The sequence below is a fragment of the Helianthus annuus genome, chromosome 7, assembly GCF_002127325.2.
Source record: "Helianthus annuus cultivar XRQ/B chromosome 7, HanXRQr2.0-SUNRISE, whole genome shotgun sequence".
In the NCBI taxonomy this organism is placed as follows: domain Eukaryota; kingdom Viridiplantae; phylum Streptophyta; class Magnoliopsida; order Asterales; family Asteraceae; genus Helianthus; species Helianthus annuus.
In genome coordinates this window covers 52,393,272-52,465,360 of record NC_035439.2, presented here as the reverse complement: position 1 = coordinate 52,465,360, position 72,089 = coordinate 52,393,272, and the positions used below count along the sequence as shown (strand labels likewise).

The following is a 72,089-nucleotide window of genomic DNA, read 5'->3' as shown; positions in this document are numbered from 1 at the left end:
AGATACGGCTAGACTAGTATACCAATTGAACTGATCTTCGCATACACGCCAGGGGTTGGCCGCGATATTATGACTGATCTTCGCACACATGCCTTGGAAAGGTCGCGAACTATATACTAAAACTTCGCACACATGCCAGGGTGGCCGCGATACAAATATACATAGTCTAGAATACTTGAGAACTTTCTTTAATCTTCGCATACATGCCGAAATGGCCCGCGATACGAACCGATACTATACATGAGCAATGAACGAACTAATACGATGCATGATTAGATAAACGAACGCAATGTTTGCTATACTATGCTATTACTGAACTTACTTTCTGTGAACTCGCTCAACTAGTTGTTGACTCGCTGCTGCATGCCTTGCAGGACCTTAGGTACATTATGGAGCTTGCACAAGGAGGAGCAGGTCGTTGTGGGCAAAGGGTCGTGAATGATATTTCAACACTTATGATAAATCATGCATGCTATTGTTTGGGTTACTTAAAATGCTTCCGCTATACTTAACTACTTTATACGTTCAATATGATTGGTGGTTAGGATCCTGGTCAGTCATGCCTCCAAGCGGTGATACTCCGCGTGTGGATTTTGGGGGTGTGACAGATTGGTATCAGAGCCATTGGTTATAGAGAACTAGGTTTTAATGTGGGAAAACGTTTTATTAAAACCAGACTATAACCAGAACAGTGCTCTCAACGATCCACAACGACGCTTCGCTCCACGTGCAAGACTCGACATCTTAGGTAATAAGGTTTATGTTTATTGCCTGTTTGCTAGAACTGCTTAGAACTTTGCTCGCATTACGTTTAGATACACATGCATTGATTACATGAGAACACCTATATGCCCATACTTTTCTGTCATCGCCCTACTCGCGAGCCACTCTTATTTACATTACTTTTACTATGAAGATCATGTCTGGACGAATCAACATGACTCAAGCCCAGCTAGAGGCTCTCGTTCAAGCTCAAGTTGCTGCGGCAGTTGCAGCAGCTCAAGCAGGTCAACACGCGCAGCAGCCTGTCTGCACTTTCAAGAATTTCATGGACTGTCGTCCAAACTCTTTCAGCGGCACAGAAGGAGCGGTTGGACTCCTCCACTGGTTCGAGAAGCTAGAATCAGTATTCGAGATGTGCGAGTGCCCTGAGGCTCGCAAGGTCAAGTTTGCCACCGGCACCTTGGAGGGAATAGCACTAACTTGGTGGAACGCCCAAGTTCAAATCTTAGGGTTGGCAGCTGCTAACGCCACCCCATGGAACGATTTTAAGGAACTCATCAAGAGGGAGTATTGCACGCGTGAAGACATTCACAAGCTGGAAGACGAGCTGTATAATCTGAAAATGATTGGGTCAGAGATCGAAGCATATACGAAACGGTCAAACGAGCTGGCAGTTCTGTGCCCTACTATGGTGGACCCTCCATACAAGCGCATTGAGTTGTATCTCAAGGGTTTGGCGCCAGAGATTCAGAGCCACGTGACGTCGGCTAACCTCGAAAACATTCAGGAAATTCAACGCCTCGCTCATCGCATCACTGATCAGGCAGTGGATCAGAATAAACTGCCAAAGCGTGTCAACGCTACTGCTACAGTCACTTCAGCTGCTACTTCTGCTACACCCAGCGACAACAAACGGAAATGGGATGGGGATTCCGAACAGTCTCAAGCACAGCAGCGCAGAACGAACGACTACCAGAACCCGGGTCAGCAATCATCTGGCAGTCAGGAGCAGGGTGGATACAGGGGAGTACACCCACTATGTAACAAGTGTAACAAACACCACAGTGGAAGGTGTCGCAAGGAACGTTGCCAGAGATGTCTCAAGATAGGGCATGAAGCCAAAGATTGCAGGAGCTCACGACCTGCAAACCAGAATCAGCAACTTCCACCACCAGTTCCTCAGAACCCACAGCAGCAGCAGCCACAGCGTGGAAATCGGGGATGTTTCCAGTGTGGAGCAGAAGGTCATTACAAGCGCGATTGCCCACAGTTGAACCAGAATCAGAACAACAACAATAACCAGGGCAATGGGAACAACAACAACAACAATGGCAACGAGGCAAGGGGTCGAGCTTTCATGCTAGGACAAGGAGACGCTGTTTGAACTTATAACTCGTTTTGGGATTTCCTATATTATGTCTCTGTTACTCAAACAAAGTTTGGTTTGAACATGAATCGTACTGGGTTTTATAGACTATTTTAATTACTATACTTTATGTTTGATATGATGGATGGCTTGATATTATTTGAACGCTCCTGCCGTATTTAAGGACCTTATGAATAGGGTGTGCAGACCCTACCTAGACAAGTTCGTCATAGTATTCGTGAAGTCCACTTCTTAGGCCACGTAGTGAACAAGGATGGGATCCGTGTCGATCCATCCAAGGTAGACTCAACCAGAAACTGGCCTGCACCACGTACTACAGACGGTTTACCAGGGATTTCTCGAAGATTGCTCAGCCACTTACGCTACTGACACAGAAGGGTGTCACCTATTGCTGGGAGAGCCCCAGGAGACTGCTTTTCAGCGCGACAAGGTTATCGCTTTCGCTACACGTCAACTTAAGATTCATGAACGCAACTACACGACGCACGATTTAGAGCTGGGAGCTGTTGTTTTTGCGCTTAAGATATGGCGACACTACCTGTACGGTACCAGGTGCACCATTTACACCGATCACAGGAGTCTCGAGCATATTCTTAAGCAGGAGGACTTGAACCATGCGTCAACGGCGATGGGTTGAACTACTTCGCGACTGTGAATGCGCCATCAAGTACCATCCAGGCAAGCCAATGTTGTGGCTGATGCCCTCAGTCGAAAGGACACCTTACCAAAGCGCGTGCGAGCGCTACAGCTTACGATTCAGTCTAGCCTTCCAGCACAGATACGAAATGCTCAGGTAGAAGCATTGAAGCCCGAAAACGTCAAGGCTGAAGCCTTACGCGGCTCACGACAGCAAATGGAACAGAAGGCAGACGGCGCTTACTATGTAACGGGCCGGATTTGGGTCCCACTTTATGGCGGTCTACGCGAACTTGTGATGGATGAAGCTCACAAGTCATACCACTCAGTACATCCAGGGTCGGATAGAACGTACTAAGACATCAGCACTACTTATTGGTGGCCTAGTAGGAAGGCCCACATTGCTACATACGTCGGAAAATGCTTGACCTGAGTGAGAGTCAAGGTTGAATACCAGAAACTAACAGGGCCTACTTCAGCAGCTTAAGATACCTCAGTGGAAATGGGAAGAAATTTCCATGGATTTCGTTACAGGCCTACCTCGATCCCAGCATGGGAACGATACCATATGGGTGATCGTGGATCGACTCACCAAGTCTGCACACTTCCTACCGATTAAGGAAACGGACAAGTTCTCCAACTCTCGCAGATGCCTATCTTAAAGAAGATTGTTTCGAGGCACGGGGTGCCCACGTCCATCAATTCGGATCGCGATGCACGATTCACGTCAGAACTTTGGCAAGCAAGGCACAAACCATTCGACTCACGATTAAACATGAGCACAATAGCATACAAGCCGCACCATTCGAGGCATTGTACGGGCGTAGATGTCGGTCACCTCTCTGTTGGGTAGAGGTGGGGGATAGTCAGATCACGGGTCCAGAGATTGTAATGGACGCCACAGAAAAGATTGCACAGATACGACAACGCACGGCGGCAGCACGCGACCGTCAGAAAGCCTACGCGGGCAAGCGTAGAAAGCCATTGGAATTTCAGGTCGGGGACCATTCGAGATCATAGAACGTACAGGCAGGGTAGCCTATAGATTGAACCTATCAGCTGAACTCGGGGCAGTTCACAATGTCTTTCATGTATCGAACTACCGACGAGCGGTTACAGTTCGTCGAGGAACCAGTAGAAATCACGGACCGGGAGGTGAAGGTCCTCAAACACAAGAGAATCCCTCTTGTTCGAGTTCGTTGGAACTCCAAACGTGGCCCAGAGTACACCTGGGAACGCAAAGACAGGATGACAGAAAAGTACCCCCAGTTATTCGAAACCAATGCTACCACTACTGAGGTTGAAGCTACTACTTCGGAATTTCGGGACGAAATTCCAGATCAACGGGGGGAGGATGTGACACCCCAGGAAAAACCAGTGAACGATTGAACTTACCTAGCTTCCTCAGTGAGTGCATACCAAATTTCGGGACGAAATTTCCAATTAGTTGGGGATAATGTGACAACCCGTACTCTAGACTTATCTTGTGCAACGTTATATGCTCACGTGAACTATGTTACTTGAACGAATACATGATATGTTATGTGTTACACGGTTGTGTGATTTCGTGATTATATTGAATGTTGCATGTTACGTGATTTAATGTGATTGCATATGTTATTACTTGAACGATTAGTGAAACATTTATAAGAACCCACTCGGTCCATATGGTTGGACTCGAGACCATGAGGAAACCCAAGTGGGGGTTTCGGCCCACTTCCCTTCACACGCATATATACACACATTACCTCTAGGGTTTTAGTTTTACACAACTTAGCAATCAAGAACACACACAAACTCTCCCTCTCTTCTTCGCAAACCGAAGGCAGCCAAGGACTTTCCCCCATCGGAGATCATTGTCCACGGATCAATCCTACTCTCCTTTCAATCGGTTAGTGGTTTGTGTTTTCTTGGTTGAATGATGTATGTTGTATGCTTTCGGATTGATTGGTTGTGATGATATTATGTGATAACTAGGGTTCTTGCTGTGATTATTAATGAAGGTTCTTGATGTCATAATATTCATACAATTCGGTTTGCATGATGTTAATCGGACACTATGTTCCTGTTATGGTTTTGATGCGTATATGATTAATCGGTCCAAGTATATGTTAGCCGGCTAGGTTGCATGCTAGTTCAATAATATGATTCATGTTTCGGTTTAGGTCTGTTTGATGATCTGATTACGTGTTCTTGAGGCTGTCATGAATATGTTAATGATGCTAATTTGAAGATGCTATGAAACTGTTATTTTCGGTATTTGATCTGTTTCCGAAACTGCTGAATATGTTTGCTGAAATCACGGATTAGTTGTTATTGTTATTTAAGGAATTCAGGAAAAGCTGTTACACGCATGGTTGCGACTCAGATTGCGAGTCGGGAACCCACAGTCTCGACTCGAGACCACAACGACATCAGCCGCAATCATGGTTGCGAGTCCCGTTGCGACTCGTAACCGGACCATGATGAACCGAGACCAGCCATTGCGACTCGCAACCTACTGTTGCGACTCGTAATCTCCTGATGTGACTCGTAACCCGGTTGCGACTCGAGATCCCCGTTGCGACTCGAGACCGGCTATTACACATACACTGTTTTGGGCCTACTTTGCCACGGGCCCAATCGTACGACTGTTATGCTATTGGACTGCTTACCTGTTGGGCCGACATGCTAGTTGGGTGAATACTATTGGGCCGGGTTATGGTTGGGACGAATACTTAGATTGTTTATCGATACGTGTACGTGTTTACCATGAATCCTTGTATGCTTGCAACGTGGTAACTTATGTGATACATACGTGCGATACTTGAACCGAACCTGACTTACATAATAAACCATGATAGGACGTGGTTGATCATTTACTTGCTACCTGTACTCTTTGTGTATCTGCCGAGCAATCCAAGGTGAGTTCACACAGCCAAGGCATGGGGTTCCCAGGGTGGGAATGGGATTGAATAAACTATACGTACATACTTAGTTAACAGAACATAATGATATGAGTCCTCAGGGTGAGGGTGGTGAATGATAAGATACGGCTAGACTAGTATACCAATTGAACTGATCTTCGCATACACGCCAGGGGTTGGCCGCGATATTATGACTGATCTTCGCACACATGCCTTGGAAAGGTCGCGAACTATATACTAAAACTTCGCACACATGCCAGGGTGGCCGCGATACAAATATACATAGTCTAGAATACTTGAGAACTTTCTTTAATCTTCGCATACATGCCGAAATGGCCCGCGATACGAACCGATACTATACATGAGCAATGAACGAACTAATACGATGCATGATTAGATAAACGAACGCAATGTTTGCTATACTATGCTATTACTGAACTTACTTTCTGTGAACTCGCTCAACTAGTTGTTGACTCGCTGCTGCATGCCTTGCAGGACCTTAGGTACATTATGGAGCTTGCACAAGGAGGAGCAGGTCGTTGTGGGCAAAGGGTCGTGAATGATATTTCAACACTTATGATAAATCATGCATGCTATTGTTTGGGTTACTTAAAATGCTTCCGCTATACTTAACTACTTTATACGTTCAATATGATTGGTGGTTAGGATCCTGGTCAGTCATGCCTCCAAGCGGTGATACTCCGCGTGTGGATTTTGGGGGTGTGACACAAATATTCAGTCTTACAGGTGAGTATACCACAGCTGATATCTGTAAAGGGGTTAGGTGCGAAACCGTGAGAGCTCAGGTCAGAACTTCCGTTCAGCAGAGAGATGACGGCTGGACTTTTGGTGGGTCCCATTTAGAGGATCTTTTGAATTTCAACAGCAGCGACTATCAATTTTATTGTTTCATCAGCATGCTGAGGCCGAAGCTTATGTTTCAAAGCTTTAGCAGAAAGTATTATCCGGGGACTAGGTCAGAACTTCCATTCAGCAGAAGTCCCAGGATAATACCCCAGATATCACTGAGTATAAAGACCTAGTATCTCAGAATATGGGACCTTTCAAACAAGATTTCGGGGGTTACCCATATATTCAAGAATAGTTACCCACGAATCAAGCAAGTTTGAATTTAGGTTTATATCTCGTTTCAATTTACTAAATGTGCGAAAATCTACTGACACATCCGCAGTAAGATTGTTTATCACATTTTAACTTTACATTTCTTTAGTGTGCCGTGATAGTCCACTGATGTATTATCATTTCCTCTGTTTCACAACAAAACTCATTTTTGAATTTTATCATGTTTTTGGCTTTTTCAAATTTTCAAATGTTTTTGGATTTTCTAAAATTTCTTACTCCCCCTAAAATGCAAACACATTTCAAAGGAAATTTGAAAACAACTAGACTCTAACCCAATAGAAACATGAAAAGAAAAACAAACTGTACAGAAACTTGACAACTGACATCGAATCACATCAAATCGCCATTCACTAGGCATAAACAATCTGAACTCCCCCTATCACAAATCATTTTCTCATTTAGATTTCAAAACACTTAAGTTTGTTTTAATCAAAATGACTTTTCCGGAAAATGAATTTGTGTTGATAAAAACCATTTGTAGGTTTATCATTTTTAAAACGGGGATGTGGTTCATCATCTTGTGCTTCTCTTGCCATGAATAGTAAATCAAGTACAATTTAATGTCCCTGATTTACCATTTGCATTTCAGAATCTTCTGTACCACTTGTAAAAATATAAACATCTCAAAATATAACCACAAATACCACTTGTAGGAATGTTACGTCTACATCACCATTTTACCAATCAGGATGCCGATTCCTGCTTCGTACTTACCAACCTGGAAGCTCCGGCGTAGTCCTTCAACCTGCAAAACATTAAAAACACTATTCAAAATCTTTCAAAACAAACTGTTCAAACACTAGAAAGATGCCGATTCCTGATCTACGATATAAACTTGGGATCTCCGGCGTAGTCCTTCGACTATCATGGGAAACAGACTTCCATCCAAGTCTTCTCACACTTGATGGCTTTCAGCTCTTGAGCCGTAGGGTTGTATGTTGCCTTTTTAGTCGCGTAAAAATCTTTAACCCCCTTTGCTCTCCCACTAAGCATTTTCCCAAATATCTTTTTAACATTCCCGTTGAATGTTTTCTCTACATCAAATTCATCCTTTTCTTTATAAAACTGATTCGAAATCTCAGTTTTTCCCACTTTCTTCTTCACTTCCTCAAACTTCAATGATGGAAACTCCTCATCATTCACTGAAATCTTCTTCTCAACCTGTGGCTCTTCTGGATTTGTGGAACCAGATTCATCGCCGACATTCACTTCACCTTTCATCGCAACCCACACCTAGTTGTCTTTTCCTTTCTTCTCATATTTGTTCTTCTTTGAACACTCACCAACCTCGAATTTTGAATTCTCAAAAATTTTATGACTATTGGTTGGTGTGTCAACATCAACAACTTTTTCTTTCAACTTCTGAGAAACTCCCTGTTTTGATTTGTCACTTTTCGAGCAATTCCATGCAATATGACCAGTTTCATTGCATCTATAACAGGTTCTAGTCTCTCTTAGATAACATATATCAGCTCCATTCTTCTTTTTCTCAGCAAGAAACTCTTTATTAGACTGTCTCCAGAACGGTTTCTGCTGTTCCTCCTCAGCACTTCCACCTGACACAAATTCAGATTTTGTTTTAGAATTTTTCATATTTTTATCATTTTCTGGTGGAACAAAACCAAGACCTTTCTTTTTGTAGCTACGATTCTGGTTAGGTTTCTTTTGAAAACCAGAACCAGGATTGTTGCCCTTTTTCTTATTTAAACGTTGCTGAACTCTAGAAGTGTATTTTTTAGATTTTTCAAAACTTTTCAAAACTTTTAATTCTGGAATATTAACTTCTATAAGTTTGAAAGTTTTGTTTATTAGTTCCGTTTTAATACTCATTATTGGGAACTCTTTATTGTAATATAATTTGTCCGAACCATTCAAAGTATACACAACTTCGAATGTTTCATCATTCAAATCTGCCTTTGACAATAAAAATTCTTTACTATAAGACCGTTTATCCTACGAATTTTGACTATTGACTGACGACTTTGACTTTCCAGACCCAGATTTCGACTCAAACTCTTCATCAGTATCCAACACCTAATCGACAACCTTTTTGATTAATTCAGACTCATGATCAGTATCGGACGAGGTATACGTGACATCAATATTATCTGGTAAAATGTCAGTTGTGGCGGTTTTAAGCTTTATATTGACTGCTTTTTCCAATTGCTCCTCATTTGGTCTCCTAGGTGAATAACCATCCCAAATCGGAGGCGGACATTTGTTATAACTAACGGTCGATTTCTTACCACAGTCTTTCTTGTCTTTTAGCTTCTCATCTTTGAAAGCTTCCATACCTGCAACAGTTGGGTAAATACGGTCAATGAGATAATCAGAACTAGAATAGCTTTGTAACAAACGTCTAATTCTCTCATTCTCTATTTTTTCCGTCTCCAACTCTTGCTTCCACTTAGCACTCTCTTCGATGTAGAAGTTTATTGCTTTTTGTTTTGTCATTAAAACTGCATTCAACATCGTCAGTGCTTGTTCTCTCTCTGAGTTAGTCTTTTGGAGGCCAGTTACTGTTTTATTCAAAACATCGTAAGATTCTTTCACATAGTTGAGGTTGAACAGTAACTGCTCCTTCTTCTTCTCATACTCAGCTATGATGTCTTCTTTAGTTGCACAATCCTTGCAAGCTTCCAAGCACTTCTCACACGGCTTGACGACCTCAACAATCTTCTCAACTTCGATTGTTTTAACAACTTCTACCACCTTTTCTACTTCAATCACCTTTTCTTCTTCTTTCACAACCTCAGTAAACTTCTCAGCAACATTCTCAGCGTTTTGAATATCACCTTCAGATTCAGCTTGTTGTTCTTTAGCAGCTCGTTTCTCCTTCAGTTTCTCCAGTCTTTCTGCAAAATAGAAATGAAAACTTTCAGGAGATAGATGAGTTTTTGCAATATTTATATGTTTTTCTTCCTCATCATCACTGCTGCTGTGATTTGGTGATTGATCAAACTGTACAGACTTATCAGAATCACCATCTGATACATCAGAGTCAGACGGTGTCTTATCAAAAACAACTTCTTTTTTTTAACATTTTCATTTTGTACACTTTTATTAGAACTTTGTAAATCTTCATTTGAACCCTGTAAACCTTCATCTGAACTTTCTAACACTTCCCCAGAATGTTCTGAAAGTTTATCAGTACTATCTGAACTTTCAGATGACACAGACTTTTCATCTTCACTTTTCACAGTCACTCCAATAGATTTCATCCAAGTAGCAAACAGATCTGGCTCTCGGACGATCTTGGCAATGAAGGCTTTGAACTCTCCCTTCTCATCCACAAACATATCCCAACTGAAACCTTCTGGTAGTTTCTCATCATCTTGATCGATAATGCGTGCTGCTGTAGCTTCAGATGATATGTAATTACTCCAGCTGAAATCTACCAAACATGCTCTTTTGGGATCTTCAATCTTTCTTCCGTGAGCTGTCTGCGGTTCTTGGGATTGACCAACTTGCTGATAGATAGCTTTGCGATAATAATCATCTTTCCCGAAGGGATTCTGTGCTCCACTAGCTTCTCTTCCTTTGCACTCTCGCTTGAAATGGCCTTTCTCCCTGCATCGAAAACAAGTAACTTTAGATTTGTCAAAACCTAAAGTAGAGACATGTGCATCAAGAAAGTCATTTCTCCCGGTAATGGTTTTGAACTTCTCAGCTCGTCGAAGAACACTAGCAAGACACCATTTAATATCCATGAGTTCCATTTCTTCGGCGTCTATCTGATCATAATCCTCTTTGGTAAGCATAGGATTTCCGATCCGACCAGCAACAAGACCCTCATAAGATAACAGAACTGAACCCAGAAGTGCCATGTGGTCTTTAGCAGTGTCTTCAGAGAAGCTTTGACCTTCTGGAAGATTAAGAGCTATATTACATTGAATTATGTATCCATTTCCGGTTTTTGTACTCTGAAACTGAAAACTCGTGTTAGTCTCTTTCGGATTCACACTCGGAAATGATGAAAACCCGCTGCTGCTCTTGTTCGAACCCTGATCAGCTTTTTCAGATGAATCACCAGCACTTAACGCAGTTTGAATCTTCGGACTTCTTTCAGACTCAGTGACTGGAACACTACCCCGATAGTACATCTTCACATCCTGTTGACCACTCGGACTATTCATCCTTGCGATCTTCTGCTGCTCAAGATCCTGACTTTCTATTTTCTCAATGAACTGTGAAATAGTTATCCCGTCATACACACCAGTATTCTTTAAAATCATCAAATACGTTCCCCACTCTTTCTGAGGTAACGCGTCTGCCAATTTATCCACCCATTCTTCACGACCTTTTTCAACCCCCAACATCGATAGTGATCGCACCAAGTGACAGTATCTCTCGATTAGCTTTTTAGTATCCTCTCCCAGCAAACTGCTAAACAAATCGAACTCTTTCTTTAGCAATGCCTTTTTGCTTTTGATCATGTTTTCACTTCCCTCGAATTTGACTCTAAGAGCATCCCATATTGACTTAGCAGTCTTGTCATGCTGTAACAAGATGAATATATCTTCCTTTATCGCCTGCTGCAACAAACTGATCATCATTTTCTCGGCTCTATACATTGCTCGTTCTTGATCGGTAAACTCGGATATCTCTTTAATAACTTGCAAATCTGTTCGAGGCAATGTGTACTTCTTCAATATACACTCCCACGATCTGAGATGGTTTGCTTGAACCCAGTTTTCAAACCGATCCTTCCACCCATAATACTCCTCAATGCTCATCAATCTAGGGGCTTTTGAGTCGTTCCCGTCTCGTTTTCTAAATTCATTGCTTGAGCAATTGCGGCTGGAGTAGTTGATGTAGCAAAAGCGTTGTAAAACTCGGAATCTATACTGACTTATAAGCGAACTAAACAAATGACAGAAAAGCGAATCAACTCTGATCAGATAAGCGAACCAGAAAGGTACACACAAGCGAACCAGAAATGATCACACGAGCGAACCAGAAATGATCACACGAGCGAACCAGAAATGAAAATGTACACTCGAGCGAACCAAACTACTAATTTGGAGCGAACCAGACTTAAACGTGTACAAATAAGCGAACCAACCACGACCAGAAAAGCGAACCAGACTGTGATCTAAGAGCGGATCTCGATGACGTCAGTACGAGCGAACCACATAACGAACATGATTTGACCTGTTTTTAAGCTGTATTTTGACCTGAAACTTCCAAGGGTTTGTCTTTGTATGGTAATGCACAATCAGTGAGTTTTTGACCGAAATTCAACCGTGAAATCTCTTCGAAATAAGAAAAGAAGGTGTAGAAGTAAGAAGAAACGATGAGAAACAGCTACAATCTGCAGAAAACCTCCTCCCAAGCTCTGATACCACTTGTAGGATCGTTTGCTGACCTGAACGAGTCGTTCAGAGGTTGTCTCTTGCGTTTCAGATGCGGAATAATAAGAAATGCAAGTAGATATAGCTTGTTCTTCCTCCTAACTGCTTGTCTTATTGATATGAAACGTTTTACAGCTCAATCTTCACACCGGCAGAGCTTCGGCGTGGAATCCAACAACAACGATATGAGGTCCGCTCAAACGACTCCTATATATAGGCAGTTGGGTCCGCTTATGTGTTATATGACAATAAGAGCGGACCAGGCAAGTCCACATAAGCGGACCATCATGCCAAATAAGCGAACCACAACCCTAATGTTCATATGAGCGGACCTAGCCTATACAACCCATACAAACACATGTTTTCTCGTATTTCGTGCCCTATGCTATACAATACGATGTAAGACCTGATCCTAGACACCTAGACGAAATCAACAGATGTAGTGCACTAACAAGAATGGAGCATGAGGTTGGCACAACGAACAAACCTCCAAAGATGATGAAGGTGGAAAATTATCTTACATGGAAAGACAGGCTTCAGTCTTTCATGGAATACCAGGACACACGGATGTGGATCTGTATTCAAGATGGATGTATGTACCAAACACACGACTTTGAAGGCAGACAACGTGTCACTGCCTACGTTAATATGAAGGATGCTGATAAGAAGATGTATAAGGCTGAAATGAGCGTTTTGGCTGCAATCAAAATGTCTTTACCAGATGGCATCAAACATACTTTCAAGAAGTACACTACTTCGAAGGAAATGTGGGATGCACTAGAAAAGCGATATGAAGGAAATGCTGATGTCAAAAAGAATAAGGTTAACCTACTAAAGATGGAGTTTGTTGCCTTTAAGTGTATGAGAAATGAGTCATTTGAAGATATCATCACAAGATACTATCATCTAATGTCAGAAATGGACAATTATGACAGAGACAGTTATACTGACATTGAGATGAATGACAAGCTGCTTGATGCTTTACCTGTAAAGTGGGATATCTATACTCTCATGATTAAGGGAGATGGTGATTATGAGACTAAAGACCTTGAAGAGGTTATTGGAAAGTTGAGAGCTTACGAGCTCAACATGAAGAAGAAGGAAACAGGATATGATCAGGTTCCAAATCCGGGGGTTTACAATGGAATTCCATCTTCTTCATCTCACAATGCTTCTAGCAATTCTACAACTGCATTTCTCTCATGTGAGAATGAGCAGGTTACCACTAATGAAGAGGGTGATGTGTGTTTCGTTGCTGCTTCAGGAGGATCAACAGGAGCTAAGAGATAACCAACTAATAATCAAAATAGCAATACCAGGTCTATGCCTCTAAGTGTCAAGGCTGCTGAAGAACATCTTTCCTTGCTTGCTTCATTTGTTGCTTCTTACGAGAACGACATTCAGGGAAAGATATCTGATCCAGCTACCTTTGATGAAGATTATGATTACATTGACCCTGATGACTTAGAAGAAATGGATCTACAATGGCAAATGGCCATGATTTCTATAAGAGACAAGAGGTTCATGAATAGGACTGGACGGAAGTTGATTGGAAAGAGTGTTGGTTTTGACAAGACCAAAGTTAGGTGCTTTAACTGTCAGAGTTATGGACATTTTGCTAGGGAATGTCAAAGACCAAAAATAGAGTCTTAGGGTCAAAGTTCACGTAACAGGAATGCATCGAACAACACTGGCTCAAAGGCTTTGATCGACAACACAAGCGGGTTCATATGATTGGAGCATTCATCTGGAAGGTGATGAAAACGTCACATAGGCGTTTATGGCAGAGTTAGTCACAGGTGATGATGCTGAAGCAGAGGTTGATGCTAAAGCAACGGTAGATGCTGAAGCAACGATAGATGCTGAAGTAGAGAAGGAGAGTGAAGCTGAAAAGGTTAACGCTGATAAGAATATAGAAATTCATGAGGAAAACCTAAAGTCTGATGATGAAAAGGATGCTTTAGACAAAAAGATAGCTGCTGATTTTGCTGCTTTCATGGCTGACTTGAGCAAAGCTACAGGAGAGGTAAATTCTAATACTACTAGTTTAGTTTGTTTAAGATGTTGTGAATTACAGGGTGAGGTTGATAGGTTATCAACAAAAAACCAAAGTCTGATTAACGAGATGTCAAGCATAAAAGAGTCAAACTTTTTCGTAAAAGAAATGAGTCTTTATATTTGAAGAAAATTAAAGGTTATGAAACTGAAATTGATGTTTTAACCTGCAAATTAAACGAAAAACTTCACATTATAGACTTAGCTCATGATACGATGAGTGAGTAAACAAAAGAGATTTCTGAAAAATGCAAAGAGTTGTCAGAAGCACAACTAAAAATCGTTGAACTTGAAAAGAAATTAAATCAACTCAGAGATTCTGCTTTTGTTATGAAACATATGATGGGAGGCTTAAAGAAAAGTAATGGCAAGACAAGTGTGGGCTTCCAAGGCTTCAATGAAGTTCCACCTCATCTTAGTCAAGGTAATTTTCATGATGGTTATCTGAAAAACACAAAATCTGAGAAAGTTATGGATGATGATTCTTAGATATTGTATTCCCGATTCAGAATGTGATTTCGGAGAAAGTTGATAAAGTTTTCAAAATGATTGAGATTGAGAAGTCTGAGATTCCAAAGTTTGCTGGTAAAGGTCACAAAGGTTCTTATAACAAACCTGGTTTTAAGAAGAAAAACATAAAGGCTGGTTTGGGTTATAAAAAGAAACAGAATTGGAAGAAAAATGAAACATAAAATGTTCAGGCAAAAATAAGTTTTGTTCAAGGAAAAAGTTTGAAAGAAGAAGAAAAACTCAAATTTGGACAACAGTCTAATGAGGAGTTTGATGCTATAAAAAGGAAACAACAACAGGCTAAGGATGTTTCAAAGAAAGTGTGTTTCAAATGTGATCAAATTGGACATATTGCACGAAAGTGTCCAAATCCAAAGCCTGTTGATGTTGAAAAACAGAAATCTGAGGATGTGAAACTAAGGTCAACCAGATTTGATTCGAAACAAACTTGGAGGTACAATACACACAAGTTTGCTTCAAATCAAAATTGGAAATCAAACTCGAACAGGTTCGTTCAAGACAGACCTGGAATTCTCATACGTCCAGATTCAGAACAACACAGAGTTGGAAAATATCAGTTGATATGACAAAACCTCAACAGTTTTGGAAGCCAAATGTTGTTCAGAAACAAAGTGTTCATAAAGAATCACATTTTTACAAACGAGGAACACCGATAGGTCAAACATGGTCTGTTAAGAAACATGTTAATTCGGTAAAAGAAGAAAAAGTTGAGATTGAAATTGATGATGTTTTTGAGAAAAACGAAAGAAATTATCCAGTTTTACCTGGAAAGATTCATGTTCAACTACCTGAGTCTAAACAGGCTTGGGTCACATTGTTCAAATGATCAAATTGTTGCATGTGCAGGTGCTCAAGAGCAATGAAGATTGTGAGACTAAAAACTGGAGCAGCCTGGCACTTGGAGAGAAGAGAGAGGAGAGAGGTTGTAGGGCCCTGGTTTGGTTGAACAGGGAGTTTAGTTTGAGTGTTTTATGTACATATCTAATAAAAATGTGTGTGTTGATTGAATACGCCGAAACCCTCACGACTGATCAAACATGATTACTTTCACCAGATTGAAAAACGGTTTTCAAACTATAAAAATCAATGTGTTGTAAATCATGGGGGTAATTACTGCTTTTAGTGTATTTCAGTTCACAAGATGCAGAAAATGGATGGCGAGACAAAGCTATCAGTATCGTGTTGTCAAATTTTTAATGATTTTGCATTTTAGGGGGGAGAAAAATTTGTCAAAAAATACAAAAACATTAGAAAATTTGAAAAAGCAAAAAACATGATAAAATTCGAAAATTGAGTTTTGCATAAAAAGAGGAAATGATAGTACATCAGTAGACAGTTACAGTATGCTAAAGAATTGTAAAGAATTAAATAGCGTTAAACAGTCTCACTGATGATATGCCGATAGGTTTTTATACACTTAGTAAACTTTTTCGGGATATAAACCTAAATCCAAACTTGCTTATTTCGTGGGGAACACTACTTGGATATATAGGTAACCCCTGAAATCTCGTTTGAAAGGTCCCTTATTCTGAGATACTAGGTCTTTATACTCAGTGATATCTGGGGTATTATTCCGGGACTTCTGCTAAATGGAAGTTCTGACCTAGTCCCCGAATAATACTTTCCGCAAATACTTGAAACAGAGCATCGCCCTGAGCAAGCTGATGAAACATTAAAATTGATAGTCGCTGCTATTGAAACGAAAAGATCCTCTAAAGGGGACACACCGAAAAGTCGAAGCCCTCATCTCTTTGCGTATACGGAAGTATCGACCTGAGCTCTCACGGCCCTCGCAATTTAACCCTTTACAGATATCATTTGTGGTATACTCACCTATAAGACTGAATAATTGGGATTCTGGATACGGGAGTATATTCAAGAGGTGGGACACATGAATGAGTTTAAGTTCTTAAAACATCTAATTCGTATCCTAAATCAGTTGAAGTTTGTATGAAAATTTAAGTGGACCAGTATATCGACAAGCTATGTGAATTGTTTAATTCTTAATGTGTAATTAAGCTCAGCGGTACTTGTAATTTGTCAAAAACTGATATGATCCTCTGACACATACTCAAACAAAAATATTATCTGTAAATATGTTTGCATATATTTGTTACTGCTTTATATTTGTGACAACCCTCATATTTGCATGTATCCGTACGATTATTTAATGATAATTAAAGTGCTTAGTGACGGTGTTGAATTACTTAACTGTTTCCTGTTACTGTGTCATACTTACATGTGTGTGTTAGCATACTAGTAGTATGTAGAAAACTTGACTGAATAGTCCTGAATATTTTCCTAAGTGTTAGGAATTAATTATGTTACAAAAATATACCTATAAGACACCTTACGGAACAATTAAACAAATTAACGAAATAGTATCCGACCGAATAACCGGACATTACCCGGGACACCGGAGTTTTGTCAGAAATGTAATTTTATTATTCTTAAATAATTATGGTCTCAAAAATTCCCCACACACTATAGAAATATGTCATACACTCACCATTCTAGAACATACCCTTAACCTCCTAATTATTTACCCACTAATCCTCAAATTTTACAATTTACCCCCCCCCCAATCTGATTTTCGGCCCTAGGTGGACCCCACAAAGATCACCATGATTTCCCCCATATATTTTGTTTAGATCTCCTTTGATAGCTTACTTGCACAAATGAACAAAAGGTGTAGAAGTAATCTTATATGTATGGCATTCTCTTACAACAATCATTCCATCTCTTACACTCTCTCTCCTCACTACTCTCCCTCCCTATTTCGGCTCACCCAAAACCAAACCCACCCCCATCACTTTCACATCTTCATCTTCTTCATTAAACAAGTTCCATTCAAAGCTTTGAACTTCATCCATGGAGGTTGCTTTTTGAAGGGCTTGTTTCTTGTCTTTTTCATCATCTTCTCTCTACATCTTCATCACTAGATCCTACCCTAGCCATGTGCTAGTAGTAAGTTCCTTATGTCACCTTTGTTCATCTTGTTTCATGATTAAAAGATGTAACATGTTAAATCTACAAGAACACTAAAAAGTGTTTAAACAAGAAGATGAAACATGATGTATTTATGTTAGTATGATGTTATCTTGAGATGTTACTGATTTCTTGCTGATTCTTGCTGAGTTACGTGTTAATATTGATGTTTGATGTGGTTGTAATCGCTAAACATGTTAACGGAATCAATCGAACATGCACTAGAAAGTTAAAAGCTGAAACAGAATGCTGGTTGGTTTTTTTACAGCCAACTTCAGTTGGCTGTAACCAGACCATAACTTAACGAAAAATGTATTTTATGAAGCCTGGACTGATGTATTACGAATACGGTTCTAATGGCACTAGAATCATAATTTTTGGACTTCGTTTACTATTTTTAAAGTGTCGTTTTGTAACAGCAACTAAAGCTGAGTTTTTTACTGCAGAAAATAGGCGATATGTTTTTAGTCATAACTTGAGTTCTGTGTTGAATCAGACCATGAAATCTGTACAGAGCATGGACACTGATGTCGTAGTAATTTTCCCGCTAGAATTTCGTCAATCCGACTTACAATGAATTTTTAGTAAATTATTCCGTGGACTGCAGTCAGAAAATAATAAATCTGATTGCAGTCCGGAAAATGATTTTTAGTAAAATATTGGTGATGAATTAGATCCCGAGATTTTTACACAATAATATTTGGGTCGTTTAGCATCTTCTGTAAATAGTTGGCAATTTTTGAAATAAGATAACTATTTTATTAAAATCCCTGAAAACAGCCCAGTTCTGAGTATAAAAGCTGAAACGACATGAGTAGTGATTTGCGTGTCTAAATGTCGGGTAGGTTATTCGAGAGTGATATAACATGTTATATGTCTATAAAAGTGTTATGTCCAATGTCGTATATTTGTTTATGAGTGGGGAATAGATGGGTAGTTTATATGGAAATAAACCGTTAAAGTGATGCATGTTATGTGTTAGATGCGTATAGGGATTTTGTGCTTATTTGAAGTCACTAATAAATTAAGTGGTAATCCTACTAGGACATGATTGACCGACTTTGACTGCTAGCTATATTTGAGAATCTAACCGAGCAAACCGAGGTAAGTTCACACACTTTCTAAGGCATGGGATTCTCGGTGGTTTGGGATTGGGTTAAAGAATTTAAAACTGAATCTACATATCCTCCTTGGGTAGGATATGTACGGCCATCCTCCTTGGGTAGGATGCCAATATTATTCCTGCGTATTCTCCTTGGGTAGAACTACGTACGTTCGTCCTCCTTGGGTAGGACAACAACCTTAAAACTTACTAGACAAAACTCTATCATAAGTCCCTCATTTTTATATTGACTTAATCGCCGAGGCCAATGGCGAGCGGGTCATTAGTTAATAGCGCTATTAGGTTTAACAAACCTCACACCGTGCCAGTCGGACGGGCGTGTACTATTGGACTATGGCAAACCGTCAGTGCTGATAGACACTGATGTAGGGCACAACTTACTTGCGTAGTAGTCGATATGGTACAGTCTAGTGGTTCACATGGGGAAGCCCCCACTAATCATGAATATGGTTTGGGTAATAAGGAATGAACTGGTTAAACATACTTTCAACTACGGGGTAACCCCCACGGCAATTACGCCAACGAAAGACAAACCACGTTTTTAGAAACAACTTAAAACAAATCAACCAACCGTGAACTCACTCAACTTTGTTGTTGACTCGTTGTTACATGCCTTACAGGTCGTTAAGAGCTTGGAGCTTGAACGGAGAAGGAGTCGTTGTGGGATACGGACTGTTATGTTCCGTGCTTAATATCTAAATCCTTATGAACTTATTAAACTCATGCTTTGGACATTAAACTTATAAACTATGGACTCATGTTTTTGGATTTACCTTTAACGCTTCCGCTGTTTAATTTGAACTTAGTTAACTAGCTTTGGTCACCAATTATATTGTGGTTGATTTTATTTACTTAAATATGTTGTTCGATATAATTGGTGGCTCTATCCTGGTCACGTCACGCCTCCAAGCGGTGGTACTCCGCATGGTGGATTTTGGGGGTGTGACAGATTGGTATCAGAGCCATTGGTTATAGTGAACTTGGTTTTAAAAAGGGAAAAACTTTTCGATAAAACCAGACTATAACCTGTACAGTGCTCAACGATCCACAACGACGCTTCGCTCCACGTGCAAGACTCGACACAATAGGTGGTATGATTTATGTTATATTGTCGGTTAGATAGTTCACACTGTGCATTAGTTAACGTGATAATTGCTATTTGAACCTTGTGTGCTTACTCTCTCCTGTCGTCCCACACTAACGCACTTTCGTGACACTTTTGTCACTTACGTTACTTCGTGATGAAGATCATGAGCGGACGCGGAGGACGTATCAACCTAACTCAAGCCCAGCTGACGGCTTTGATCAATGAATGAGTTGCTGAGGCACTCGCAGTCCCTGCAGGAGGTCAACCTGCACAGCCTCCTGTGTGCACATTCAAAACCTTCATGGATTGCCGACCTAGCACTTTCATCGGCACAGAAGGAGCTGTAGGCCTACTTCACTGGTTCGAGAAGCTTGAGTCTGTATTTGAGATGTGTGAATGCCCTGAAGATCGAAGGGTGAAATATGCTACTGGAACACTCGAAGGTGCTGCTTTAACCTGGTGGAAGGCACAAGTTCAACTACTTGGGCGGGCGGTTGCTAACGCCACCCCATGGAATGGTTTCAAAGAACTGATTAGAGAAGAGTACTACAGTCGTGACGACATCCACAAGCTGGAGGTGGAATTTTTCAATCTGAAGATGACGGGGTCTGAGATCGAGGCATACACGAAGAGGTCAAACGAGCTGGCCATCCTGTGTCCCACTATGGTGGACCCTCCCTTCAAACGCATTGAGCTGTACCTCAAGTGTGACATCTGTGCCTCCACGGCCATCAAACAAATACCAAATAAATGAAATATTGTATTTCATACTTGGGATTTGTATAAATATGTGTATTATTTGCACATATCAATTCTAGTTCGATTTCAAGCTCTAAATCGCTTTCTAGAAAGTTATACGCGAACTGATGCGTAAACGTAATCAGTTTAACGCGACAAACACTCCGGAATAGTGACACAGGCTTAACATACCTTAAATAACCTTTACATAACTTAGAAATAAGTTTTGGAAGGTTTGGTGTGTCGAAATCAAGTTTATTTGCTTATAGGGACTAATTTCGACAACCTGCGAAAGTATGCTGATTCGTACTGTAACGAACATTCCGGAACTTGATCATAAGTTAAACATGCCCTAAATATCCTTTACATAGCTTAGAAATAGGTTTTGAGGTGTTTGGTGCGCAAAAATAAACTTATTGGTCTTTCAGGGATTAAAAACGTCAAAAAGTGCACAAGTTTGAATTTTCGCGAATATCTTACGTTCTGAATATATCCGGACAACCACAAATTTATGTAATCATTAAAATATTATATTTTAGTGATTGGCATGATAAAATTCCATTCGTCGCTCAATTTGGATCGTTTTTGCGTTCGTTACGACTTCCGTCGTAATTAACCGAACAACGCAACCGTACGACCAAACGAACCGACATCCGAGATATTTTTGAGCATGTTTTGAGTTCCCAATACTTTAAATTCATTTTAGAGCCTTGAAATGAGGTTAACGGGGCTTAAACGTGTCAAAAATGGGCCGAAACGCATGTTTCTAAGCTGCAGGGACCAAAACTGACAATCTGTCAAACATGGCCAGGCGGCCCACGTAAGCCCAAGCCATAATCTTACGCGGGGCACGTGAGCCTGTCAGACAGAAGCATTGAATCTGGTCATTTTGCTCGTTTTTGATGGTTTTGATGGGTGGTTTTTCATGCTATGGGCTGGTTTGTGTGTTCTCCAAGTCACCCAATCAGTCTATAGCAAGTGTATGGCCTAGATCATTCCCTCTTCTCCAAGAAATGATCTTAACGGTTTTACGAAAACTATATATAGCCCACCCCTTTCACTAGTTCTTTGCTCATTCACTCCTTCTCTTCTCTACAATCTGCTTTGGGAGCATTCTCATCTGATTTTGGAGTTTGTTTTCTTGTAGAAAAGATAGCAAGGACCTTTTGTGAGCATTCTTTCATTCTTTTTATTGTTTTTCTAGTTTGAAAGTCAAATATAGATTGACTTTCAGCTTTGACCACGAGTTGGTCAACGAGAAGTTCGTTTGAACTTCGCAATATGAGCGTAATCACGTTGGTCATAGTCCTTAGTGACTATACCAATTGATTACCACGTTGACTAGGTGTAGTGACGAGTCAAAGTTTCGGTCAAAATGCGTTTTAGCACGCATTTTGCAACGGGACTATTATTAGGTATCAAAACACTTTGTTTTGATACCAAATCAGTAGGTTAAACATGCTTTGACATGTTTAACTCGTCACTAATAGTTAGTGCTTGTTTAGAGTCGTAAGTCGAGCGGTCTAAACCACAGCTTAGACTTTCGAACTTGACCCGTTTGGTTGATCTTTAGGATCCAACCAAGCATGTTTAGTGACCATAGTTGTATAGGGAATAACCTTCTGAGGTTATACCTTATGGTCACCGAGTTTAAGTAGTTGTATGATAGGTAGATTATATGCCTTAGGTAAATTACCAAAATGCCCTTTTCATGCATAATTGGACTCTAAGCATATGTAACCTAACTTTTGTCACCTAAACTGATTATGCAACTTATTTAAACATGTTTAGGCATATAATACTTGTCATAGGACTAGTTAGACGTCTCGAATGCGCGTTTGCGCGCACGACGCGTTAAAGTAGAGTAAGCTACTTTAATGGGTCATAACGGGTCGAAAGCACTTAGGTAGGTTTCAATCTAGTATGTAGGCATTGTTAAACCATGTCATCTGAGTTCCTATAACTCATTTTGGTTTACAAGACCTCATCCTATCCGATCCTCCGACTTAGGTCCGGTTTATTTATATAGTTATTAGGTTGCCGATTGATTCCGTGCTGTGACAACTCGAACTTTAGACCTACTTGGTGTAACGATACGTGTTTATGAGAACTTTATTAACTGAATGATTATGTGTTTATGTAATATGTGTATGTGCATTATACATGTTTGTACGAAACCCGAACCGCACACCATAACCCGATCGCACAAGCCCACTTGGGCCGCACGTCTTGTACTCGGAGCATGGACAACCCATTAAGGGGTTTCGGCCCACTAGACTTACACGAATAACACTAGGGTGTTAGTAATTTTTCCCACATTTTTGGCAAAACACAACACACACAAGAAACCCTAGACTCCTCTCTCTCTCTCGTTTGCTTGGAACCTGACGGCACAAGACCTTCCTTGTTGGATCACCCTTTTCTGCCATTAATCGGTTAGTGTGTTTATGTTTGTATTCATGATTAACGATATGATTCATATGTGAAATTGCTCATGTCCATCGGCTTGTTCTTGATGTTGTATACCGAATGATTTTAATTGATTTGTATGGTTATTATGCGTGATTATGTTATTGGATTTGTATAAATGTTAATCGGCACATGTATGGTTAATGTTCACAAGAAACCGGATGCATAGATATATAGTAATCGGCTGTGATGTGGTAATGTGTTAATCGGATTTATGTTAGTGAATAGGGTTCTTATTAGTTGTTGTTATCATATGTTATGCAAGAAATCATGATGAGATAATAAATGATCGGCCACATGTTCATTGATAGATTAGCGTTCATGCTTTGATGTTTATTAGGGTTCATACAAATCCATGAATTATTTGCTTGCTTTGATCGATAAATCCTAAAACCAGAAACTGAATGCATGTTAATTGATTTGGTTATGTTTGGAAACCTTGAAACGGATTAAACGAATTACAACCGATCTGCATGAAATCAGGAAGTTTGTTACATTGACTAGCCACACGGTTGCGAGTTGAGACCCTGTAATCGTTGCGACTCGAGACCTCACACCAGCACGAGCCGAAACCACGGTTGCGAGTCCCATTGCGACTCGAAACCGGACCATGACAAGCCGAAACCATAGTTGCGAGTCCCGATTGCGACTCGAAACCTCCTGTTGCGACTCGAGATCGTTGGTTGCGACTCGAGACCAGTTATACACGCACACTGTTTTGGACTTACACTATCACGGGCCCAATCGATTGGGCCAAGTTATTGGACGTGTTTACGTATCTGCTAATTGGACTGTTTATATGCTGGGCCGGGGTACTTTTGGGCTAATAATTATTTACACAAGTTGAGTGGATTTGCTTTGATTATAAACTGTTGCCATGAGCTATATGTGTTGTAACGTGTTAACCTATGTGATACATACGTGCATTACTTGAAGTCAAAACCTGACTTGAATGGTAACCCTGATAGGACGTGGTTGACCACTTTAGTTCAAGAACCTTTTTATTGTGTATCTGCCGAGCAACCCAAGGTGAGTTCACACTCTTACCAAGGCATGGGATTCCCCGGGGTGTTGGGAATGGGATTGAAAGGATAAGGTTGAATAGATTCATACGGATACCATTACTAGACTACCATACCATCGTCCTCGGTTGTGCAGGACACGTACGTAAAACCTATGTACACTTATGCTACTCGCTATCCTCGGTTATGAAGGATACTCACGTAAAACCTGCGTGAACGGATACTCACTACTGCCTCGGTTGTGTCAGGCACTTACGTAAAACCTACGTAAACCCCCACGTACCCTATCCTCGGTTGTGAAGGATACTTACGTAAATCCTACGTAAACTTGTACGTATTACTGTTCTCGGTTGTGAAGAACACTTATGGATACGCATGGTCTAGTGGATTAATAACATGGGAAGCCCCCACCAATAGAAACCTGTATTGGCCCAGTAGAGCCACCTGATACTCATGAACTTACTATTATGCATTTACTTTCTGTGAACTCGCTCAACTAGTTGTTGACTCTCTGCTGCATGCCTTGCAGGACCTTAGGTACTAATGGAGCTTGCACAAGGAGGAGCAGGTCGTTGTGGGCAGATGGATCGTGACTACTTATTAAACACTTACGACGTTTTCAAAGATTAATACTTATGTTGGGTTTTACATAAATGCTTCCGCTATATTTACTTATGTTGGTTTTGATAAACACCTTTCGTATTGATGGATAACTTTTACTATTCAATTACATGTTCAATATGATTGGTGGCTTGATCCTGGTCATGTCACGCTCCCAAGCGGTGATACTCCGCGTGTGGATTTTGGGGGTGTGACAGATTGGTATCAGAGCCATTGGTTATAGAGAACTCGGTTTTAATATGGGAAAACGTTTTATTAAAACCAGACTATAACCAGAACAGTGCTCTCAACGATCCACAACGATGCTTCGCTCCACGTGCAAGACTCGACATCCTAGGTAATAAGGTTTATGTTTATTGCCTGTTTGCTAGAACTGCTTAGAACTTTGCTCGCATTACGCTTAGATACACATGACTTTATTACATGAGAATACCTACGTGCTTACACTTTTCTGTCATCGCCCTACTCGCGAACCACTCTCACCTACATTACTTTTTACAATGAAGATCATGTCTGGATGAATCAACATGACTCAAGCCCAGCTAGAGGCTCTCGTTCAAGCTCAAGTTGCTGCGGCACTTGCAGCTGCTCAAGCAGGTAGTATACCCTGCAGTATAGACTCATACTAGGATCCTTAGATCCTTCATTAACTCTCGTATTTAATCTCATCCTATTCGTACACAATAGGTCAACACGCGCAGCAACCTGTCTGCACTTTCAAGAACTTCATGGACTGTCGTCCAAGTACCTTTAGTGGCACTGAAGGAGCAGTTGGACTCCTCCACTGGTTTGAAAAGCTCGAGTCTGTGTTCGAGATGTGTGAATGCCCTGAGGATCGCAGGGTGAAATACGCCACTGGCACGCTAGAAGGAATAGCACTAACTTGGTGGAACGCCCAAGTTCAGATCTTAGGGTTGGCAGCTGCTAAGGCCACACCCTGGAACGAATTCAAGGAACTGATCAAGAGGGAGTATTGTACTCGGGAAGACATCCATAAGCTGGAGGATGAGTTTTACCATCTGAAGAAGACTGGATCAGAGATTGAAGCTTACACCAAAAGGTCAAACGAACTGGCCGTACTGTGTCCAACAATGGTGGATCCTCCGATTAAGCGCATTGAGTTGTATCTCAAAGGGTTGGCGCCAGAGATCCAGAGCCACGTTACTTCGGCTAATCTTGATAACATCCAGGATATCCAACGCCTCGCTCACCGCATTACAGATCAGGCAGTGGATCAGAACAAACTGCCTAAATGTATCAGCGCTACTGCTACCGTTACTACTTCGGCTACTCCTGCTACTCCCAGTGACAGCAAGAGAAAATGGGATGGGGATTCCAGCAAGGGATCAGCTTCAGTTCAGTCTTAGGCCCAGCAGCGGAAGACTGACAGTTATCAGAGTCCCAGTCAGCATTCCTCAGGTAGCCACAGGCAGGGCGGATATCGAGGGAACCTCCCAAAGTGCAACAACTGCGGCAGACACCACGGTGGCCAGTGTAACAAGGGTCGCTGTCAAAGATGCCTCAAGATGGGTCATGAGGCTAAGGATTGTAGAAGCCCTCGTCCTGCGAACCAGAACCAGCAGCAGCCACAGGCACAGCAGAATCAGCAACAGGGCAACAAAGTATGTTTTCAGTGTGGGGCAGAAGGTCACTTCAAAAGGCACTGCCCTCAGTTAAACAGGAACCAGAACAACAACAACAATAACAACAATCAGGGCAATGGCAACAACAACGGGGGAAACAACAATGGCAACGAGGCAAGGGGTCGAGCTTTCGTGTTAGGACAAGGAGACGCAATGAACGATCCCAATGTGGTTATGGGTAAGTTTCTCCTCGACGATATTTATGTTACTGTTTTATTTGATTCGGGTGCGGATACAAGTTATATTTCTGTGAAAGCCAGTAAATTGTTAAAACGTACATCAACACCCCTAAACAACAAACACATCGTAGAACTAGCTAATGGTAAGAGTTTAGAAGCCACGCAAATAGTCAGGGGTTGTAGTATCGTCTTAGCCGGTCAGACATACTCGATCGACCTTATTCCCATAGTCTTGGGAAGTTTTGATATCGTTATTGGGATGGATTGGTTATCCCAACATTAGGCAGAGATCTTATGCAGTGAGAAGATAATTCGCATTCCTCGTTCTGGTCAAGAACCTCTTGAAGTTCAAGGCGACAAGAGTGGTGCTATAGTTGGCATCATCTCTTTCTTGAAGGCTCAGAAGTGTCTGCGGAAGGGTCACACCGCAATCTTGGCACTCGTTTCAGACGCATCGACTAAGGAAAAGAAATTGGAAGATATTCCAGTTGTACGCGACTACCCTCAGGTGTTTCCTGAAGACTTACCTGGATTACCGCCTCACCGTCAGGTCGAATTTCAAATCGAGCTCGCTCCAGGAGCAGCACCCATAGCTCGCGCACCATACCGTCTAGCTCCATCAGAGTTGAAAGAACTGTCAAAGCAGCTACAAGAGCTCTTGGAAAAGGGCTTCATACGTCCAAGCTCTTCGCCTTGGGGAGCTCCAGTACTATTTGTGAAAAAGAAGGACGGTACCTTCAGGATGTGTATAGACTACAGGGAACTCAACAAGGTGACGGTGAAGAACCGTTATCCTCTTCCACGCATAGATGACTTATTCGACCAGTTGCAAGGGTCGTGTTACTACTCCAAGATAGACTTAAGGTCAGGGTATCATCAGCTAAGAGTCCGGGATGAGGACGTCTCCAAAACTGCATTCAGAACTCGCTACGACCACTACGAGTTTCTTGTCATGCCGTTCGGGTTAACGAACGCGCCTGCCGTATTTATGGATCTTATGAACAGGGTGTGCAAACCCTATCTTGACAAGTTCGTCATCGTTTTCATCGACGACATTCTGATCTACTCTAAGAGTCAGGAGGAGCACGAGCAGCACCTACGCCTTATTTTGGAACTCCTTCGGAAGGAACAACTATACGCTAAGTTCTCGAAATGCGACTTCTGGCTTCGTGAAGTCCATTTTCTAGGCCACGTTGTAAACAAGGATGGGATCCATGTCGATCCATCCAAGGTAGACTCGATCAGAAACTGGCCTGCACCACGTACGCCAACGGAAATACGCCAATTCTTGGGCTTGGCGGGTTACTACAGACGGTTTATCAAAAACTTCTCCAAGATCGCGCAACCACTTACGCTACTGACACAGAAGGGTGTCACCTACCGTTGGGGAGATCCCCAGGAAACTGCTTTTCAGTACTTAAAGGATAGACTTTGCAGTGCACCTATCCTCTCTTTGCCAGAGGGCACAGATGACTTCGTGGTTTATTGTGATGCATCCATCCAAGGTCTTGGATGTGTGTTAATGCAGCGCGACAAGGTCATTGCTTACGCTTCGCGCCAACTTAAGATTCATGAACGGAACTACACGACGCACGATTTATAGCTGGGAGCTGTTGTTTTCGCGCTTAAGATATGGCGACACTACCTGTACGGTACCAGGTGCACGATTTACACCGATCACAGGAGTCTCGAGCATATCCTTAAGCAGAAGGATTTGAACATGCGTCAACGGCGATGGGTTAAATTACTAAACGATTACGAATGCGCCATCAAGTACCATCCAGGCAAGGCCAATGTTGTGGCTGACGCCCTCAGGCGGAAAGACACTTTACCTCGGCGCGTGCGAGCGCTACAGCTTACAATTCAGTCTAGCCTTCCTACACAGATACGGGATGCTCAGGCAGAAGCATTGAAACCAGAAAACGTCAAGGCTGAAGCCCTACGTGGCTCACGACAACGATTAGAACAGAAGGTAGACGGCGCCTACTATGTAACGGGGCGTATTTGGGTCCCACTTTATGGCGGTCTACGCGAACTTGTGATGGACGAAGCGCACAAGTCTCGCTATTCGGTACATCCAGGATCGGACAAAATGTACCACGACATCAGAACAACATACTGGTGGCCTAGCATGAAGGCCCACATCGCTACGTACGTTGGAAAATGCTTGACCTGTGCGAGAGTCAAGGTCGAATACCAGAAACCAGCGGGCCTACTTCAGCAGCCTAAGATACCGCAATGGAAATGGGAAGAAATTTCCATGGATTTCGTTACAGGCCTACCTAGATCCCAGCGTGGGAATGATACCATATGGGTGATCGTGGATCGACTCACCAAGTCCGCACACTTCCTGGCGATAAAGGAAACGGATAAGTTCTCCACTCTCGCAGACGTTTATCTTAAAGAGGTTGTTTCGAGGCACGGAGTGCCCACCTCCATTATTTCGGATCGCGATGCACGATTCACGTCAGAACTATGGCAAGCAATGCACAAATCTTTCGGCTCACGGTTAGACATGAGCACAGCATATCATCCTCAGACGGATGGGCAGTCTGAGCGAACGATTCAAACACTTGAAGACATGCTTAGGGCATGCGTTATAGACTTCGGCAACGGCTGGGAAAAGCACCTCCCTTTGGTGGAGTTCTCGTATAATAATAGTTATCACACCAGCATACAAGCCGCTCCATTCGAGGCATTGTACGGACGTAAATGCCGGTCACCTCTCTGTTGGGCAGAGGTGGGGGATAGCCAGATTACGGGTCCAGAGATTGTAGTGGACGCCACAGAAAAGATTGCACAGATACGACAACGCATGGCGGCAGCACGCGACCGTCAGAAAGCCTACGCGGACAAGCGTAGAAAGCCATTGGAATTTCAGGTCGGGGACCGGGTTTTATTAAAAGTTTCACCCTGGAAGGGTGTAGTTCGTTTTGGCAAACGGGGCAAACTGAATCCGCGGTACGTCGGGCCGTTCGAAATCATTGAGAAGATAGGCAAGTTGGCCTACAAGTTGAACCTACCAGCTGAACTCGGTGCAGTTCACAATGTCTTTCACGTGTCGAATCTGAAGAAGTGCCTGTCAGATGAGACCCTTATCATTCCTTTTAAGGAACTTACTATCGACGAGCGGTTGCAGTTCGTCGAGGAACCAGTTGAAATCACGGACCGGGATGTGAAGGTCCTCAAAAACAAGAGAATCCCTCTTGTTCGAGTACGTTGGAACTCCAAACGTGGCCTAGAGTACACCTGGGAACGCGAAGACAGGATGACAGAAAAGTACCCCCAGTTATTCGGAACCAATGCAACCACTACTGAGGCTAAAGCTACTACTTCGGAATTTCGGGACGAAATTCCAGATCAACGGGGGGAGGATGTGACACCCCAGGAAAATCAGTGAACAATACAACTTACCTAGCTTCCTCAGTGAGTGCATACCAAATTTCGGGACGAAATTTCTTTTTAGTTGGGGATAATGTGACAACTCGAACTTTAGACCTACTTGGTGTAACGATACGTGTTTATGAGAACTTTATTAACTGAATGATTATGTGTTTATGTAATATGTGTATGTGCATTATACATGTTTGTACGAAACCCGAACCGCACACCATAACCCGATCGCACAAGCCCACTTGGGCCGCACGTCTTGTACTCGGAGCATGGACAACCCATTAAGGGGTTTCGGCCCACTAGACTTACACGAATAACACTAGGGTGTTAGTAATTTTTCCCACATTTTTTGGCAAAACACAACACACACAAGAAACCCTAGACTCCTCTCTCTCTCTCGTTTGCTTGGAACCTGACGGCACAAGACCTTCCTTGTTGGATCACCCTTTTCTGCCATTAATCGGTTAGTGTGTTTATGTTTGTATTCATGATTAACGATATGATTCATATGTGAAATTGCTCATGTCCATCGGCTTGTTCTTGATGTTGTATACCGAATGATTTTAATTGATTTGTATGGTTATTATGCGTGATTATGTTATTGGATTTGTATAAATGTTAATCGGCACATGTATGGTTAATGTTCACAAGAAACCGGATGCATAGATATATAGTAATCGGCTGTGATGTGGTAATGTGTTAATCGGATTTATGTTAGTGAATAGGGTTCTTATTAGTTGTTGTTATCATATGTTATGCAAGAAATCATGATGAGATGATAAATGATCGGCCACATGTTCATTGATAGATTAGCGTTCATGCTTTGATGTTTATTAGGGTTCATACAAATCCATGAATTATTTGCTTGCTTTGATCGATAAATCCTAAAACCAGAAACTGATTGCATGTTAATTGATTTGGTTATGTTTGGAAACCTTGAAACGGATTAAACGAATTACAACCGATCTGCATGAAATCAGGAAGTTTGTTACATTGACTAGCCACACGGTTGCGAGTCGAGACCCTGTAATCGTTGTGACTCGAGACCTCACACCAGCACGAGCCGAAACCACGGTTGCGAGTCCCATTGCGACTCGAAACCGGACCATGACAAGCCGAAACCACAGTTGCGAGTCCCGATTGCGACTCGAAACCTCCTGTTGCGACTCGAGATCGTTGGTTGCGACTCGAGACCAGTTATACACGCACACTGTTTTGGACTTACACTATCACGGGCCCAATCGATTGGGCCAAGTTATTGGACTTGTTTACGTATCTGCTAATTGGACTGTTTATATGCTGGGCCGGGGTACTTTTGGGCTAATAATTATTTACACAAGTTGAGTGGATTTGCTTTGATTATAAACTGTTGCCATGAGCTATATGTGTTGTAACGTGTTAACCTATGTGATACATACGTGCATTACTTGAAGTCAAAACCTGACTTGAATGGTAACCCTGATAGGACGTGGTTGACCACTTTAGTTCAAGAACCTTTTTATTGTGTATCTGCCGAGCAACCCAAGGTGAGTTCACACTCTTACCAAGGCATGGGATTCCCCGGGGTGTTGGGAATGGGATTGAAAGGATAAGGTTGAATAGATTCATACGGATACCATTACTAGACTACCATACCATCGTCCTCGGTTGTGCAGGACACGTACGTAAAACCTATGTACACTTATGCTACTCGCTATCCTCGGTTGTGAAGGATACTCACGTAAAACCTGCGTGAACGGATACTCACTACTGCCTCGGTTGTGTCAGGCACTTACGTAAAACCTACGTAAACCCCCACGTACCCTATCCTCGGTTGTGAAGGATACTTACGTAAATCCTACGTAAACTTGTACGTATTACTGTTCTCGGTTGTGAAGAACACTTATGGATACGCATGGTCTAGTGGATTAATAACATGGGAAGCCCCCACCAATAGACACCTGTATTGGCCCAGTAGAGCCACCTGATACTCATGAACTTACTATTACGCATTTACTTTCTGTGAACTCGCTCAACTAGTTGTTGACTCTCTGCTGCATGCCTTGCAGGACCTTAGGTACTAATGGAGCTTGCACAAGGAGGAGCAGGTCGTTGTGGGCAGATGGATCGTGACTACTTATTAAACACTTACGACGTTTTCAAACATTAATACTTATGTTGGGTTTTACATAAATGCTTCTGCTATATTTACTTATGTTGGTTTTGATAAACACCTTTCGTATTGATGGATAACTTTTACTATTGAATTACATGTTCAATATGATTGGTGGCTTGATCCTGTTCATGTCACGCTCCCAAGCGGTGATACTCCGCGTGTGGATTTTGGGGGTGTGACACGTGCTCCCTCTAGCTTTGCTTGGTTGTTGTTCAAAGACCGCTAAGCATTCTCAGGCGAGTACATAGTTCCCCTATTTTATTGTTTTCAATTGTTTTGGGGTGATCCATATGTGTTAAATGATTTCAATGTTTTAACGATGGTTTTTGAAAACGATTGAAATGGTTTATATTAAATTAATAACGATTTTGATAAAGTGAATAAACTTGTTGGTTGAAATTACATAACGAATAACATTCATTAATTTTGGCCAAACCGCCCAGTATTAGGTTATGGTACCATAGGATCTGACAAATCCCGTTATCAGACTGCACCCATGGTTATGTGTGGGTTAGGTGGGTAGCGACCGAATCTGTAATTGTTAACTTACCCTTTGGTGGTTAGTTAATGCGAGGTTGTTAACTTACCCATTGGTGGTTAGTTAATGCGAGATTGGCGAGTCACAAAGGTTTGAATGTTATTAACGAGGCGACCAAAAGTAGTTTCACTATTAAAACGAGTTAAACGATTTTGGGATGAGTTACACGATTTGAAATAATTTAAACGAGATAAACGATTTGGTTAAACGATTGGTTTTGGGATGTGATTAGATAATGGGACAGGTGTAGCATGATAAAAGCATGGTAGATACGCCGCTGGTACATCTTATATATAAATGCTCTTATCATATTACATTTTGTGTCATTATTTAGTTCACTGGGGAAACGATTTTAAAACAATGTCACACAACGAGGTTTTTGAAATAATATAAACCATACGAGTTTTGTTAACAAATTTACACGAGATGTTTTACAAATTGATTTAACTAAATGTTTTGGGTTAAGAATCATGGCTACGAGATTTTATAACAAACTATAACCAATTTGATTTGAGTTGGTTATTTATGTTGCAATTACACTTTTCAAAACGAGGTTTGTATTTTGACTCTTGTAGTCTAACGAGGTACTGCAACATATAAACTAGCCATGAATCCGATACTCTCATAAAACCTATATACTCGCCAGCATTTCTTTGCTGACTTTGTTTTCACATATGTTTCAGGTATTGTTGAATGATGTCGATTGCTAGGATGCACACTCATATAGGATGGACTCGTGCCTTAGCGACTTTAAAACTGAGAAACAATTATTTGTATTTATCTGAATTGTACCAAAACATTGAGTTTAATAATTCAATAAAACAAAACTATTTGATCCATGGTTGTGAAACAATGATTCTGTTACAACACTCCCCAATGTTTCCGCCACGTTTTGTTGTTTTACGTGGTCGGGGTGTGACATCAAGGGTCTTGTACCAGAGATTCAGAGTCACGTAACCTCAGCAAATCTTGGCTCCATTCAACAAATCGTTAAGTTGGCTCATCGCCTCACTGATCAGGCAGTTGAGCAGAACAGGTTGCCCAAGCGTATTAGCGCTACTACTTCTGATGCTCCCAATGATAATAAGCACAAGTGGGATGGAAATTTGGGCAAGGGTTCTACTTCAGCTCAATCCCAGCAGCGAAAGACAGACGAGTACAGGAGCCCCAGTCAGCAGTCTTCTGGGAATCAAGGTCAGGGTGGGTACAAGGGAAATCGCCCTAAGTGCAATCGGTGTAATCTGCATCACAGCGGGCAGTGCAACAAGGGCCGTTGTCAGAGATCTCACAAGCTGAGCCATGAAGCCAAGTGTCACACCCTGGCTTTGCGGAAGCGTGGTTATTTTGGTGTGACTTCTTAATACCATAGCTTAACCATAACAAAGCTATATGAAATAAAACCATGCAAGATCATCCATTAAATTAAGTTTTAGAAAACAAATACAACAACATTGTCTGAAGACGTTGACACATGCAACGTGAATTAAAATCTAATAACATAAACATTGTTCACAAACATCAACATGACATAAACACAGTTTAAGGACTGTGACTCTTCCAGGAAAGAGTCACATCCCCTAAACCCGGATGACCTCGTAACAGCTTGCAGCGGGAAAACCTAAGATACCGCGCCAGATCTTTTAATTCCCTGAAATACATGTAAGTTGAAAAATCAACAATAATGTTGAGCGAGTTCATGTGTAAGTGAGTAAATAAACCTTTGTATGTATAAAAACCCTGGTATGTAGCAAATAAGGAAAAAGAGATCATCAATGGTTTGCAAGGCCATTGATATGTGTGAAGTGCAAGTAGGAAGACTCAAACCTAGCGGATTTATGCGTTGGGCACAAAGTCACCCCGAGGTCCGTACTGTTGGGACTGGGGCTGGGCTCGCTACACCCAGATAGATCTACCGGTCCTGTCCCTCGGTCCTACCCTGAGGATTAATGGCCTCAAGTTTCCGTCTACCCACTCACATGATCTAAGTAGTAAAACCTCCTTACGCTAACCATACCATGTATAAAGTACTCAGAAATATAGTAACATGTATTTCACCCCTGCAGTTTAGAAAACTGAAAACAGTTAAGAGAAAAGGGGGAACATGAACTCACAGTGGTGCGTCTCTACCAAGTATATCTTCTGATCAAGCAGCTGTGTGACGACCTACACGTACTAACTCTATTAGACGGACGACCGTGCCTTAGCTTTATGGTTTAAGTTTTTGGGAAATAGTTAGACAACTATTTCGTGTTTACATTTTGTATATACTTGGTAATTATTTTCCATCCCAAGGATGGGGAATTTAATACATGTGCGTTCGTATAACTTCGGAATATATTATTAAGTCTCACTTAATATATATTTTACTTCTTACTCCAAAATATAAATATTTTTTCTCAAAAATATTATATTTTATTTCACATGATTTTCCAAAATAATACCTTGCAAAATACGTGTTCATAAATATTTCCTTAAATGCGTAAGTTACGTTTTAAAGATCGAGTGGTAATAATAATTACCGGTGTAACTTAAATAATAATTGCGAAGGCATTCGTATTATTTTGGAGTTGTTAACACGGTAATATTATTTTTACCCTAAAAATAATATTTGTATATTTCACAAAATAATCATAAACACATAACAAGTGACAACATGAAAAATACATATACTAAATATATATTTATCAAGTTTTATTTTGTGAAATCCCACCGCCGATATTTTGTAAATAAAGTCGTGGCGAAATCTATAATTTGAAAACAAGTCAAAATGTATTTCTAACACTTATAGTGAAAATATTTCTAAGTGTTAGGTTTTGGAAAAATTTCGCCAGAGTCTCCCCTGTAACTGGAGGTGCCCACGCTTTCAAGCGTATCATTTTCTTTCATAAATCAAACCAACAATTTTCTCATTCAATCAAAACAATGTTCAAAGCATCGAACTAGTCAATAAATATGTAAATCGCCAGAATCACATGAACTTGTAGTTTTTCCAAAACTATGAAGTAAATCCCATTACTTTTAGTGGATCTTTATATAAATCAATCCGGTTTCGCAAAAACCTCGCTTTTAAAGAAATTCCATCTTTACAACTTCTTGTAAAATTTGACAAAACTAGTTCTTTGTTGAAACTTAGCGTTACACAAGTGTTTACACACTTGTGTGTTTTAAAAATCATTCTTGTTTGTGTAAGATCTGGTTTCGGAAAATATGATTTCTTTGACACTTGGTCCTTTGAAAATACCGCTTATAGATCCGTAGATCTACTAGTTTTAAACACTATTTCATAAGAAAAAAATCGTTTTTACACAAGTTCATGATTCGTGTGTGTTAGAGTTTCATCACTTAACCCGTGTTACATTTAAACAAACTCTATATCATGATCCATGATCATGACCAATCCGGGTTAGACGATGATCCGAGCTACCAAAACATAGATCGGCCTTAAATAACTACACAAAACAAATCTTACAAGATTTACACAACCCTTGTGCTATTAACCAACATCTTTAACATTTTTAGTAGACTTTTACATCTCATCTTGTATGTTTACGAGTTTTATCCGTCATATATCGTTTTAACCACTTTAAAATAGATCGAGAGGGTGTTTATAGTAACTTACTACTAGCTCGAGGCTAGGGAAGATTCTAGTCGAAGAATGAGTGGATAAAAGAAATGAGATGAGGTCCTTCGCCTTCCGAATGCACCAAGCCTCCTCGTATGTGATCCTTAGCACTTGTATGATCTTGAAATAGCTTGAACAAAATCGAAATATGGATGGATGATATAGGGGTGTTCGGCCGAGAGCTATTAGAGAGGAGAGGGAGAGTTGTTGTGGTGAAATGTAAAGTGAATGAATGATGTGTTAAGTGATGATCTTATAGGCAAAGTTTAGGATTATTTACCAAGGGATTATGTGCTTTCTTAATATGGGACAAATATAAATAATTTAATTAAATGAAGGACATGAGGTGTCCCTCTTGGGGACGGTTTGGTTAGGGGGGGGGGGGGCTAATCCGGTTGGTTTCCAACAAAACATTAGGTATTAGTTAAGTTAAGTTAGTTTAGGGATTAACCCGGTTACTAGTGTGTCATGCGTTAAGCGGGTGTTAGGGTGTTCAGGGACCCTAACTGCCTCAGAAAAAGATAAACAATGTAAATGGCAATATTTTCATGTTTCGGGCATAGTCCGGTTGTTTGGTTGGATCGTAATCCGTTATAGCGCTTAACAAAGCTTTAAAGTGTCGTTTATATTAATTTTAGTGACACAACTTATTCCCGACACTTTGGAAAGTGTCTAGTAATATTTTTCTCATGTTTTGGCACTTTGTTAGTTAGCTAAAAGCTGAATTTTCAATTAAAGTGCTGGATTTTGTACTTAGAGTACGTTTTAGGCACATCCTGTCGCTGTAACTTATTCCTAGAGACACAGTTCTACAACCCTTGTATCTCTACACTCACTATTAGTGTAGTAAACTATCCCGGGCTCATACAGGCCTTAGAGGTAGTGACTGCCTGATGCTAGCTATATCAGCATGTTCATTAGGTTATCCGTTCATTGTGCTACTGTGCTTTTGTGCATCATGTTTGTCACTAAAGTTCAGCATGTAAATAATGTAGTGACAGTAAATAAAGTATGATGCAGGTATGTGCATGTATCAGTAATCAAGTAGCAGTTTATCCACAATTTCAGGTAGGCACAGTAATTAAGCAGTAATTAATTGTTAATTAAGTCGTACGGATACCTGATTTAGTGAGGGTTGTCACATTCTCCCCCCGTTAGAAAAATTTCGTCCCGAAATTTTAAGTTCTGCTTCTAGTCGCAGGGTTCTTGGGAAATAAGTGGGGGTATTTCTCTTTCATCCGGTCCTCACGCTCCCAGGTGTATTCAGGACCATGTCTGGCATTCCATCGAACCTTGACGAGCTTAACACTGCTCCGACGGGTTTTGTTCACTTTCCAATCCGTAACCTCAACAGGTTCTTCAACAAAATGGAGCGTGTCGTCAACATGAATTTCGTCGGTGGGAATGACAACGGTATCTTGAGTTGGACTTTTCTTCAGGTTTGATACATGAAATGTATCGTGAACTCCATTCAGTTCAGCAGGTAAGTCCAGCTTGTATGCTACTAGCCCAATTCTTTCCAAAATTCTGAACGGACCAATATACCGCGGATTCAACTTTCCACGCTTTCCGAAGCGTGCCACACCCTTCCAGGGTGATACCTTCAATAATACCATATCACCTACCTCAAACTCTAGAGGTTTCCTTCTTTGATCCGCATAACACTTTTGACGATCACGAGCCGCCTTGATGCGATCTCGGATCTGTGCGATCTTATCCGTGGTTTCCTGGACCATATCAGGACCAACCAACTGTCTATCACCTGCGTCAGACCAACAAAGCGGTGATCTGCACGTGCGCCCATATAAAGCTTCGAATGGCGCGGCACCAATACTGGTGTGGTAGCTGTTGTTGTATGAAAATTCAACTAGTCGCAAATGCTTATCCCAGCTACCTCCCAAATCCATAACACACGGTCTCAGCATGTCTTCCAAAGTTGTATCGTCCACTCGCTTTATCCGTCGGTCTGTGGGTGAAAAGCAGTGCTCAGATTCAATTGCGAGCCAAAAGCTTCTTGGAAGGATTGCCAAATCCTTGATACGAACCTTCCGTCTCTATCAGAGATGATTGAGAGAGGTACTCCATGTCGTGTAACAATTTCTCTCATGTAAATTTCAGCCAACTTGCTCGTGTTATCCTTCTCTCTGATAGGTAGGAAGTGCGCTGACTTCGTTAAGCGGTCCACTATCACCCAAATAGTGTCATAGCCTCTTGGTGTTCTTGGCTACTTTGTAATAAAATCCATGGAGATTTGTTCCCATTTCCACTTGGGAATCTCGGGTTGTTGCAGAAGTCCTGAAGGCTTCTGGTATTCCGCTTTCACCTTAGCGTACGTTAGACACTTGCTCACATAAACAGCAATATCGCCTTTCATCTTAGGCCACCAATAATAATCTTTAAGGTCTTGGTACATCTTATCCGCTCCTGGGCGGATAGAGTACCGTGATTTGTGTGCCTCATCAAAAATAACTTTCCTTAAACCACCAAACAGAGGAACCCAAATCCTTTTCTCAAAACATAACGTTCCTTCCTCGTTTGGCACCAATTGCTTCTCCATCCCACGGAGATATTCTTCTTCAAGGTTCCCTTCCTTGAGAGCTTCTTTCTGCGCGGCACGAATGCGCAAGGAAAGATCGGTTTGAATAATCATCTCCAAAGCTCTAACCCTTATGGGCTTGATCCTTTCTTTTCGACTTAGGGCGTCGGCGACCACATTCGCCTTCCCTGGATGATACTTTATCTCGCAGTGGTAATCATTCAACAACTCAACTCATCGTCTTTGCCTCATATTCAACTCCTTCTGGTTGAATATGTGCTGTACGCTCTTATGATCTGTGAAGATTGTACACTTTGTACCATATAGGTAGTGTCTCTAGATCTTTAAAGCAAATACCACTGCGCCGAGTTCCAAATCATGTGTGGTATAGTTCTTTTCGTGCACTTTCAATTGGCGTAACGCGTAAGCAATAACCTTTTGGCGTTGCATCAACACGCAACCCAATCCTTGACGTGAGGCGTCACAGTATACCACAAAATCATCTGTACCTTCCAGTAGTGCTAAGATTGGCGCATTGCAGAGCTTATCTTTCAATATCTGGAACGCTTCTTCCTGTTTGATTCCCCAATCAAACTTCTTATCTTTCTGCGTGAGGAGCGTCAATGGTTGAGCGATCTTCGAAAAATCCTCAATGAACCTTCGATAATAACCGGCCAAACCCAAGAATTGCCGAATCTCGGTTGGCGTCTTTGGCGTTTCCCAATTCTTGATCGCTTCGATCTTGGTGGGGTCCACATGAATCCCATCCCCATTCACCACATGTCCAAGGAATTGGACTTCACGTAGCCAAAACTCGCACTTCGAGAATTTGGCATACAACTGTTCCTTCTTCAGCAGCTCCAGAATAGCTCTTAAATGCTGTTCGTGCTCAGCCTTTGTCTTTGAATAAATCAAAATGTCGTCGATGAACACAATCATGAACTTGTCCAAATACGGCTTGCAAACTCTATTCATCAAATCCATGAACACTGCAGGTGCGTTTGTCAACCCAAACGACGTAACTAGGAACTCGTAGTGTCCATAACGAGTTCTGAAGGCTGTCTTCGGGATACTTTCCTCTTGTATCCTTAGCTGATGGTATCCAGATTGAAGATCGATCCTAGAGTAAAAGCTTGAACCTTGCAGTTGGTCGAATAGATCATCGATCCTTGGCAGAGGGTATCTATTCTTGATCGTCAGCTTGTTCAACTCCCGGTAGTCAATACACATTCGAAAACTACCGTCCTTCTTCTTGACAAACAAAACTGGAGCTTCCCAAGGCGAGAAGCTTGGTCGGATAAATCCCTTGTCTAACAACTCTTGAAGTTGTGTCGACAGTTCTTCCATCTCAGACGGGGCAAGTCTATAAGGTGCCTTAGCCACAGGCGCGACGCCTGGAACTAAATCGATGTGAAACTTCACTTGCCTCTGAGGTGGAAATCCAGGCAAGTCCTCTGGGAAGACTTCTGGATATTCCCTCACGACAGGGATGTCTTCGATCTTCGGTTCAGCAGCTTTCTTATCTACAATGTGTTCCAGAAAGGCAGCACATCCCTTCTGTAAACACTTTCGCGCTTTCAGGCAGCTGATAATTCTTAACGGCATATCTCGCTTCTCTCCGTGAACCACAATTGTTTCACCATCTTCGGTTGGGATACGAACAACCTTTTCGTGACAAACAATTTCTGCCTTGTTGCCTGATAACCAATCCATTCCTACCACCACGTCGAAGCTTCCCAACTGGACTGGTAGTAGATCCAGAGCAAACTCATGCTCTCCTAACTCGATCACACAGCCTCTGACAACTTCATTGGCTTCTACCAACTTTCCATTAGCCAATTCGATTGAGTACGGAATATCTAACTTACTAGCGGCTAATCCAAGCATATTCTTAAACTCTAACGATACGAAGCTATAATCGGCACCAGTATTAAATAAAACGGATGCATAGCGTTGGTTTACAGGGAACGTACCAGTAACGACATTGGGGTCCTGGCGCGCTTCCCTTGCTTCAATATTGAACACTCTTCCCCGGGCTTGGTTCAATTCTGGGCAGTTTCTCTTGTAGTGCCCAACATCACCACAGTTAAAGTATCCAGGTCTTTGTCCGTTTCCACCACCATTTCCAGCTTGATTATTCCTCTGGTTACGATTCATAGTGCCCGCTTGATTCGCATTGTTGCCTCGATTCCCATTACCTCCATTGTTTCCTTGTGGGCGATTCCCATTTCCACCCCGGTTATTGTTTCTGTTTCCAAATCCTCCTTGGCCTCCCTGGCCAACAGTGGCCCAACAGGAATCCTTCAAGTGGCCAGGTTTCCCACATGCTTCACACACTTTCAAACCACACCGGCCAGAATGGTGACGCTGGCAGGTGTTGCACTTGGGTTGGGTGCCCATATATCCTTTTCCTTTCTTTCCACTCCCAGCTGTAACCTGAGCTGGCGCGCTTGCCTCTCCTTTCTTAACAACACCACTGGTGCCTTGCTTGAAGTTCGAGAACTTCTGTTTGTTACCTCCTGATGACTCGACGTGAGTCTCCTTCTTCTTTGGCTCAGTGTCAGAAAACTTGTCTAGGCGGATAGCCTCCTCAGTGAGAGTCACGCTCAGATCAATTGCCTCAGTAATTGTCGCAGGCTTGGATGAGGTCACCATGCTTATGATTTGAGGAGCTAATCCCCAAATGAAGCGCTCAATTCGCTTGAACTCTGGAGTGACCATATAAGGTACCACATGCGATAAATCATGGAACCTCTGAACATATTCCGCGATCTTCGGTCCTTCCATTTTCAAATGCCAGAACTCGGTTTCCAATCTTTGGATTTCAGCGCGAGAGCAATACTTTTTACGCATAAGTTCTTTCAGTTCCGTCCAGGTTAGTGCGTAGGCAGCAGCTTCTCCAAGAGTCTGTACTTGCAAATTCCACCAAGATAGGGCTCCATCCAAGAATAGCCCAGATATGTAGGTGACTTGCTGGTCTGGTGCACATTTGCTCATGCAAAGAACAGATTCAGTTTTCTCAGCCCAACGAACAAAGGCGACAGCACCTCCAGTGCCATCAAAGTTGACAGGCTTGCAGTCTAGAAACTGCTTGTAGGTGCACCCTGCATATACGTTACAACATATGAATGGCATTAGCATCTTTGCTATGGATGTTCAATTAGGTCATGGTATGTCTTAATGACTTAGTATTACCATGAGGTGGATTGTCGTTGCCAGTACTGCCAGAGTTACTTCCACTAGTCCCTCCTTGAGAGGCGGCGTATTGGGCGATGGCAGCAGCGATGATTTGCTGGAGTTCTGCCTCATTGGTAGGCATTGGCGTTTGGCGTCTCGGCATCTTCTAAAAGATGTGTTCATGTTGGTGTCACACCCCCAAAATCCACCTGCGGAGTATCACCGCTTGGGAGCGTGACTGACCAGGATCAAGCCATCAATCATATTGAACATAGCATAACATAAATAAAGTAGTTCGTAAAACCTCATTCAATACAATTGATGTTTCAAAACAAACATAGTATCAGTAGCGGAAGCATAAGTGAATAACCCAAGTAAACCATAAGTTCAATTATTCGAAATGTTTAAACATAGCGTTCATAATCCACTGCCCACAACGTCCCGCTCCTCCAGTGCAAGCTCCATAAGTACCTAAGGTCCTGCAAGGCATGCAGCAGATAATCAACAAACTAGTTGAGCGAGTTCACAGTTTAAAGTTCAATATCGTATTGTGTGAGTAATGGTTTAATCGTTACGTTCCATATGATTAGTTCCATCGCGGCCTCCCAGGCAGGTGTGCGAAGATTGGGTTCGTATAGTTCGCGACCATAGTCTTTACCGACCAGGGTGTGTGCGAAGGCGGTTAATCAATTCGCGACCATAGTCTTTACCGACCAGGGTGTGTGCGAAGGCAGTTGAGTAGTTCGTTCGCGACCATAGTCTTTACCGACCAGGGTGTGTGCGAAGGCAGTTCGTAAGCATCAACAGTTTAATCGTTCGTTATAATATCAAAGTATGCACAAATAATCATCCAACCCATTCCCACCCTGGGAACCCATGCCTTGGCTGTGTGAACTCACCTTGGTTTGCTCGGTATGCTAGGTTATGCACTCACAAGTGATTAATCACGTCCTATTGTATGCACGTATAACAAATCAGTTCATGTTCACAATGATACGCATGCAATTTAATGTTCACATAACAGTCAGTTTGCATATCGGCACATCACGTATCATTTCGCATTTAATCATTAACTATCATTCGATTCACATTTACCCATCCTTCGATATATTGCTCATCCTTCGGTCTAACAATTATCACAACCATCACAAATATGTTTCGACACATCTATCGATACACAGTTAGCATCTTACGATTCATGGTTATCTTTCGACACATCAGCTATGTTTCGACATAGTTATCCTTCGGCACACAGATTATGTTTCGGTCAACACACTATCTTTCGGTCAAAGCTATCCTTCGGTCAACACTACTATGGTTCGGTCAATGCTATCCTTCGGTCAACACCTATGTTTCGAAGGACAGGTATCTTTCGGTCACAGCTATGTTTCGATTACTAATATCTTTCGATGAACATCAGTTACGGAATGTCAGTTACGTTTTTTTCTCAAAGTTTCCAAGTTTTTCCTAACTGATTATCAATTAACACCAATTTCACAAATCAATTAGCATCAACAAGATCAAACAAGCATGATTCCCATGTTTATCAAGAACCCTAATCTGAATAACAAAATCATTCAAACTATCCGATTTACACATAGGTGCCGATTACATAAACATGTCCGATTACAATATGATCAATTCGATTAACCTACATCCGATTAACATACATATTCCGGTTAACACGCAAACGACATATTGCAATACCAACATACATATCCGGTTATCATGGCCAATCCACAAGACATCATCATTGAACATCATCAAAACAGATCCGATTAACATACTAACAATATATTGCAAGACAATTTATAAATCATGAAATCAAAGCATCATAAACAACATCACACTAACCGGAAATCTGGATTACGGTATGGAATCCTTCGAACAGAGAGTAGGTTTGCTATATGCCGTCACACACACACAATAGCACTAGGGTTTTGAAAAATAACTGCCGGTTTGCATGTATCACGTATATAAACGTATCACAGAAATGGGCCAAGCCCATCAGAAAGGCTGGGCCGAAAGATGTCGAAGGATAGGGTCCTTGGTCGAAGGATATGTTTCGAGATCCTTCGAACCGAAAGCTGATCCTTCGAATCGAAGGATATCTTTCGTGGTCCTTCGAATCCTTCGAACAGTATGCCATGTTTCGTGATCTAGACTAAGTGTAATAAATAATAATTCCAATATTATCTTTTACAACCACAAGTAGTTACATGTATGCACAATGACAACACGTTTCATTAAAACACAACGCGTACAATTACAAATCCAACAAGTCAACTACTAAACAGTCAAAGTCAACGCGCATTTAATGCGAAAGTGAAAGTCAGAAACTCGAGTTGTCACATTATCCCCAACTTAAAAGAAATTTCGTCCCGAAATTTGGTACGCACTCACTAAGGAAGCTAGGTAAGTTACATCGTTCACTGGTTTTCCTGGGGTGTCACATCATCCCCCCGTTGATTTGGAATTTCGTCCCGAAATTCAGTAGTAGTAGCTTCAGCCTCAGAAGTGGATGCATTGGTTTCGAATAACTGGGGATACTTTTCTTTCATCCGATCTTCGCGTTCCCAGGTATACTCTGGACCACGCTGGGAGTTCCAACGAACTCGAACAAGAGGGATTCTCTTGTGTTTGAGGACCTTAACATCCCGGTCCGTGATTTCAACTGGTTCCTCGACGAACTGCAACCGCTCGTCGATAGTGAGTTCCTTAAAAGGAATGATGAGGTTTTCATCTGATAGGCACTTCTTTAAGTTCGATATGTGAAAGACATTGTGAACTGCTCCGAGTTCAGCTGGTAGTTTTAATCTGTAGGCTACTTTACCAATCTTTTCTAAGATTTCGAATGGTCCGACGTACCGCGGATTCAGTTTGCCTCGTTTACCAAATCGAACCACACCCTTCCAGGGTGAAACTTTCAATAAAACCCGGTCCCCGACCTCAAATTCCAATGGTTTTCTACGCTTGTCCGCGTAGGCTTTCTGACGGTCGCGTGCTGCCGCCATGCGTTGTCGTATCTGTGCAATCTTTTCTGTGGCGTCCACTACAATCTCTGGACCCGTAATTTGACTATCCCCCACCTCCGCCCAACAGAGAGGTGACCGGCATTTACGTCCGTACAATGCCTCAAATGGAGCGGCTTGAATGCTGGTATGGTAACTGTTATTGTACGAGAACTCCACCAAAGGGAGATGCTTTTCCCAGCCGTTGCCGAAATCAATAACACATGCCCGAAGCATGTCTTCAAGGGTTTGGATAGTTCGCTCAGACTGCCCATCCGTCTGAGGATGATATGCTGTGCTCATGTCTAACCGTGAGCCGAAAGATTTGTGCATCGCTTGCCAAAGCTCTGACGTGAATCGTGCATCGCGATCCGAAATGATAGAGGTGGGCACTCCGTGCCTCGAAACAACTTCTTTCATGTAGATGTCTGCTAGGGTAGAAAACTTATCCGTTTCTTTGATAGCCAAGAAGTGAGCAGACTTTGTGAGCCGATCAACGATCACCCAAATAGTGTCATTCCCACGCTGGGATCTAGGTAAGCCCGTAACAAAATCCATGGAAATTTCTTCCCATTTCCATTGCGGTATCTTAGGCTGCTGAAGCAGGCCTGATGGTTTCTGGTACTCGATTTTAACCCTTGCACAAGTTAAGCACTTGCCGACGTAAGTTGCGATAAGAGCTTTCATGTTTGGCCACCAATAAGTTGTTCTGATATCGTGGTACATCTTATCCGACCCTGGATGTACCGAGTAGCGAGACTTGTGCGCTTCATCCATCACAAGTTCGCGTAAGCCGCCATAAAGTGGGACCCAAATACGCCCCGTTACATAGTAGGCGCCGTCTTCCTTTTGTTCCATTTGTTGCCTTGAACCGCGCAAGGCTTCAGCCTTGACGTTTTCGGGTTTTAGTGCTTCTATCTGAGCAGCTCGTATCTGTGCAGGAAGACTGGACTGAATAGTAAGTTGTAGCGCTCGCACGCGCTTAGGTAGAGTGTCTTTCCGACTGAGGGCATCAGCCACAACATTGGCCTTGCCTGGATGATACTTGATGGCGCATTCATAGTCGTTTAGAAGTTCAACCCATCTCCGTTGACGCATATTCAAATCCTTTTGCTTAAGAATATGCTCGAGACTCCTGTGATCGGTGTAAATCGTGCACCTGGTACCGTACAGGTAGTGTCGCCATATCTTAAGCGCGAAAACAACAGCTCCCAGCTCTAAATCGTGCGTCGTGTAGTTCCGTTCATGAACCTTGAGTTGCCGAGAGGCGTAGGCAATAACTTTATCACGCTGCATCAATACACAACCCAGACCCTGTATAGATGCGTCACAGTATACCACGAAGTCATCTGTGCCCTCTGGCAATGAGAGAATAGGTGCGCTGCAAAGCCTATCCTTTAAGTACTGAAAAGCGGTCTCTTGCGTATTACCCCATCTGTAAACGACACCTTTCTGTGTTAGCATAGTAAGTGGTTGCGCGATCTTTGAGAAGTCTTTAATAAATCGCCTGTAGTAACCCGCCAAACCCAAGAATTGGCGTATTTCTGTCGGTGTACGCGGTGCTGGCCAGTTTCTGATCGAATCAACCTTGGATGGATCGACATGAATCCCATCCTTGTTCACCACATGGCCTAAGAAGTGGACTTCACGAAGCCAGAAGTCGCATTTTGAAAACTTTGCGTACAGTTGCTCTTTTCGAAGAAGTTCCAAGATAATACGTAGATGCTGCTCATGCTCCTCCTGATTCTTGGAGTAAATCAAAATGTCGTCGATGAAAACGATGACGAACTTGTCGAGATACGGTTTGCACACCCTGTTCATGAGATCCATGAAGACTGCAGGTGCGTTTGTAAGCCCGAATGGCATGACCAGAAACTCGTAGTGACCATAACGAGTTCTGAAAGCAGTTTTGGAGACGTCCTCATCCCGGACTCTCAGCTGATGATACCCTGACCTCAAATCGATCTTGGAATAGTAACACGACCCTTGCAACTGGTCGAATAAGTCATCTATGCGTGGAAGAGGATAACGGTTCTTCACCGTCACCTTGTTGAGTTCACGGTAGTCGATACACATCCTGAACGTACCGTCTTTCTTCTTCACAAATAACACTGGAGCTCCCCAAGGCGAAGAGCTTGGACGAATAAAGCCCTTTTCCAAGAGCTCTTGTAGCTGCTTTGACAGTTCTTCCAGTTCGGTTGGAGCTAAACGATACGGTGCGCGGGCTATTGGCGCTGCTCCAGGTGCCAATTCGATCTGAAACTCGACTTGACGATGAGGCGGTAAGCCTGGTAAATCTTCAGGAAACACCTGAGGGAAGTCACGTACAACTGGGATATCCTCTAGCTTCTTTTCCTTTGCTGATGCGTCAGTGACAAGTGCCAGAATGGCAGTATGTCCCTTTCGTAAACATTTCTGCGCCTTTAAGTAAGAGATGATGCCAACCACAGCACCACTCTTGTCACCTTGTACCTCGAGAGGTTCCTGACTGGAGCGAGGAATACGTATAACCTTTTCTTTGCATAAGATCTCCGCATGATGTTGGGATAGCCAATCCATACCGATGACGACGTCGAAACTACCCAAAACTATGGGTATGAGATCAATCGAGAAAGTCTGACCCGCTAGAACAATACTACAACCCTTGACTACCTGTGCGGCTTCTACACTTTTACCATTAGCTAGTTCTACGACGTGTTTGGTGTCTAGGGGTGTTGGTGTACGTTTTAATAATTTACTCATTTTCAATGACATATAACTTGTATCAGCACCCGAATCAAATAAGACAGTAACATAAATATCGTCGAGAAGAAACTTACCCATAACCACATTGGGATCATTCACTGCATCTCCTCGACCCAACACAAAAGCACGACCTCGAGCTTCATTGCCGTTGTTGTTGTTGTTTCCCCCGTTGTTCTGATTATTGTTGTTATTCCCGTTGCCCTGGTTGTTGTTGTTATTGCGATTCTGGTTCAACTGAGGGCAATCGCGTTTGTAGTGACCTTCAGCCCCACACTGGAAACACCCCCGGTTTCCACGCTGTGGCTGCTGCTGATTCTGTGGAGCTGGCGGTGGAAGTTGCTGGTGCTGGTTTGCTGGACGCGAGCTTCTACAATCTTTAGCCTCATGACCCGGCTTGTGACATCTTTGACATTGACTTCTGCGACATCTTCCACTGTGGTGTTTGTTGCACCTGTTACACCACGGGTGATTTCCCTTATAACCACTATGTCCCTGACTGCCCGATGATTGCTGACTCGGACTCTGGTAATCGTTGGTGCGACGTTGCTGAGTTTGGGACTGAACAGACGCTGATCCCCTGCTGGAATCCCCGTCCCACTTTCTTTTATTCTCGCTGGGTGTGGCAGAAGTAGCAGCAGTGGGGGTGACTGAAGTAACAGCTGTAGCAGTAGCGCCGACACGCTTCGGCAGTTTATTCTGATCCACTGCCTGATCAGTGATGCGATGAGCGAGACGCTGGATCTCCTGAATGTTGTTGAGGTTAGCCGAGGTAACGTGGCTCTGAATCTCTGGTACAAGCCCCTTGAGATACAACTCAATGCGCTTGTATGGTGGGTCTACCATGGTTGGACATAGCACAGCCAACTCGTTCGACCTCTTGGTGTAAGCTTCAATCTCTGAACCCACCATCTTCAAGTTGTACAACTCATCCTCCAACTTGTGAATGTCTTCTCTAGTGCAGTATTCTCTCTTGATCAGTTCTTTGAATTCATTCCAGGGTGTGGCGTTAGCAGCTGCCAACCCTAAGATCTGCACTTGTGCGTTCCACCAAGTGAGCGCAATCCCTTCAAGTGTGCCAGTGGCGAACTTCACCCTGCGAGCCTCAGGGCATTCACACATTTCGAAAACCGACTCGATCTTTTCAAACCAGTGGAGGAGTCCGACTGCCCCCTCCGTGCCACTGAACGAGCTAGGACGACAGTCCATGAAAGTCTTGAAGGTACACGCAGGTTGTTGCTGAGCGGGTTGACCTATTGTGTACGAATAGGACAAGGTTAAATACGAGAATTATTGTAGGATCTAAAGATCCTTGTATGAATCTATACCGCAGGATATACTACCTGCTTGGGCGGCTGCAACTGCCGCAGCAACGAGAGCCTCTAGCTGGGCTTGAGTCATGGTAATTCGTGCGGCCATTGATCTTCACATCAAAGGCAACATAAGTGAGAAAGGTTCGCGAATAGTGCGATGACAGAAGAGTGTAAGCACATAAGTATTCTCATGCAATGACAAGTTGTGAGCAAGTAATGTAAGCATACTATGAGCAAAGTTCTATGCAAATTCTAGCATGTAGGCAATAAACATAAACCTTATTACCTAGGAAGTTGAGTCTTGCACGTGGAGCGAAGCGTCGTTGTGGATCGTTGAGAGCACTGTTCTGGTTATAGTCTGGTTTTAATAAAACGTTTTCCCATATTAAAACCAAGTTCTCTATAACCAATGGCTCTGATACCAATCTGTCACACCCCCAAAATCCACCTGCGGAGTATCACCGCTTGGGAGCGTGACTGACCAGGATCAAGCCATCAATCATATTGAACATAGCATAACATAAATAAAGTAGTTCGTAAAACCTCATTCAATACAATTGATGTTTCAAAACAAACATAGTATCAGTAGCGGAAGCATAAGTGAATAACCCAAGTAAACCATAAGTTCAATTATTCGAAATGTTTAAACATAGCGTTCATAATCCACTGCCCACAACGTCCCGCTCCTCCAGTGCAAGCTCCATAAGTACCTAAGGTCCTGCAAGGCATGCAGCAGATAATCAACAAACTAGTTGAGCGAGTTCACAGTTTAAAGTTCAATATCGTATTGTGTGAGTAATGGTTTAATCGTTACGTTCCATATGATTAGTTCCATCGCGGCCTCCCAGGCAGGTGTGCGAAGATTGGGTTCGTATAGTTCGCGACCATAGTCTTTACCGACCAGGGTGTGTGCGAAGGCGGTTAATCAATTCGCGACCATAGTCTTTACCGACCAGGGTGTGTGCGAAGGCAGTTGAGTAGTTCGTTCGCGACCATAGTCTTTACCGACCAGGGTGTGTGCGAAGGCAGTTCGTAAGCATCAACAGTTTAATCGTTCGTTATAATATCAAAGTATGCACAAATAATCATCCAACCCATTCCCACCCTGGGAACCCATGCCTTGGCTGTGTGAACTCACCTTGGTTTGCTCGGTATGCTAGGTTATGCACTCACAAGTGATTAATCACGTCCTATTGTATGCACGTATAACAAATCAGTTCATGTTCACAATGATACGCATGCAATTTAATGTTCACATAACAGTCAGTTTGCATATCGGCACATCACGTATCATTTCGCATTTAATCATTAACTATCATTCGATTCACATTTACCCATCCTTCGATATATTGCTCATCCTTCGGTCTAACAATTATCACAACCATCACAAATATGTTTCGACACATCTATCGATACACAGTTAGCATCTTACGATTCATGGTTATCTTTCGACACATCAGCTATGTTTCGACATAGTTATCCTTCGGCACACAGATTATGTTTCGGTCAACACACTATCTTTCGGTCAAAGCTATCCTTCGGTCAACACTACTATGGTTCGGTCAATGCTATCCTTCGGTCAACACCTATGTTTCGAAGGACAGGTATCTTTCGGTCACAGCTATGTTTCGATTACTAATATCTTTCGATGAACATCAGTTACGGAATGTCAGTTACGTTTTTTTCTCAAAGTTTCCAAGTTTTTCCTAACTGATTATCAATTAACACCAATTTCACAAATCAATTAGCATCAACAAGATCAAACAAGCATGATTCCCATGTTTATCAAGAACCCTAATCTGAATAACAAAATCATTCAAACTATCCGATTTACACATAGGTGCCGATTACATAAACATGTCCGATTACAATATGATCAATTCGATTAACCTACATCCGATTAACATACATATTCCGGTTAACACGCAAACGACATATTGCAATACCAACATACATATCCGGTTATCATGGCCAATCCACAAGACATCATCATTGAACATCATCAAAACAGATCCGATTAACATACTAACAATATATTGCAAGACAATTTATAAATCATGAAATCAAAGCATCATAAACAACATCACACTAACCGGAAATCTGGATTACGGTATGGAATCCTTCGAACAGAGAGTAGGTTTGCTATATGCCGTCACACACACACAATAGCACTAGGGTTTTGAAAAATAACTGCCGGTTTGCATGTATCACGTATATAAACGTATCACAGAAATGGGCCAAGCCCATCAGAAAGGCTGGGCCGAAAGATGTCGAAGGATAGGGTCCTTGGTCGAAGGATATGTTTCGAGATCCTTCGAACCGAAAGCTGATCCTTCGAATCGAAGGATATCTTTCGTGGTCCTTCGAATCCTTCGAACAGTATGCCATGTTTCGTGATCTAGACTAAGTGTAATAAATAATAATTCCAATATTATCTTTTACAACCACAAGTAGTTACATGTATGCACAATGACAACACGTTTCATTAAAACACAACGCGTACAATTACAAATCCAACAAGTCAACTACTAAACAGTCAAAGTCAACGCGCATTTAATGCGAAAGTGAAAGTCAGAAACTCGAGTTGTCACAGGTCAGGCCATAATAAAGCGTATGTATATAATGATAGTAATAGTACATAACATCTCATGTTACAAATAGACTAATCACATAACATCCCATGTTTTAAATACATCAATCACACAACATCCCATGTCATAAAGCATAAATAATCAATCAAACATCATATATGATGAGGATACTGCGATTGCCATATATCGAGACCACATAGTAAAGTGTACAGGTACATAATAGCGTCATATATCATCAATGACTAAGGGCTACATCACCCCAGTCCAAAACTATATCAAATCAGTGTCAATACATCCATATACATGTCAACAAAAGTCAGAATCAGAATGTAGTCTCCAAAAATGCTGTGCAGTCAAAGCAATCGCCGTCTTCTCACCAACGTCTACCCATACGGTACTGAAGAGCTCTACACTGATGGCGGTGGAGGAGGGGGAAAATGGGTGTAGAACAAACGACGCAAATGGAGCCAGTCCTCCTCCATGGCTCTCTGGGTACGCAACCAAGAAGTAACCTGCTGCTCTAGTGCCAAAAGACGTGCAGCATAGTCAGGTAACAACGATCGAGGGTGCTGTGAAGAAGTAGGGTGGGTCTGACCCTGACAATGGCACGGCGGTGGCTGAGCTCTCTTAAGCTCCTGAATGCGCTGTGTGAGTGCCTCGTGCTAGACAACAAATGACATCAAAACGTCCTCAATGGAATACCCCATATGGAAAGGATGGTAGGGGTCGGTCGGTGGCATAACAGGTGGTGACGACCAAAGGAATGGCTCACTGGCTGGATCGAAAGGTGGCACAGAGAATGGTGGAACAGGGGGAATAGCAGGTGAAAACTGTGGTACAACTGGGATAGGTGTCGGTACGTGTCCAAAAGGATGAGCCGAAGAACCCTCTCCAGGTCGAGCTGGAGGTGTAAACTGAGGGAACGAAAAAGAGGTATCAATGTGGTGTACATCGGTGGTATGTGGGGGAATAGGTGGAATCCACCCATGCTGGGCGTGCTCATCTCGTGGGTCAATCTGTGCCTCAAAAAGTGCACGATCAAACTGCACAGGCATAGGATCATGATGGGGTGTAACAAGAGGGTCAACAGGTACATCAGCGATAAGTGGGGGATCAACATGATCAGCAGCAATGACATGATCGCCCTCCAACAACGGAGCATCAACAGGATGGTCATCAATGGGTGGGTCAGCAATCACTGGATCGATAATGGGTACGCCAGCATGAACAGGGTCATGCTCAAACACTGGGTCAGAAGCGACTACCGGCTCAAGGGCCATGGCAGGCTCGGGATCAACGAACTCCATATCAAAATCTGCATCGTCAGCGAATGCAGGGTCTACTGGGTCAACCATAGGCTGATCCAAGTGGATGAACTCTATCTCCTGGTCTGGGTCGAATCCTGGGGCAAAGACAGGATCGGAATCCTCCTCGACATTGTGGTCGAAAGCAAAGCTAGGAGCAGGGGCGACAGAGGATGCCCTGTCAGGGTCTGAACCGTGAGAGAAGTGTTGCGCACTCTGAGTGTGTGACGGTGCGGAGGCCACAGACTCGAAGGAGTCTGGGACCGGTGAGTGTGCAGGTGACTCCCCAGCTGGAGCATCTGCGAGTAACAAAAGATCATCAGTAGCTAGAAGGGCCTCACCCTGAACATCGTCCTCTATTGGCTCATTATCAAATAGATCGACGTCGCCATCAGCGTCAGCGTCGAGAAGCATATCGTAAGCAGGATAAACGGCCAAAGGTATAGGAGCAGGGATCTCCACTAGCGGTAGGTCCCCAGCCAAAGGGCCATCAGCGAGCTCATCAGCACCATCAGGTAACGCAAAAGGCTGAAAGTCATCCTCGTCTGTGCTAGTAACGTCGGATGTGTGAACCTCGCGCTCTTAAGACTCTAGGTCGTCTGATACTATGGGTCTAGGGCCCGTGGTGTCTGAATCACCAGTGCTGGACGAGTCCATGTGCCTGTAACATAAACACAAATATGAACAAATAATCAGTCATACAATCAGGTAAACACATTGGTCACCAATTAAGCAATCAAATAATTCTCCTAGTCCCACTAGCCTCCCAGCCTCCCAGACTGATATTCCTAGTCCCACTAGCCAATTCTCCCAGCCTCTCAGACTGCTCTTCCTAGTCCCACTAGCCAAATTCCTCCCAGCCTCTCAGACTGCTCTTCCTAGTCCCACTAGCCAAATTCTCTCAGCCTCTCAGACTGCTCTTCCTAGTCCCACTAGCCAAATTCCTCCCAGCCTCTCAGACTGCTCTTCCTAGTCCCACTAGCCAAATTCTCTCAGCCTCTCAGACTGACTCCCTAGTCCCACTAGACAACTATCTCGGTCTCTTAGACCGAGCCTCGGCCTCTCAGACCGAGCCTCAGCCTCCCAGACTGAGCCTATAAATAATAAATAAAATGTGCTCAACATTTGTTTATAAGAACGTTTTGGATCTGGACTTAAGTGGTATGCAGTGTGAAAATGTTTTCGTGAGAGCCCTAGTGATTATAGTCTAGACTCGAGAAGGAATCCTAGTTCGCTATGATCAGAGGTCTGATACCAAGCTGTCACACCCTGGCTTTGCGGAAGCGTGGTTATTTTGGTGTGACTTCTTAATACCATAGCTTAACCATAACAAAGCTATATGAAATAAAACCATGCAAGATCATCCATTAAATTAAGTTTTAGAAACCAAATACAACAACATTGTCTGAAGACGTTGACACATGCAACGTGAATTAAAATCTAATAACAAAAACATTGTTCACAAACATCAACATGACATAAACACAGTTTAAGGACTGTGACTCTTCCAGGAAAGAGTCACATCCCCTAAACCCGGATGACCTCGTAACACCTTGCAGCGGGAAAACCTAACATACCGCGCCAGATCTTTTAATTCCCTGAAATACATTTAAGTTGAAAAATCAACAATAATGTTGAGCGAGTTCATGTGTAAGTGAGTAAATAAACCTTTGTATGTATAAAAACCCTGGTATGTAGCAAATAAGGAAAAAGATGTCATCAATGGTTTGCAAGGCCATTGATATGTGTGAAGTGCAAGTAGGAAGACTCAAACCTAGCGGATTTATGCGTTGGGCACAAAGTCACCCCGAGGTCCGTACTGTTGGGCCTGGGGCTGGGCTCGCTACACCCAGATAGATCTACCGCTCCTGTCCCTCGGTCCTACCCTGAGGATTAATGGCCTCAAGTTTCCGCCTACCCACTCACATGATCTAAGTAGTAAAACCTCCTGACGCTAACCATACCATGTATAAAGTACTCAGATATATAGTAACAAGTATTTCACCCCCGCAGTTTAGAAAACTGAAAACAGTTAAGAGAAAAGGGGTAACATGAACTCACAGTGGTGCGTCTCTACCAAGTATATCTCCTGATCAAGCAGCTGTGCGACGACCTACACGTACTAACTCTATTAGACGGACGGCCGTGCCTTAGCTTTATGGTTTAAGTTTTTGGGAAATAGTTAGACAACTATTTCGTGTTTACATTTTGTATATACATGGTAATTATTTTCCTTCCCAAGGATGGGGGATTTAATACATGTGCGTTCGTATAACTTCGGAATATATTATTAAGTCTCACATAATATATATTTTACTTCTTACTCCAAAATATAAATATTTTTCTCAAAAATATTATATTTTATTTCACATGATTTTCCAAAATAATACCTTGCAAAATACGCGTTCATAAATATTTCCTTAAATGCGTAAGTTACGTTTTAAAGATCGAGTGGTAACAATAATTACCGGTGTAACTAAAATAATTATTGCGAAGGCGTTCGTATTATTTTGGAGTTGTTAACACGGTAATATTATTTTTACCCTAAAAATAATATTTGTATATTTCACAAAATAATCATAAACACATAACAAGTGACATTATGAAAAATACATATACTAAATATATATTTATCAAGTTTTATTTTGTGAAATCCCACCTCCGATATTTTGTAAATAAAGTCGTGGCGAAATCTATAATTTGAAAACAAGTCAAAATGTATTTCTAACACTTATAGTGAAAATATTTCTAAGTGTTAGGTTTTTGGAAAAATTTCGCCAGAGTCTCCCCTGTAACTGGAGGTGGCCACGCTTTCAAGCGTATCATTTTCTTTCATAAATCAAACCAACAATTTTCTCATTCAATCAAAACAATGTTCAAAGCATCGAACTAGTCAATAAATATGTAAATCGCCAGAATCACATGAACTTGTAGTTTTTCCAAAACTATGAAGTAAATCCCATTACTTTTAGTGGATCTTTATATAAATCAACCCGGTTTCGCAAAAACCTCACTTTTAAAGAAATTCCATCTTTACAACTTCTTGTAAAATTTGACAAAACTAGTTCTTTGTCGAAACTTAGCGTTACACAAGTGTTTACACACTTGTGTGTTTTAAAAATCATTCTTGTTTGTGTAAGATCTGGTTTCGGAAAATATGATTTCTTTGACACTTGGTCCTTTGAAAATACCGCTTGTAGATCTGTAGATCTACTAGTTTTAAACACTATTTCATAAGAAAAAAATCGTTTTTACACAAGTTCATGATTCGTGTGTGGTAGAGTTTCATCACTTAACCCTTGTTACATTTAAACAAACTCTATGTCATCATCCATGATCATGACCAATCCGGGTTAGACGATGATCCGAGCTACCACAACATAGATCGGCCTTAAATAACTACACAAAACAAATCTTACAAGATTTACACAACCCTTGTGTTATTAACCAACATCTTTAACATTTTTAGTAGACTTTTACATCTCATCTTGTATGTTTACGAGTTTTATCCGTCATATATCGTTTTAACCACTTTAAAATAGATCGAGAGGGTGTTTATAGTAACTTACTACTAGCTCGTGGCTAGGGAAGATTCTAGTCGAAGAATGAGTGGATAAAAGAAATGAGATGAGGTCCTTTGCCTTCCGAATGCACCAAGCCTCCTCGTATGTGATCCTTAGCACTTGTATGATCTTGAAATAGCTTGAACAAAATCGAAATATGGATGGATGATATAGGGGTGTTCGGCCGAGAGCTATTAGAGAGGAGAGGGAGAGTTGTTGTGGTGAAATGTTAAGTGAATGAATGATGTGTTATGTGATGATCTTATAGGCAAAGTTTAGGATTATTAACCAAGGGATTATGTGCTTTCTTGATATGGGACAAGTATAAATAAATTAATCAAATGAAGGACATGAGGTGTCCCTCTTGGGGACGGTTTGGTTAGGGGGGGGGGGTAATCCGGTTGGTTTCCAACTAAACATTAGGTATTAGCTAAGTTAAGTTAAGTTAGTTTAGGGATTAACCCGGTTACTAGTGTGTCATGCGTTAAGCGGGTGTTAGGGTGTTCAGGGACCCTAACTGGCTCAGAAAAAGATAAACAATGTAAATGGCAATATTTTCATGTTCCGGGCATAGTCCGGTTGTTTGGTTGGATCGTAATCCGTTATAGCGCTTAACAAAGCTTTAAAGTGTCGTTTATATTAATTTTAGTGACACAACTTATTCCGGACACTTTGGAAAGTGTCTAGTAATATTTTTCTCATGTTTTGGCACTTTGTTAGTTAGCTAAAAGCTGAATTTTCAATTAAAGTGCTGGATTTTGTACTTAGAGTACGTTTTAGGCACATCCTGTCACTGTAACTTATTCCTAGAGACGTAGTTCTACAACCCTTGTATCTCTACACTCACTATTAGTGTAGTAAACTATCCCGGGATCATACAGGCCTTAGAGGCAGTGACTGCCTGATGCTGGCTATATCAGCATGTTCATTAGGTTATCCGTTCATTGTGCTACTGTGCTTTTGTGCATCATGTTTGTCACTAAAGTTCAGCATGTAAATAATGTAGTGACAGTAAATAAAGTATGATGCAGGTATGTGCATGTATCAGTAATCAAGTAGCAGTTTATCCACAATTTCAGGTAGGCACAGTAATTAAGCAGTAATTAATTGTTAATTAAGTCGTACGGATACCTGATTTAGTGAGGGTTGTCACACCAAGGATTGCAGGAGCCCACGTCCTGTGAATTAGAATCGCCAACAACAACAACAAGCTCCACAGAACCACCAACAGCAGCATCAGCAGGGAAATAAAGGATGCTTTCAGTGTGGCGCTGAAGGCCACTTCAAGAGGAACTACCCCCAGCTGAACCAAAACCAGAATCAGAACAACCAAAGAAACGGCAACCACAATGGAGGCAACAACGGAGGCAACAACGGAGGTAAAAATAATGGCAATGGAGCCCAAGGTCGTATGTCCGTGATTGGTCAGGGTGAAGCAAGGAACGATCCCAATGTTGTGATGGGTAAGTTTCTTCTGGATGATTTCTTTGTTACTGTTTTATTTGATTCGGGTGCCGATACTAGCTACGTGTCCTTAAAAGTTAGCCAAATGCTTAAGCGCACTCCAACACTTTTGAACACCAAACACACGGTGGAAATAGCAAACGGTAAAAGTCTCCAGGCCACGCACATAGTTAAGGGTTGTAACCTCATCTTAGCTGGTCAGACCTTCTCTATCGATCTTATTCCCATCATGTCACACCCCCGAAATCCACACGCGGAGTATCACCGCTTAGGAGCGTGACTGACCAGGATCAAGCCACCAATCATACAGAACATTGTATAAAGTAAAAGTAAATGCAATATAAACCAAACCAATTCCATATGAAAGGTGTTTCCAAAACATAAGTAAGTTGTCATTGTTTAGCGGAAGCGTATTATAGTAAAACCCATAGCAAATAAATATCAAATATCAAAAGTGTTCAATAAAATGATCGAGATCCAAGCCCCACAACGACCAGCTCCTCCGTGTGCAAGCTCCAAGTACCTAACGATCTGCAAGGCATGTAACAGAATGATCAACAAACTAGTTGAGCGAGTTCACAGAAAGTAAATGCGTAATAGTAAGTTCGTTTGTAATAGGTGGCTCTTCTGGGCCGATTGTATGTTCTATTGGTGGTGGTGTTCCACGTTACTTGTGGTGGTGTTCCACGTTTCCTGTGGTGGTGTTCCACGTTTCCTGTGGTGGTGTTCCACGTTTCCTGTGGTGGTGTTCCACGTTTCCTGTGGTGGTGTTCCACGTTTCCTGTGGTGGTGTTCCACGTTACTTAACCACTAGACTACTCGTAACTATAGGTATCCTTCACAACCGAGGATAGTGATGTGGTAGTCTAGTCATAGTGTCAATAGAGTATCTAATCAACCTTTCAATCCCATTCCCAACACCCCGGGAACCCCATGCCTTGGTAAGAGTGTGAACTCACCTTGGTTTGCTCGGTATGCTAGTTAAGTGCTCACAGTTAATTAATCACGTCCTATTGTATACAAGTATAGCAAATCAGTTCATGGTCGAAATGTTACGCATGCAATTAATTGTTCACATAGCAGTCAGTTTGTATGTCGGCACAACACGTAGTATTTCACATTGAATCATCAGTTAGTGTGCACGATTACAATTATTAACATTCCTTCCCAAGCATGGCATGCCAAATAAATCAAACATATGTTTCATTATTCAAAGCATAAACCCTATTATCTTTCGACGCATTACAGATCTTTCAACAAACGGTTACACAACTATCCTTCGACTCATATATGATCTTTCAACAAACAGTTTTAACAAATATTATGTTTCGAACTCTAAGTCATCTATCGACCATATCTATCTTTCGATTCACGTGTTAACTTTCGTCGAAGCCATCCTTCGGTTCAAGTTTATCTTTCGAGCAGCAAAGTAACAAACACAATATCCTAGCTGCCTCACAACTATCAACCGCCGACCACCCCACATGCAGCCTATCGGTGGAGTGGTGCCACAAATCTGATTGGACCCTTTTATTCCCACCATTATTTTCCCCCAATGGCAACCATCCACTCAATCACATAAAGAATTCTAATAACAATATGGTCAACAACCTATTAAGCTATTACATGAGCTGATCGATAATGTTATTATTAGAGGTGTAGAGCCCACCATTTATTGATTGAACATATACTTGACCCAGCCGCAAATTTTATGAGTTGGTTCCCTAGCACCATTTGGCCGAACCCCACAGCCAATTGCTTTCGTTTGACCACCCAACCCACAAATCAAATCATCACACACAAGACTCATTTATCCATAGTTGTCGGCCACCACATGAACCAACTTTTAGAGAAATTGCTACCTATTTTGATTGGGTGATTTTTGTTCCAACCGCAAATTTATCCAATGGCACACACCCACTCAATATTAATTTACTCACAATATTTTACTAACATGAGTAAAGCTTGCAGTCATGTGCAAGATGATAGCCGCCACCCTTAATAATTCGGTTGGGCCAAGCCCACCACCAATAGGATTTAGGTGACCGCCCCATCCCTCCAATCACACAAGTTACAGGCCTTGAATTATGAAACATGCACTCTATTCATATTAAACAATACCCTAATATACTAGCCGACATCTAATATCATACTGTCAAGATCAATTCAAACATAAATAATATGCAAAAGCACGACCGATCATACATGAGATTATAATGATTTCCTATCATATCCAATCTAGCCGATTCAAATCATAGCCAGTTAACAAGACTAAGTCAATTATCATCATGATCAACATTCAATTCAATTATAAGTCCAAAACCATTACCCACTAACAGTTTATGATGTCAAATAGTCACACGAATTCAACCAAATAAACATATACATACGGACACGTGGTGATTTACTAAGGATTCATGCATGATTCCAACAACAGTGCAACTAACCGAGATATGCAGAATGAAAGGCTTGATGATATCAAGGGTTTGAGGATCTTGATCTTGATGGCACGTCGCACAGAAGTAACGAGAGAGAATTTGGTGTGTGTTCTTTGTGGTTGCCAAGGTTGTAAAAAAAAAACTAAAACCCTAAGATGTGTGTAGGTACATATACGTAGAGTAGGGTGGGCCGAAGCCCCTCACTTGGGCCATGTCTCGAGTCAAAGAGTGTGGGCCGCAAAAGTTGTGAGCTTCATTATAATGTTCGGTTCACAAAACATAACATCTTAGACACGTAACACGTAACATTCATATAAATTAAATCTCGTAAAATCATAACATGTTCACATACAGTTCATAAAGTAGGTCTAGAATTCGAGTTGTCACATTATCCCCAACTAATTAGAAATTTCGTCCCGAAATTTGGTATGCACTCACTGAGGAAGCTAGGTAAGTTAAATCGTTCACTGGTTTTCCTGGGGTGTCACATCATCCCCCCGTTGATATGGAATTTCGTCCCGAAATTCAGTAGTAGTAGCTTCAGCCTCAGTAGTGATTGCATTGGTTTCGAATAACTGGGGTACTTTTCTGTCATCTGGTCTTCGCGTTCCCAGGTGTACTCTGGGCCACGTCGGGAGTTCCAACGAACTCGAACAAGAAGGATTCTCTTGCTTTTGAGGACCTTAACATCCCGGTCCGTGATTTCAACTGGCTCCTCGACGAACTGCAACCGCTCGTCGATAGTGAGTTCCTTAAAAGGAATTATGAGGGTCTCATCTGACAGGCACTTCTTCAGATTCGACACGTGAAACACATTGTGAACTGCACCGAGTTCAGCTGATAGATTCAGTCTGTAGGCTACTGGGCCTATTCTTTCAGTGATTTCGAACGGTCCAACATACCGTGGATTGAGTTTTCCTCGTTTACCAAAACGAACCACACCCTTCCAGGGTGAGACTTTTAATAAAACCCGGTCTCCGACCTGAAATTCCAATGGTCTCTTGCGCTTATTCGCGTAGGCTTTCTGACGGTCGCGTGCTGCCGCCATACGTTGTCGTATCTGTGAAATCTTTTCTGTGGCGTCCACTACAATATCTGGACCCGTAATCTGACTATCCCCCACCTCCGCCCAACAGAGAGGTGACCGGCATTTACGTCAGTACAATGCCTCGAATGGAGCGGCTTGAATGCTGGTGTGGTAACTGTTATTGTACGAAAACTCCACTAAAGGGAGGTGCTTTTCCCAGCCGTTGCCGAAATCGATAACACACGCTCGAAGCATGTCTTCTAAAGTTTGAATCGTGCGCTCAGACTGCCCATCCGTCTGAGGGTGATATGCCGTGCTCATATATAAACGAGAGCCAAACGCTTTGTGCATCGCTTGCCATAGTTCTGACGTGAATCGTGCATCCCGATCCGAAATAATAGAGATTGGCACTCCGTGCCTCGAAACAACTTCTTTCAAGTAAATGTCTGCTAAGGTAGAAAACTTATCCGTTTCCTTGATAGCCAAGAAGTGAGCAGACTTTGTGAGTCGATCCACGATCACCCATATCGTATCGTTCCCACGCTGGGATCTAGGTAAGCCTGTAACGAAATCCATGGGAATTTCTTCCCATTTCCACTGTGGTATCCTGGGTTGTTGAAGTAGACCCGCTGGTTTCTGATATTCCACTTTGACCCTTGCACAGGTCAAACACTTGCCGACGTAAGTAGCGATGTGGGCCTTCATGCTAGGCCACCAATATGTTGTTCTGATATCGTGGTACACTTTATCCGACCCTGGATGTACCGAATAGCGAGACTTGTGTGCTTCATCCATTACAAGTTCGCGTAGACCGCCATAAAGTGGAACCCAATTACACCCCGTTACATAGTAGGCGCCGTCTTCCTTTTGTTCCATTTGTTGCCTTAAACCACGTAAGGCTTCAGCCTTGACGTTTTCGGGTTTGAGTGCTTCTAACTGAGCAGCTCGTATCTGTGCAGGAAGACTGGACTGAATAGTAAGCTGTAGCGCTCGCACGCGCTTAGGTAGAGTGTCTTTCCGACTGAGGGCGTCAGCCACAACATTGGCCTTGCCTGGATGATACTTGATGGCGCATTCGTAGTCGTTCAGAAGTTCAACCCATCTTCGTTGACGCATATTCAAATCCTTTTGCTTAAGAATATGCTCGAGACTCCTGTGATCGGTGTAAATCGTGCACCTGGTACCGTACAGGTAGTGTCGCCATATCTTAAGCGCGAAACAACAGCTCCCAGCTCTAAATCGTGCGTCGTGTAGTTCCGTTCATGAACCTTGAGTTGCCGAGAGGCGTATGCAATAACTTTATCCCGCTGCATCAATACGCAACCAAGCCCCTGTATCGATGCGTCACAATAAACCACGAAATCATTCGTGCCTCCTGGCAGTGAGAGAATAGGTGCACTGCAAAGCCTATCCTTTAGGTACTGAAAAGCGGTCTCTTGGGAATCTCCCCAACGGTAGGTGACACCTTTCTGTGTCAGCATAGTAAGCGGCTGCGCGATCTGAATGCTGTTTTGGAGACGTCCTCTTCCCGAACTCTCAGCTGATGATACCCTGTCCTTAAATCAATCTTGGAATAGTAACTCGACCCTTGCAACTGGTCGAATAAGTCGTCAATGCGTGGAAGAGGATAACGGTTCTTCACCGTCACTTTGTTGAGTTCACGGTAGTCGATGCACATCCTGAACGTACCGTCTTTCTTCTTCACAAATAACACAGGAGCTCCCCAAGGCGAAGAGCTTGGACGAATAAAGCCCTTTTCCAAGAGCTCTTGCAGCTGCTACGACAGTTCTTCCAGTTCGGTTGGGGCTAATCGATACGGTGCGCGAGCTATAGGTGCTGCTCCTGGAGCGAGCTCGATTTGAAATTCGGCCTGACGATGAGGCGGTAGACCAAGTAAATCTTTAGGAACACCTGAGGAAAGTCGCGTACAATCTGTATGGTCTTCCAACTTCTTTTCTTTCGCCGATGCGTCAATAACGAGAGCCATAATTGCGGTGTGGCCCTTCCGCAAACATTCCTGGGCCTTCAAGAAAGAGGTGATGCCAACCACAACACCACGCTTGTCGCCTTGAACGTCGAGAGGTTCTTGACCAGCACGAGGAATGCGAACAATCTTCCCTTTGCATAGGATTTCTGCTTGCTGTCGCTGCTGGCGGTTCCGATTTGCAGGCTGTGGGCTCCTGAATCCTTAGCTCCATGGCCCATCCTGAGACACCTCAGGCAACGTCCCTCGTTGCACTAACCATCGCGGTATCTGTTGCATTAGTTTCACGTTGAGTGAATTCCCCGATATTCGCCCTGCCCCTGACCACCAGAAGTTGGCTGACTCGGCTCTGGTGATCACTATTCTTGCGTTGCTGCTGTGCTTGAAACCGAATGGTAGCTGAACCCTTGCTGGAATACCCATCCGTCTTCTGCTTGTTGTCACTAGGAGTAGCGGGAGTAGCAGAAGTGATAGCGGTAGTAATAGCGCTGATACAACTAAGCAGCCTGTTCTGTTCCACTGCCTGATCCGTCAGGCGATAAGCAAGACGCTGAATGTCTCGGATATTGTCGAGGTTAGCCGATGTAGCATGGCTCTGAATCTCTGAGGCTAGACCCTTGAGGTACAATTTGATACGCTTGCTTGGAGGGTCCACCATGGTTGGACACAAGATGGCCAGTTCGTTCTATCGTTTCGTATGAGCTTCAATTTCTGACCCCGTCATTTTTCAAATGGTAAGGCTCCACTTCCAACTTGTGGATGTCATCACGCGTGTAGTATTCCCTTTTAATGTGTTCTTTGAATTCGTTCCAGGGGGTGGCGTTAGCAGCTGCCAACCCTAGTACCTGTACTTGCGCGTTCCACCTGGTTAGCGTGATTCCTACCAAAGTACCAGTGGCGTACTTGACCCTGCGAGCCTCAGGGCGTTCACACATGAAGTTCTTGAATGTGCCACTGAATGTGCTTGGACGACAGTCCATGATGTTCTGGAATGTGCAGAGAGGTTGATGTGCGTTCTGACCCGTTGCGCGAGAAAGATGGGTCAAGATTAAGCGCGAGAGTTGGGTCACGAGAGTAGGATCTAACGTCCTAGGATAGGTTTGGAATAGCAGGTTATACCTCCTGCTGGTGCGGCTGCAAGCGCCGCAGCGACTTGTTCGTTAATGAGAGCCGTCAACTGGGCTTGAGTCATGTCAACACGTCCAGACATGATCGAACAGTAAAGGTAGCATAGGTATGAAAGGTTCGCGAGTAATACGATGACAGAAAAGTGTAAGCACATAGGTGTTCTTAAGCAATAACAAGTAGTGAGCAAAGTAACGTAAGCATACTACGAGCAAAGTTCTATGCAATTCTAACAGGTAGGCAATAAACATAAACCTTATTACCTAGGATGTTGAGTCTTGCACGTGGAGCGGAGCGTCGTTGTGGATCGTTGAGAGCACTGTTCCGGTTATAGTCTGGTTTTAATAAAAACGTTTTCCCATATCAAAACCAAGTTCTCTATAACCAATGGCTCTGATACCAATCTGTCACACCCCCGAAATCCACACGCGGAGTATCACCGCTTAGGAGCGTGACTGACCAGGATCAAGCCACCAATCATACAGAACATTGTATAAAGTAAAAGTAAATGCAATATAAACCAAACCAATTCCATATGAAAGGTGTTTCCAAAACATAAGTAAGTTGTCATTGTTTAGCGGAAGCGTATTATAGTAAAACCCATAGCAAATAAATATCAAATATCAAAAGTGTTCAATAAAATGATCGAGATCCAAGCCCCACAACGACCAGCTCCTCCGTGTGCAAGCTCCAAGTACCTAACGATCTGCAAGGCATGTAACAGAATGATCAACAAACTAGTTGAGCGAGTTCACAGAAAGTAAATGCGTAATAGTAAGTTCGTTTGTAATAGGTGGCTCTTCTGGGCCGATTGTATGTTCTATTGGTGGTGGTGTTCCACGTTACTTGTGGTGGTGTTCCACGTTTCCTGTGGTGGTGTTCCACGTTTCCTGTGGTGGTGTTCCACGTTTCCTGTGGTGGTGTTCCACGTTTCCTGTGGTGGTGTTCCACGTTTCCTGTGGTGGTGTTCCACGTTACTTAACCACTAGACTACTCGTAACTATAGGTATCCTTCACAACCGAGGATAGTGATGTGGTAGTCTAGTCATAGTGTCAATAGAGTATCTAATCAACCTTTCAATCCCATTCCCAACACCCCGGGAACCCCATGCCTTGGTAAGAGTGTGAACTCACCTTGGTTTGCTCGGTATGCTAGTTAAGTGCTCACAGTTAATTAATCACGTCCTATTGTATACAAGTATAGCAAATCAGTTCATGGTCGAAATGTTACGCATGCAATTAATTGTTCACATAGCAGTCAGTTTGTATGTCGGCACAACACGTAGTATTTCACATTGAATCATCAGTTAGTGTGCACGATTACAATTATTAACATTCCTTCCCAAGCATGGCATGCCAAATAAATCAAACATATGTTTCATTATTCAAAGCATAAACCCTATTATCTTTCGACGCATTACAGATCTTTCAACAAACGGTTACACAACTATCCTTCGACTCATATATGATCTTTCAACAAACAGTTTTAACAAATATTATGTTTCGAACTCTAAGTCATCTATCGACCATATCTATCTTTCGATTCACGTGTTAACTTTCGTCGAAGCCATCCTTCGGTTCAAGTTTATCTTTCGAGCAGCAAAGTAACAAACACAATATCCTAGCTGCCTCACAACTATCAACCGCCGACCACCCCACATGCAGCCTATCGGTGGAGTGGTGCCACAAATCTGATTGGACCCTTTTATTCCCACCATTATTTTCCCCCAATGGCAACCATCCACTCAATCACATAAAGAATTCTAATAACAATATGGTCAACAACCTATTAAGCTATTACATGAGCTGATCGATAATGTTATTATTAGAGGTGTAGAGCCCACCATTTATTGATTGAACATATACTTGACCCAGCCGCAAATTTTATGAGTTGGTTCCCTAGCACCATTTGGCCGAACCCCACAGCCAATTGCTTTCGTTTGACCACCCAACCCACAAATCAAATCATCACACACAAGACTCATTTATCCATAGTTGTCGGCCACCACATGAACCAACTTTTAGAGAAATTGCTACCTATTTTGATTGGGTGATTTTTGTTCCAACCGCAAATTTATCCAATGGCACACACCCACTCAATATTAATTTACTCACAATATTTTACTAACATGAGTAAAGCTTGCAGTCATGTGCAAGATGATAGCCGCCACCCTTAATAATTCGGTTGGGCCAAGCCCACCACCAATAGGATTTAGGTGACCGCCCCATCCCTCCAATCACACAAGTTACAGGCCTTGAATTATGAAACATGCACTCTATTCATATTAAACAATACCCTAATATACTAGCCGACATCTAATATCATACTGTCAAGATCAATTCAAACATAAATAATATGCAAAAGCACGACCGATCATACATGAGATTATAATGATTTCCTATCATATCCAATCTAGCCGATTCAAATCATAGCCAGTTAACAAGACTAAGTCAATTATCATCATGATCAACATTCAATTCAATTATAAGTCCAAAACCATTACCCACTAACAGTTTATGATGTCAAATAGTCACACGAATTCAACCAAATAAACATATACATACGGACACGTGGTGATTTACTAAGGATTCATGCATGATTCCAACAACAGTGCAACTAACCGAGATATGCAGAATGAAAGGCTTGATGATATCAAGGGTTTGAGGATCTTGATCTTGATGGCACGTCGCACAGAAGTAACGAGAGAGAATTTGGTGTGTGTTCTTTGTGGTTGCCAAGGTTGTAAAAAAAAAACTAAAACCCTAAGATGTGTGTAGGTACATATACGTAGAGTAGGGTGGGCCGAAGCCCCTCACTTGGGCCATGTCTCGAGTCAAAGAGTGTGGGCCGCAAAAGTTGTGAGCTTCATTATAATGTTCGGTTCACAAAACATAACATCTTAGACACGTAACACGTAACATTCATATAAATTAAATCTCGTAAAATCATAACATGTTCACATACAGTTCATAAAGTAGGTCTAGAATTCGAGTTGTCACACATCATACTTGGTAGTTTCGACGTCGTTATTTGGATGGATTGGCTATCTCATCATCAAGCGGAGATTATTTGCAAGGAGAAAATCGTCCGTATTCCTCGTCCTGGTAAAGAACCCCTCGTAATTCGTGGCGACAAGAGTGGTGCTGTTGTGGGCATCATCTCATTCCTTAAGGCCCAGAAGTGGTTGCGAAAGGGCCACACCGCTATTCTAGCCCTCGTTTCTGATTCATCCGTGAAAGAAAAGAAGATAGAAGAAATTCCTATTGTGTTTGTAACTTTCCTGAGGTATTTCCTAAGGAATTACCTTGTCTTCCGCCTCATCGCCAAGTTGAGTTTCAAATCGAGCTAGCTCCTGGAGCAGCGCCCATAGCTCGAGCACCTTATCGTCTAGCTCCATCAGAACTCGAAGAACTGTCCACGCAACTACAAGAACTCTTGGAAAAGGGTTTCATACGTCCTAGCTCTTCTCCTTGGGGAGCTCCGGTATTATTTGTGAAGAAGAAAGACGGTACCTTCAGGATGTGTATTGACTACCGCAAACTCAACAAGGTGACCATGAAGAATCGTTATCCTCTTCCACGCATTGATGATTTGTTCGACCAGTTGCAAGGGTCGAGTTATTACTCTAAGATTGATTTGAGATCGGGCTACCATCAGCTGAGAGTCCGAGAGGAGGACGTCTCCAAAACAGCATTCAGAACTCGCTACGGCCATTACGAGTTTCTGGTTATGCCTTTCGGATTGACGAATGCACCTGCGGTCTTCATGGATCTCATGAACCGAGTGTGCAAACCTTACCTGGATAAATTTGTCATAGTGTTCATCGACGACATCCTGATCTATTCTAAGAGTCAGGAGGAACATGAGCAACATCTGAGGCTTATTTTGGAACTTCTTCGAACAGAGCAGTTGTATGCCAAGTTTTCGAAATGTGACTTCTGGCTTCGCGAAGTCCATTTTCTAGGCCATGTGGTAAACAAGGATGGGATCCATGTTGATCCATCCAATGTTGACTCGATCAAGAACTGGCCTGCACCCCGTACACCGACAGAAATCCGCCAATTTTTGGGTTTGGCAGGATATTACAGAAGGTTCATCAAGGATTTCTCCAAGATTGCACAACCTCTCACTTCACTGACTCAGAAGTGTGTCACCTATCATTGGGGTGATGCACAGGAATCTGCTTTTCAGCACTTGAAAGATAGACTTTGTAGCGCGCCTATCCTCTCCTTGCCGGAAGGCACAGATGATTTTGTAGTTTACTGCGACGCTTCCCTCCAAGGACTTGGTTGCATGTTGATGCAACGTGACAAAGTCATTGCCTACGCATCACGCCAACATAAAGTTCACGAAAGGAACTACACAACACACGACTTGGAATTAGGAGCAGTTGTTTTCGCGCTTAAGATATGGAGACATTCCCTGTACGGTACCAAGTGCACCATTTACACCGATCACAGGAGTCTCGAGCATATCTTCAAGCAAAAGGAGTTAAACATGCGTCAACACCGATGGGTCGAACTCTTGAATGATTATGAATGCGCGATCAAGTATCATCCGGGCAAGGCCAGTGTTGTGGCTGACGCCCTCAGTCGAAAGGATACTATACCTAAGCGTGTACGTGCGTTACAGCTTACCATCCAATCTAACCTTCCCGCCTAGATTCGCGATGCTCAGGTTGAAGCATTGAAGGCAGAGAACATCAGGGCTGAGTCCTTACGAGGATCGAGGCAACGGCTAGAACAAAAAGAAAACGACGCCTACTATGTTAACGGACGCATCTGGGTTCCACTGTATGGAGACCTACGCGAGCTTGTGATGGATGAAGCATATAAGTCTCGTTATTCAGTACATCCTGGTTCGGATAAGATGTACCATGACCTCAAGACTACATACTGGTGGCCTGGTATGAAAGCTAGCATAGCAACCTACGTCGGTAAATGCTTAACTTGTGCTAGGGTCAAGGTCGAATATCAGAAACCATCAGGCCCACTTCAACAACCAGAGATACCTAAATGGAAATGGGAGCAAATTTCCATGGATTTTGTTACTGGCCTGCCCAGATCTCAACGCCGAAACGATACCATTTGGGTGATCGTGGATCGACTGAGCAAGTATGCACATTTTCTAGCTATCAAGGAAACGGATAAGTTTTCTACTCTAGCAGACATCTACCTAAAAGAAGTGGTATCAAGGCACGGAGTGCCAACCTCCATCATTTTTGATCGTGACGCTCGTTTTACTTCGGAATTGTGGCAAGCCATGCACAAGTCTTTTGGCTCACGTTTAGATATGAGCACCGGTTATCACCCACAGACGGATGGGCAATCTGAACGCACCATCCAAACCCTTGAAGACATGCTTAGGGCATGTGTAATCGACTTTGGTAATGGCTGGGAAAAGCATCTCCCGTTAGTGGAGTTTTCGTATAACAACAGCTACCACACCAGCATCCAGGCCGCTCCGTTTGAGGCATTGTATGGACGTAAGTGCCGATGACCTCTTTGTTGGGCAGAAGTTGGTGACAACCAAATCACTAGCCCAGAATTTATAGTAGATACGACCGAGAAGATTGCTCAGATACGACAACGAATGGCGGCAGCTCGTGACCGTCAGAAAAGCTATGCTGATAAGCACAGAAAACCACTCGAGTTCCAGGTTGGGGATCGAGTGCTACTCAAAGTCTCACCTTAGAAAGGTGTAGTCTGTTTTGGCAAATGAGGCAAGCTCAATCCGCGTTATGTCGGACCGTTCGAAATCATTGAGAAAATTGGCAAGGTGGCCTACAGGTTAAATCTACCTGAAGAACTCAGCGGAGTTCACAACGTATTCCACGTGTCAAATCTGAAGAAGTGTCTGTCAGATGAGACCCTCATAGTTCCCTTAAAGGAGCTCACAATCGACGACCAGCTGCGATTCGTCGAAGAACCAGTAGAGATTACGGATCGAGATGTTAAGATTCTCAAGCGTACCAGGATACCTCTCGTTCGAGTTCATTGGAATTCCCGTCGTGGCCCAGAGTATACCTGGGAACGAGAAGACCAAATGAAACTCAAGTATCCCCAGCTGTTTAAGAAAAGTGCAAACACTACTGAGACTGAAGCAACTGCAGAATTTCGAGACGAAATTCTAAATCAACAGGGGGATGATGTGACATCCCAGGAAAATCAGGAAACCAACACAACTTAACTAGCTTCCTCAGTAACCACGTGCTAAATTTCAGGACGAAATTTTCTTAACAGGGGGAGAATGTGACAACCCTCGTATTTGCATGTATCCGTACGATTATTTAATGATAATTAAAGTTCTTAGTGACGGTGTTGAATTACTTAACTGTTTCCTGTTACTGTGTCATACTTACATGTGCGTGTTAGCATACTAGTAGTATGCAAAAAACTTGACTAAATAGTCCTGAATATTTTCCTAAGTGTTAGGAATTAATTATGTTACAAAAATATACCTAAAAGACACCTTACGGAACAATTAAACAAATTAACGAAACGGTATCCGACCAAACAACCGGACATTACCCGGGACACCGAAATTTTGTCAGAAATATTATTTTATTATTCTTAAATAATTATGGTCTCAAAAATTCCCCACACACTATAGAAATATGTCATACACTCACCATTCTTGAACATACCCTTAACCTCCTAATTATTTACCCACTAATCCTCAAATTTTACAATTAACCCCCCCCCCCCCCAATCTGATTTTCAGCCCTAGGTGGACCCCACAAAGATCACCATGATTTCCCCCATATATTTTGTTTAGATCTCCTTTGATAGCTTACTTGCACAAATGAACAAAAGGTGTAGAAGTAATCTTATATGTATGGCATTCTCTTACAACAATCATTCCATCTCTTACACTCTCTCTCCTCACTACTCTCTCTCCCTATTTCGGCTCCCCCAAAACCAAACCCACCCCCATCACTTTCACATCTTCATCTTCTTCATTAAACAAGTTCCATTCAAAGCTTTGAACTTCATCCATGGAGGTTGCTTTTTGAAGGGCTTTTAAAGGAGCTTGTTTCTAGTCTTTTTCATCATCTTCTCTCTACATCTTTATCACTAGATCCTACCCTAGCCTTGTGCTAGTAGTAATTTCCTTATGTCACCTTTGTTCATCTTGTTTCATGATTAAAAGATGTAACATGTTAAATCTACAAGAACACTAAAAAGGGTTTAAACAAGAAGATGAAACATGATGTATTTATGTTAGTATGATGTTATCCTGAGATGTTACTGATTTCTTGCTGATTCTTGCTGAGTTACGTGTTAATATTGAAACAGAATCAATCGAACATGCACTAGAAAGTTAAAAGTTGAAACAGAATGCTGGTTGGTTTTTTTTATAGCCAACTTCAGTTGGCTGTAATCAGACCATAACTTAATGAATAATGTATTTTCTGAAGCCTGGACTGATGTATTACGAAATATGGTTCTAATGGCACTGGAATCATAATTTTTGGACTTCGATTACTATTTTTAATGT

At 42.4% G+C, this 72,089-nt stretch overlaps 1 protein-coding gene across 1 annotated transcript; it reads right to left on the bottom strand.

The window, feature by feature from the left end:
- Positions 1-14,366: 14,366 nt before the first annotated feature.
- On the bottom strand, positions 14,367-53,038 carry LOC110932663 (lysine-rich arabinogalactan protein 19-like). The gene is made up of 3 exons (XM_022175983.1): positions 52,820-53,038; positions 52,456-52,699; positions 14,367-14,371 (listed from the first exon to the last, which is right to left on the bottom strand). Exons 1-3 carry the CDS (start codon positions 53,036-53,038, stop codon positions 14,367-14,369), a joined length of 468 nt encoding a protein of 155 aa, XP_022031675.1.
- Positions 53,039-72,089: the final 19,051 nt, after the last annotated feature.

What these genes read in the sequence shown, in the direction of transcription:
- LOC110932663 (XM_022175983.1), bottom strand. Translation starts at nt 53,038, where the DNA reads ATGGTTGACCCAGTAGACCCTGCATTCGCTGACGATGCAGATTTTGAT. An exon ending in CGTTGTTGGAGGGCGATCAT is followed by an intron (nt 52,700 to 52,819) that starts GTCATTGCTGCT and finishes TTTGAGGCACAG; the next exon opens with ATTGACCCACGAGATGAGCA.